Source organism: Nerophis ophidion, linkage group LG09 (genome assembly GCF_033978795.1).
Source record: "Nerophis ophidion isolate RoL-2023_Sa linkage group LG09, RoL_Noph_v1.0, whole genome shotgun sequence".
Classification (NCBI taxonomy): Eukaryota; Metazoa; Chordata; class Actinopteri; order Syngnathiformes; family Syngnathidae; genus Nerophis; species Nerophis ophidion.
In genome coordinates this window covers 15,783,157-15,855,245 of record NC_084619.1, presented here as the reverse complement: position 1 = coordinate 15,855,245, position 72,089 = coordinate 15,783,157, and the positions used below count along the sequence as shown (strand labels likewise).

Sequence of the window (72,089 nt, the reverse complement as noted above, 5' to 3'; positions counted from 1 at the left end):
ACTATTTTACAAGTTGCATTATATTTATTTTCCAACGTTCATCAGATGAGCCATCTACCTCAAGGGTTATCAGCCGTGCTAATGGGGGCGCTTTTGTATAAGCGTCCTGGTGGCCATGATCTGATGACCTCCTGGTGCAGATGGCTCCTGTGATAGTGTTTACTCACATGACTCCTCTGTACTCAGCCATGCAATCATTGGTCCATATACTCTAGTTGCATCTGTGTGTGTTTGTGTTTGTGTTTGCGTACATATGTGATAATGGGGAATATGGGTCACCGGGGTATTGCTAACTCTGTAAAGCACTTTGCGTTGCATTTCTTTTATGTATGAAAAGTGCCTTATAAATTAAAGGCCTACGGAAATGAGATTTTCTTATTCAAACGGGGATAGTAGGTCCATTCTATGTGTCATACTTGATCATTTCGCGATATTGCCATATTTTTGCTGAAAGGATTTAGTAGAGAACATCGAGGATAATGTTCGCAACCTTTGGTCGCAGATAAAAAAGCCTTGCCTGTACCGGAAGTAGCAGACGATGACATCACCGGTGTGAGGGCTTCTCACATCCTCACATTGTTTCTAATGGGAGCCTCAAGCAGCAAGAGCTATTCGGACCGAGAAAACGACAATTTCCCCATTAATTTGAGCGAGGATGAAAGATTCGTGGCTGAGAATATTGATACCGAAGGACTAGCAAAAAAATAATAATAAATAAAGTAAAAAAAAAAAAAAGGGCGATTGCATTGGGAGCGATTCAGATGTTTTTAGACACATTTACTAGGATAATTCTGGGAAATCTCTTATCTTTCTATTGTGTTGCTAGTGTTTTAGTGAGTTAAATAGGACCTGATAGTCGGAGGGGTGTGTCCACGGGTGTGTTGACGCCAGTGTCTTAGGGAAGTCACGGCAGCTGCATGGACGGCGCAAGCTCCGCAGATCTCCGGTAAGAGGTGACTTTTTACCACAATTTTCTTACCAAAACCTGCCGGTTGACAAGTGGTCGGGAACCATGTTCGCTTGACTGCTCTGATCCATAGTAAAGCTTCATCGCCGGGAATTTTAAGCAAGGAAACACCGTGTGTTTGTGTGGCTAAAGGCTAAAGCTTACCGCCTCCATCTTTCTACTTTGAATTCTCCATTATTAATTGAACAAATTGCAAAAGATTCAGCAACACAGATGCCCAGAATACTGTGTAATTGCGCGATGAAAAGAGACGATTTTTAGCCGCAAGTGGTGCTACGCTAATATGTCCCCTCCAACCCAAAACGTCACAGGCACTCTGCACTCATTCTGCGACGTTTTCAACAAGAAACTCTGCGGTAAATTGAAAGTTGTGATTTACTAAACTAAACCGGCCGTATTGGCAAGTGTTGCAATGTTAATATTTCATCATTGATATATAAACTATCAGACTGCATGGTCGGTAGTAGTGGGTTTCAGTAGGCCTTTAAGTTTGATTGATTGATATTAGCTACCTTCGCCCTCTTCCAGCTGGCGAAGGTGTCTGAGAGCAGGCTGGAGGTTGAGGTAGAGGCGATGGCTGCGGCTCAAGTGCAGGAGGAGGTGACGAGAGCGGAACGACGACCCGGTGTAGTAAACGAGCTTCCTGGCTGATGGCAAGCCATCGGGCTGGATCTCAAATCGCTTTCCCTAATCAAGAACACAGTTCAGTCAGGACCAGTTCCAGTTGGTTAAAGACAGAACAGAAATGAGCAACCCAGTTACCAGGAAAGTCAGGCGCCCCACATTTGACCAGGGAAAGTCGTACAGCAGCTGTCGAATGTTGTTTGCCTCCTACCGACACACAACACAAACGTTTTCAGACACGTCACAATGACTGCAATTTACCAAGTGAGATTTTAGTTACTGATGATTCTAACCTACATTTAAAACACATCCTCGTGGTCTACATAATACGTATTGTATACGATTTTGTGTACATTGTGCTCCACACTCACTTCTATAACCCCTTTTTGAAGTCTTTCTGCAATATGTTCAAATAACGAGGTGTTCCCAGATTGCAAATGAAATCACGCCCCACCCTCTCCAAAATTATCATAAATTACCTTGAGTTGAGTTGAGTTTGAGTTTATTTCGAACATGCAAGCATACACATGATACATCACAATTTCCAGTTTTTTCTTTTCAACATGTTTGAAAAGGAGTAGGAAGAAGCAGAGCTTATTAAATCTTACCCCTTTTCTTTTACATAAACAGTTACTAAAACTTTTGTTCACTTCCTGCTCTAAATGTATTCACAATATACTCCATAAGTATCACAATAAAAATAAATAAATAAATAATTGGTGAAGTAAGTTGTATTCAATATGATGAGAAAAGTAAGGTTATTTTGAGAATGAAAGAATGGATGGATGAATAAATTCAGAATGTTTATCGTGATTCTTCTTCTTTGTACTTTGTAAAGACTTTAAGTTTGAAGAGTTTCTTGAAGTGAACATGTTAGTACATTGTTTGATTGCTTTGCTTAATCCATTCCATAATTTAATTCCACAAACAGATACACTGAAGATCTTAAGTGTTGTACGTGCGTACAACCCCAACCCCGCCCACCTCAACCGACCCCCGCCAAAATGCATGACACTTATGATTTGGCGCTTCGATATTGGTTTACACAAGTAACCAACTTTGTAATGACATTTACAAGTCGGAAAAGACGATTTTCATCAAAGGTCCCCTTTTAGTTAACAAAACGTATACCTTCCTAGATACACAGCCTTAATTTCTAAAATAAAACAATGGCCATGTGTTTCTGCGGGCATCCTCCAGTTGTATCATAAAAGTTCTTACAGGTTACAATGGTAAAAAGGTCAGCGTCTTTTAAATGAAAACAGGGTCAATCAAAATTTAAGAAAGCCAAAAAAAATACACAAGTGACCTCATTGGCTAAAAAAGTATTGTAAAGACCTAATATTTACAGAATTTTTTGGACTCTCTCCCCTATAAATTGTTTACATAATATTTTACAGCAAAATCCTGCTAAGAAACATAACCTCCTTTGCGCGGTTTAAATGATTATTAAAATGAGAGATTATGATGTTTTTCTGTAAAGGTAGAGGCCACAGGTTTATTGTGGTCTCTCACAGCACGTTAGACCTTTAATCAGCCAGACCCCGACACCCTAATCCCCCCAGATGGTCCATGATTGACACATCAAACAAGTGGTGAATTTGGCACAGGCCTCCTATCTGCTGATGCACTGCTGCTAGCGGCAACCCTGCACATTCCTCACACGTCTGTTCAGGTTTTACCGGACAATGGATAAAGAGAGGGACTCTCTGAGTAAACGCAGATACTCTTGTTTTCTGAGTGCGACGTTCATTTTAGGGATTACCAACACATTTGTACGTGCATTTACCTGATAAACCTGCATTCCTCTCAGGGTCAGGCCGAATATTGCTGTTCCCCTCTCTTCCTTCTTGTCCTGGACACATGAATGACGAGATGTCAGAGCACATTGTGAGTCTGGCTAAGCCTTCCTTTTAGCTGGTTAACAACAAATCCAAGAGTTTGCTATTGACTCGTGACCTTTTGTAGTCTGTAAAACGTGACAGGTACGTCCTCCAGCCGACAGGATTCCCTGATGAAGAGGAGGACGGCATCACGTGCAGACATGCCCCACAGGTCCTGGTGCACTTTGGGCCCATGGCAGAGGAGATAGTCTAGTCCACGCTTGGCTATTATCTAAAAAGACAAAAGCACATATTACTAAGCCATTTGTTTTCATGTTTGGAATTGGAATTGTATTGCTGGCCAAAAATTACAACAATTAATAGAATAATCTAGATAAGCCTCAATCCAGAAGTAATTCCTACCCATAACTAGAAAAAGTACAACTATCTTTACATGTACATAATGACCAGTCATTATTAACATGTACATGATGACCATTAATTAAATACTCTCACGATTACACTTTGTGTTTGGCATGCTTTCAAAGTTCATTTGTGTCTGTGACGGTGTGCTGGGAATGTTCCTTCTTCTACAGTCATTTTGAATCTTTGACCCGTACTGATCTGTATATATAGGACTACAAATCCAAATAAATCATCAAATATTCTCGCAAATGAATAACGGTTATTGACAATTTCAGACTAAATATAACACCTTCTTTAATTTAAAGCAGGGGCGTCCAAAGTGCAGACCGTGGCTAATTTTTAGTTTACCATGATACATTCTATAGATAGACAAAATAAACCTGACTAGAACATTAAACAAAATAGAAAAAGGGAAAGCAACAGAACCATCCGGAATCCCCGCAACCAACCAAAATGGAGGACGACCAGTGTACCACAGGTGTCAAACTCAAGGCGCGGGTGGCCAAATATGGCATGTTTTAATGTGCCTCGCAAAACCCTGGAAGTAATGTGTACTTTCCCTTTCTCAGTAAATGTATTTAATTTTGACAGAAAACAATGCATGGAATTGCATATGTTTTAAACTTTAATATTATCTGCTCACGCTAAAAATATAATATTATTTGAGGTGGCAATCTTTAGGCACTTAACGATTTGATCTGATTCCAACTCTTGGGGTGACTATTCGATTCAGAATCGATTCTTGATTCAACACGAGTCTCGATTCAAACTGATTCTTGCAATGTTATATTTGGTATGATTATTCCCATATAATAGAACCTTCGCAAAAAAGGTTTTATGTCTCAAAACTCCCTTTGGTGGCTGATGTATGACTTATATGCGTAGTGAATAAAATGGAGAGGACCTAAAAATGTCTTTTTAAAATAAAAAAAGTGATTCCTACAAAAAAAGTAACATTTTTTGGAATCGATTTGTGAAAATGAATAATCAATTTAAAATCAAAATGAATAAGAATTACAAATATACCCTATTACAATTTGTTTGTAAACATTTTAATATATCCTTAAATATCTGCTTGTCAACTTTACCTAAAATTTCATAGCAAGGTGTCCATTAATTTCTATGTACATAAATCAAACAATCTAATGAATAGGAAATTTTGAAATAACATATAGTAATGAGGCGATCATACATTTGTATTAATATACAGTACAGGCCAAAATTTTGGACACATCTTCTCATTCAGTGCGTGTTCTTCATTTTCATGACTATTGACTTTGTAGATTGTCACCGAAGGCTTCAAAACTATGAATTAACACGTGGAGTTTTGTTATGTATTTTACAAAAATGTGAAATAACTGAAAACATGTTTATATTCTTGTTTCTTTAAAATAGCCACCCTTTGCTCTGATTACTGCTTTGCACACTATTGGCATTCTCTCGATGAGCTTTGATTGATTGATTGATTGAAACTTTTATTAGTAAATTGCACAGTTCAGTACATATTCCGTACAATTGACCACTAAATGGTAACACCCAAATAAGTTTTTTAACTTGTTTGAGTCGGGGTCCAAGTAAATCAATTCATGGTAGACAAGAGGTAGTCACCTGAAATGGTTTTCACTTCACAGGCGTCATAGTTTCGATGCCTTCAGTGACAATCTATAAGCTAAATAGTCATGAAAATAAAGAAAACACATTAAAATGAGAAGGTATACATAAGTACAGGCCAAACAGTTTTTGGCCTGTACTGTATATACACTGTTACAAGTGGCCTTCTGAAGGCAGCCATATCAGCAATGTGGATCTCAATAAAAACAGGTTTGTCACACCTGCTGTATTTGAATTTTGATTTTTGTGTGTACAAATTTCTTGCCACATATGATTAGTTAAGCCTTCAGAAAGGTTTTAGTTGGCGGAATATTAATATTATTAGTAAAAAATCATAATAAGAAAACAATAAATATCTCAAAGGGCTTAGTTTAGATATTACACTAATTTGTTGTGTTACTTATCACACAAAGACAGGCACAGATGTGGATGTTTTGTACAGATAGTTTAGCATTTATTGATTGACCTACAATGTAGTGGTTTTAGGATCTTTAATGTAAAAGATCTATCAAAGTAGATTCTTCTATTTTCTGTATGCTGCGGCACTTGCTGGAAAAAAGTTAGGACACGTTTGCTTTAAAGGGGAACATTATCACCAAACCTATGCAAGCGTCAATATATACCTTGATGTTGCAGAAAAAAGACCATGTATTTTTTTAACCGATTTCCGAACTCTAAATGGGTGAATTTTGACGAATTAAACGCCTTTCTGTTTATCGGTCTTGTAGCGATGACGTCAGAATGTGACGTCACCGAGGTAATACACCCGCCATTTTAATTTTCACATTACAAACACCAGGTCTCAGCTCTGTTATTTTCCGTTTTTTCGATTATTTTTTGGAACCTTGGAGACATCATGCCTCGTCGGCAGAAACTGCATGTTTCTAAAAAGCTGCATTTACCAGTTAACATAACTTTGACCTTGTTTTAAATAATACTTAAATAATCTGGACCGCACTTAAATGTAGAATATATTTATATTATTCATATATTACATATATATATTATATATATTATATTATTATCATTGTTTATTGTGAGCGAACTCTGGTGCTGAATTTTCCCCAGGTATCAATAAAGTACATTCTATTCTATTCTATTCTATTCTAATACATATCACCTACCCATGGGGGAAAGTACTCCTTTGGCTCGAAGTAAGGGGCGCTCTCTTCCCCCTCCTTGGGCAGCTGGTGGTCACCGAGGTCCGCCTGCATTGCGTAACCCGCCAGCTGGAAGTACACCTCCTCCTGCTGACGACATTCGGAGCGCAGCACCCGCTCGCACAGGTCAGAGTAGTACAGATGGCGTGCCTTGCGTTCACTGGTACCGAGCGGAAAGAAATTAAAACAGGAGGGTTGAACATGGCGTCAGTAAGGAGGACGAAGACGGATGGTGCGGAGCAGGAAAAAAAATGCGATAGAAAGCTTGTCAACACGAGAGGGTACATACCTAATAAGTCTGCCGTTCTCGACGTAGTACTGCACTTTGAGGCAGAGCACCAGGGGCAAGGGTCTTTTCTCTAAACCCTGTGGGGGGAATAGGTATTTTACATTTGAACTTCTGAAGCTTTGTTTTATTTTTGTATTGTATTACACTAAAATGGAAGTGTTACAGTTCTGTAGCTCGAAATAATTGACTGTAGATTACCACAATGTGACTTATTTTGTACAGTGTTGTCAGTCAAAGTAGCTAAATATCGGAATAGCCTTCCACTTAAAAAAAGAGTCTCCAAACATATGCAAACATTCAAAGAAATCTCAGAATTTATTTGAGTTTTACCACCTTTAATCTTTTGTAATGTTCTGTTTTTATTTGAGCCTTTGTGTCTGTGTTGTTATTTCTATTTTATCTGGCTGGGCCGGGAACAACAGATAAAATCTAGCAAATGTGCGACAATCTGACATATTTACAGCTGTATTTTTTTAAGATATTTATAAATACACACTGTCAATAACAAATAATGAAATAACATTACCAGCCCCGCCAATTGTCTACGTTTAGTACTATTACTAAACAAAAACAATTACGTTGCAACAAAAATCTTTAAGTTCAAATATACCTGTTAAACATTTTAAATTAGGTTATAAAAACAAGCGCATGGCGCTTCAAATATTGCGGCTTCAACACATTGCAGATTTTTAAAGCATATTGTACAATTTCTTTGGTACTCTATCAGGCATTTTCAAGCATGAAAATGGCTAAATTAAATACAAATATGAATATTACAGTAGTACAGGCTACAAGAGGAGACCAAACAAATCAGAATGTGTTGTTCAGTATTGTGAAGTGAAGTGAATTATAATTATATAGCGTTTTTTCTCACGTGACTCAAAGCGCTTTACATAGTGAAACCCAATATCTAAGTTACATTCACACCAGTGTGGGTGGCACTGGAAGCAGGTGGGTAAAGTGTCTTGCCAAAGGACACAACGGCAGTGACTAGGATGGCGGAAGCGGGAATCAAACCTGCAACCCTCAAGTTGCTGGCACGGCCACTCTACCAACCGAGCTAAACCGCCACTGACTGGCTTTGGGTGTGATATTATGTCAAGAGGGCTATCATAATGTTAAAAAAAAACTTATTTAGAGGGTCGTAAAGAGGTTTTTTTAATGCTATGATAATATCTGATTTATAGTTTAGAATTCCCACTTCCCGTCATGTCTGGAACCAATTAACAGCAATAAACAAAGGACAACTGTAAAGTTATTGTAAGCCAACTAAAACTAGATCCTTATTATGTCATTTTGTTTCTAAACAATAAACAGTCCCACAAAAAAAAACAATAGAATTTTGCAGACTTCCACACTGCACATCACCTTTCCAGACTCCTGCTTCCATTCTTTGGGCAAATACTTGGCCAGCTTCTCCTCCATGTCTAAAAATATGTGCTCATTGTCTGTGAAGAAGAAAGACAACTAGTTAGCAGGCAAACAAAACACTAATGCAACCAGGCAGAAAATGTGTCTAACAATGGGAGTAATTGGCGTGAGAGCCAAAAAAAAGGACCTTATTCCATAGGCTACTATGCAGTTTATGCTAATTAACATCATTATGCAGTTTTACTTGAATCAAATCTCTTTCAGCCAAAGAAATAAATGTTTTGCTGAGAAAAGGGCTACGGTATCAGTCTCAGCTCCGTCCTATGAGTCAGGACATGGGCATTCTCCTTTTCATCAGTCTTATCGCTGTTGTTATGTACACTGTGGCTGAATAATGTTCACCAAGCTGTTTCACAACTTGCTCATGTCACCATTCATCAATGCATGTCGTTTTTGGACCACTCTGACTCATGCTAACTCCTTTAGTGCTCAAAACGCTTGAGTAAGAGTTGAGTCAAAACCAAGACCCCCTACTCCTCCCCCTCAACTTCTTCAGCCAGTCCCTCTTTTTCAACCCTTCGGACTCCCACCCTGCTCATCAAGCCATCCCTCCCCTTCTTGAAGTGGAGGAATGCAAGAGTGGATTCCAGGCTTAATGAAGTTAATATTGCAGGAATCCAGGCCTAAGTGATCGCTGAACCAACACCACAAAAACAAAAGGTTGCTTGTTCTAGAGGTGAGCCATGCAGGACTTCCAAGGCATCTCGACACATTCGAGCAAAGAAAGAGAACAGAGGGAAGTATGGCTCAGAGGTCACTGGGAATTACAAAATTCATTGGAAGAGACATTAAGGGCCATTTTGTGAAAATATATTGTCTAACCTAAAAGTACCAACACCATGTCTGGTCTCTGGTTGTAAACGTACACCTCCTTTAAGATGGGAACTCACAAACCAAAGAAACTGTATTCTAGTTGCACGTATTTGGTGGGGAAAAGACTTGGTTTAGAATGTTTCTCGTTGTGTCGAATGGGTTGAGTTTTTTCTTACTCTGATGTGGGAGCTGAGCCAAGGATGACTTTGTGGTTTCTTCAGCCCATTCGTGATTAAGGGCTATAAACATGAACTTTGATTGATTTATGATTGAATGCATATTGTTGTACAATGAAAAACAATACACTGCGAAGTCAGCTCTTAATGTGACGGGACAAACACCCATCACCCCATCAGTACGCTGAATGGGTACTATTGTCAGTTGATCGTTATGCATACTGTTCTAATTGGTTGTTTATAATAAGTGTCTTGAAGCAATTAAAGGGTCCCTAACATGCAAAACCAACTTCTCTTACCAATTGGTACCTGCTATTGTGTATTCGGGATCTGCATACTGTAAGTCTTGAAAATTTGAAATCAAAACGTCGAGGCATTTCAAAGATATTTACAAAACAATCTTGCCTTCTTTGATACTTTCTCCAAATGAGCCGTTTGTAATTTGCTCTGAACAGTGATGTTTGCTGCCCAATGACGTCAGTGGATATCTCCATTTTTGACACACATTTACCCAAAAGTGCTTTGTGCGAGTACGCCATTGTAGTCCGCGCTGTATCTAATAAGCTCCTTCTTTTTCTCAATCCTCTTATTGTGGGGCAGACTGGCTCGTAGATGCACTAGCCTCCTCAACTTTTGCCATTTCTAATACAAAGTAATGTATAGTTCTAACTTTATCTGTCCGTAGACTTGCGATGGAAGCGCTAAAACTACAACAACCACCTTGACATGATATGTAGACCGAAAGAAAGTGTTTCAAAGTACCAATAGAATGGAAAAACAAGTTGACTTTGAATGCTTAGTTGGGTTTTATTGTATCTATTAAACCATATCCAATTGTATTTCCAATCCGCAAATTAGGTTCAAACGTCACAAAATGCCACAATTTCAGACACTCGATTTGAATACTCAGCTTTGAATGTCTTTGGCAATTTCCGTAGATATCGGGTCGAATGACATCACAATGGGAACGCTTCTGACTTTAAACATTTCAGCAGATCAGTCATAATGGAAATATGCAAATATTAGAATTAGATGTGTCTATAATTCACAATCCCTTTGTAAGACATGAACGCATGTTTTTCTTTTTTGTTTGCATTCTAAGTGGTAGATAAAAAATTACATGAAAAAAGTCTGCTATCACTGAGTTAATGGGGGCTCTCCATTACAGAGAGAAAATCATCTAAATAACCATGCAAAACCCGCAAACAATACTCTATATACATATTGTGACCTGAAAATTAACCAAGTCTTAGTGATATTGTTATTATAAGCGCTAAAAGAAACAAATTATTTTTTTAGCGGCGCATTGATAACAGGGAGCTAACTATAGCTTATGCTGCTGTACTGTGAGCTGCCATCTCGGTTTGTCAAAGTTATTCTAGATTACAAATCCATCATGCCTCCTATTTTGATAATAGGAGGATTCAACCAGAAGTCTATAAGTTGTTCATCTGTGATATTCAATTCGTACACGGAGATGGAGACAAAGACATGACAAATGAAGACAGTGTCTGCAGGCAGTGTTCATTCCTTTTAACCCTCCATGTGGATTATGAGTAATTACTCATCTAAAAAGGGAAGATATCATCTTATCATAACATCTTATCAGTCGTCATCGGATTGAGAGCAGACATTGCAAAACAAGCAATTGTTTTATTATGTTCGTAGTTTGTGTTTCTTGTTTAGCACGTAGCTTCTAAAACTTGTAACACACCCTACTTATATTCAGGCTAAAAAATTAAAGCTTCTGGATCAATATTTTTCCCAAAGTTGTCGTTGTAGACTCTCATAAAGTCTGCAAGAATATTTGCATTATTGTTGGCGCGGAAGCGGTCTGTGTTTCCCACTTCTACGACATGGATCACGTGACTGGCTTGCTCATTATCTCTCAAAAAGGCTCAGGAATCTCTGTGAGATTGATACTATTTTGATCATATCTATTTACTTGCAAATTTTGTAAGTCTTTTGGTGTAATAAATCTGATATATATGATAATAGCTTCAATATAGAGGAAACTGTTTTTCCATTCTACTGTTACTTTAAACGAAGAAATAAATCATAATACGACCCCTTTAAGGCAGTGGTCCCCAACCACCGGGCCGCGGCCCGATTAGTACCGGGCCGCAGAAGAATTTTTTATTAAAAAAAAAATAATAATTAAAAAAAAAATATATATTAGTGTTGGCCCTGCGATAAAGGTGGCGACTTGTCCAGGGTGTGCCCCGCCTTCCGCCCGATTGTAGCTGAGATAGGCGCCAGCGCCCCCCGCGACCCCACAAGGGAATAAGCGGTAGAAAATGGATGGATGGATGGATATATTATTATTATTATTTTTATTAAATCAACATAAAAAACACAATATACACTTATAAATAGTGCACCAACCACAAAAAACTCCCTTTTTCATGACAAAAACGTCCCTTTTTCATGACAAAGAAGAAAAAAAAAAAAAGAACCCCCCCCCCCCCCCCCCCCCCCCCCGGGCCGCGGGACAAATTATTAAGCGTTGACCGGTCCGCGGATACAAAAAGGTTGGGGACCACTGCTTTAAGGCACACAGCGTGCAATACCTGGTTGCAACCAGCAGAGGTGCATTTAATTTAGCCTCAAAAACATGCCATCAACAATAGGAAAGTGTGCTACATCTAGAAATAAATGAACCGTTTAGCATTATTTTGATCAATATATTACTGGCGTTAAATGAAAAATTCAGAATATTTAAGAAGAGAATCTCCCGTCTCGTTGGGAATAATACAAATGAATACATATATTTTTTCTTTATTTTCTATATAGTTGATCAAGGAAATATATTTAAATGCTGCCCTGCTCTTCTAGTTTGCCATGACTCAAATTCATATTTAACTTTCAACAAACAGCAGTTAACTCATTGTTAATGACTTGTATGACTACTTTAGCGTGTCATCCATAAATTGACACACTCTGTAAGCCTTCTTCACTTTCATACACTAAGGCTAATGTGTCATGAAAGGGTGCGTGATTAAATTTAAAATGTTGGATATTATATCAAAACAATGTCTTAAAAGTTACATTTTATGATGGTGATAGATTGTTTCATACTGAACCTAAGTGCTCTCAGCATAAATTGTCTTTCACTTCAGAGGGTTTACTGCACATTGAGGACAACTTTACATTTTCACAATTTATGCAGATTCAAACAATCACCACAAATTGTGTGCTGCCTTGAAACTTTGTCGAAATGCCCACAACTTCTCTGCACATTTTGGCCAATCTGCATCAATTTATTTTGTAAACAAACCAAGAACAGCCATGTGTAACAACAGATCAACTGGCCATAGCACAAACGGCAACATTTTCGTCCTCCCACATAGCTCAGACCTACGTACTGTTCATGTCCACGGCACTAAGCCTTCTGGGTAAAGTAATATACAAACATATAGCAACACATTGACGTCCTGACTTCCCAGTATAAATGTATTTAAATATTCATTTAATCTTTATTTATCCAAGATAAGGCAATTGAGGACAAGTTATTATTTACAATGCTGATCTAGAGATGTACAGGTACATCAATCAATCAATCAATCAATGTTTACTTATATAGCCCTAAATCACTAGTGTCTCAAAGGGCTGCACAAACCACTACGACATCCTCGGTAGGCCCACATAAGGGCAAGGAAAACTCACACCCAGTGGGACATCGGTGACAATAATGACCCAGTGGGACGTCGGTGACAATGATGACTATGAGAACATGATACTGTGAAAGATCAATCCATACATGACGAATATGTTGATGTGTAATGATAATCTTATTGTCTCTCATTTACCAACAAAAATTAGCACTACATATCGCTTTCAACTGTTGAAATGCTCTTAATGTGCAAGATTTTATGTTTTGGAACATAAATTAATGCTTCAGATGGATAAACATTTTGCAAGCGTAAAACAAACAGGGAGAATGTTTGCAACTTGTGGACGACAGAGCAGACAGCAGATAATAACAAAGACGTTGGTGGCAAATCTTACTATGATTACAATTCGTGGTTATATAGTTAAATAAAACAGTACAGTAATTTGACGATGAGCTCTGAGTATGTGTGTTTACTGCCATCTAATGTCTACTCTTAAGTCTGTGTAGTACAAAACAAGTAAAACATCAATACAGTATTTATTTTCCAATTTTTGTTGCAGTGTTGTGCTTTTTTTAAGGTTAAATTTACAAGGAACAATTAAAAAATTAATTGCAAATTCATAAAGTGACAAGTTGATGCAATGTTATTGAGAGAGAGAAAAAAAAAGCCTCAAAACAATGCAACTTTTTCTGCAACTTTCTGAGAAAGCTGCCTGGAATTCAGGGATCGCCAAAAAAAAAGCCAGACTTGACTGTTCTTTCATTGTGAACAGGCCTTAAAGGGACCAATGTGAGAGGTGGACTTACTTACCTCTCACAACAGTGAGGCCAAACAAGTGCATCTCCTTGATTCCAAGAAGCTCTGTCACTCGGTTGAAAACGTCTAGCCCAGTAGCCTTCAGCTGGAGCAAGTGAACCACAGAGAACAGGGTTTATTATGAGGCCACCATGGTAGGAAAAATTTATTTTGAGATAGAGATAATCATAACTTAGAGGCAAAGGCGTTTTCCGCTTACCCCGACTGTGATCTCCAGCTGGTGTTTGTTGGGAAGGAGAACGCAAATGTTTCTCTGCTGCTTTATGGAGGACATGATGGAGCAATTTGTAGATCACAACTCTTGTCTTTAGTCAAAACTTCAACTGTTCCACGGAACTTCATCCATATCCGAATCTCTTGAAGAGAAAGAGGACATCAGCATGGCATCAGCAAAAGGAAAATAAACCATGCAATGTAAGGTTTGAAGTGGAATTCACATCCTATGCAGGACTCCTTTGATAATGGTTCAAGATGTGCTGTTTTGTTGATCAAATGTCCAGTGAGGCAGAACAAATATACTTCAGTACTTAATCCACCACCAGGATTATCTCAACAAAGCTTTAAAATCACCAAGCATATCCAATGGAAGCTTATGGGTCAAATGATTTAAACAACACAACAAGCATGTAACAAATTAAGTGTATCATTCTCGAATGCTAATTACAGTAAGTGAACAAATTAGATTACACATGGTTGTACCTTAAAATTTGAAAGTCCCAAAAAGTCACACAAAAAAGTCGCACTAAAACCCTCATCTGGCAAGATTTTAACAAAGACTTTCTTACAAGACTTCATTCAGTTCAGCAAAGATCACTTATGTCTGCCTGTGTCTTTTGCTCTTTTTTGGGCTTTCTCAATTTAGTAGGCTAGGATACGATAGGATCGATTTTATTTTATTCATCCCACAGTAGGGAAATGGCGTTATTGCAGTACAGGTTTTTACATACAAGAGCAGGAGTAAAACGCAATGAAAACCAAAAACATAGTAATAAATACTACATATTTTGCACTTATCGATACAAGGTAAAATAATAGTTGACTTGACCACATAGCAGACAGCTGACGATAACAAAGCTATTGGTGGTCTTTCTTTTTGTAATTGTAACTAAGTCTGTGACGATCGACTGGCCACCGATTGGCATCAGACAATTTTTGTGAAAAAGTATTTAAATCGGTCATTGCCGAATAATGTCTCTTAATATTGATCGCAAGCCCTGATTCGCTCTGGTTGACAAGCGGCTAGCAGCTATGTATTTGTCAATTTACCATGAATTGATTAACTTGGACCCCGACTTAAACAAGTTGAAAAACTTATTCGGGTGTTACCATTTAGTGGTCAATTGTACAGAATATGTACTGAACTGTGAAATCTACTAATAAAAGTTTCAATCAATTAATAGATAGATAGATAGATAGATAGATCAGTACTTTATTTATTCCGTCAGGAAAATTACAATTTTCAGTACAATCCCATTCAAGGTCAGACAAACATTACAGGGAGACAGAACAGGATCACTGATGGGTCTGCCGGCTTCCAGCGCCCCTTACAAAAAAGATGACATACAGGTAAATAAGGGGGGGGGGGAGAAAAAAATAGAAGATTATAATAAAATTAAAAAATCGGTCTTAGCCTAGGCCCTGGAGTGGGGGTGCAGATTGAGGCCAAGGAAAAAAACAAACAAAAAAAAAGAAATGTCTCCATATGCCAGTTCTATTCAACTGGCGGGCCGTGTGCCACATCCGTCTCGCCAAAGCTTTTCATCCAGCCCGCCAAACATCACCCAAATAGGCTTGATAAAACCACTAAATCAAGGGTTGCTCATGTATGCAGTACTCCTGCCGTCCCACAGGAGGTAACAGCGAGGCATATGTTTCACAATGGAGCATCAGTGGGTTGAGTAGAAGAAGACTACGCATTAACCCTAACAAAACTCAAATAAATTGCGAAAATCAGACTTTTAACAACAACGGGACGACAAAGTATGAATGTTCTGCCCCGAGCAATTGCTCAAGTCATTGTTTGCTTTCGGACCTTCTCAGCAACGGACACAGTATTCCAGACAAGCAGCAACAACGGTAGAAATCCCAGCGTGTAAACTTCATCATTAAACCTGGTCACATCTTTGTTAGTAAATATTGTGCATAAAGATAAATAGTATGTTTTGTATTTAAATTGTTGACTCTGTGCTGTCTATTGTATTTTTGGTCATTATTTTGTCTGAGAGTAACTTTGGCAATCAAAGCTCATTTAATACCTGCAGTGCTAGATTTGACCAGTAGAGGGCGATAACGCCATACTTTAGGTTTAATTGTGTTGAGCCATTCATTGTGTGCATGGTTTGATCTTGTTGGATTTCTAAATTTGTTAACATATGTAGTTTATTGTGTGAATCTGTTAACACTAAAGCTATTTTATTTACGTAAAATACACAATGGAGAATATTTATGTAAAATACACATAAAAACTTTACACTTTTGTAATGTTTATTTTATGTTAATATTTTCGGTCTTACTAACATAAATGAAGAAAGAAGTGAAAAGAAATAAAACTGAGGGAGGAAAATGATTCCATAGAAGGAACATCAATCCTCAACAAAACTTCTGGAGCTTTTGTTTCTTCATGCTGTTAACTATCGGTCTAGCAGAACATGCTGGAAAGGCGTAGCGAACGAATACAGAACAATTAATGTATTGACAGTGCAGTATGAAAACCCATGTGTTTGCTTTGCAATTACATAAACACAGTGTCAAATGAATAAAACCCGCGGAGGTACTTTCTGACAAAACAACAACATTTCGATATACGGCCATTGAGTCTTTGGGTTCATGAAACTGCAACCCTCTTCATTATGCAGTTAAGTAGCCCTGCCATACACAGTGTGGAGATGTTTCCTTAAACTAATAATAATCACCTCCACTACAATAAATAAAAACATAGGATTTGCCTGAATGGCTGGACAAGACAAAACAGAAACTGCATTTCTTAGGATCTTAAGTATCATGATCAAGTATTATTATCACTGGAGGACAAGGCTAAACATGTTACACACCTAGAGAAAGTCAGGAGCATGTATGCTATTCTTATAGCAAAGCTAACCTAGTTTCAAACAACACCAATAACTAAGTGCGTGGTAAAGTTAAATAAGTAAGGATGGAAACACCTTTTCAATAGAAAGTAAGTAGCTATAAACAGGAAATGAACAATTAGATTAATAAGAGTTCAGAGAGGGCATAATATAACAACACCTGTTGGTTTGTCAGCATTGTCGCACTCAGTACACGACACGTAAGAAGATGATCGGATCAGTCCATACAATAAACTAGTCGTGTGGACACCAAGGGTAAAATCAGTATCTAATCGATACTAGAGGGATTAGTTCAAAACTTTTATTTCCTCCATTTTTGTTGATTTTGTTAATGTTTACAAACTCTGGGAATAATGTCCTGGACGCAGGAAAACTTTGAGGGCAAAAACCAACCAAAGAGAAAATTAGTAGCGTAGAATAGTTTTTGATTTGTTTTATTACTGACTATTCACTTTGTTTTGCTCCAAACAATTGTTTTAAGAAAAGAAAATAAGGAAGTAGTTTAAATATGGTGTTGATATTATTAAACTGTCAAATTGTCAATTGCACTCACCATGAATAAATTGACAAATGTATAGTTAATACACGGGATCGGTATCAGTATTGGTATCGGCTGATCGTATCGGAATCGGCAGCATAAAACTGATTGGAAAATTCTTCATTATAATGAATTATTTCCTTGATTAGTTACAATAAATAAAACAGTACAGTAATTTAATAATGAGCTCACTGTCATTTAGTGTCTGCTTTTAAGAATGAGTGGTACAAAATAGGGCTTCACGGTGGAAGAGGGGTTAGTGCGTCTGCCTCACAATACGAAGTTCCTGCAGTCCTGGGTTCAAATCCAGGCTCGGGATCTTTCTGTGTGGAGTTTACATGTTCTCCCCGTGAATGCGTGGGTTCCCTCCGGGTTCTCCGGCTTCCTCCCACTTCCAAAGACATGCACCTGGGGATAGGTTGATTGGCGACACGAAATTGGCCCTAGTGTGTGAATGTTGTCTGTCTATCTGTGTTGGCCCTGCGATGAGGTGGCGACTTGTCCAGGGTGTACCCCACCTTCCGCCCGATTGTAGCTGAGATAGGCGCCAGCGCCCCCCGCGACCCCAAAAGGGAATAAGCGGTAGAAAATGGATGGATGGATGGATGGAACAAAATAAGTAAAACAACATTAAAGGCCAACTGAAATTAGATTTTCTTATTTAAACGGGGATAGCAGGTCCATTCTATGTGTCACACTTGATCATTTCGCGATATTGCCATATTTTTGCTGAAAGGATTTAGTAGAGAACATCCACGATAAAGTTTGCAACTGGAGAAAAGCCCTGCCTCTACCGGAAGTCGCAGACGATGACGTCACACGTGTGGGGGCTCCTCACATATTCACATTGTTTTTAATGGGAGCCTCCAACAAAAAGTGCTATTCGAACCGAGAAAACGACAATTCCCCCATTAATTTGAGCGAAGATGAAAGATTCGTGTTTGAGGATGTTGATAGCGACGGACTAGAAAAAAAATATAAAATAAAATTAAAAAAACGTGATTGCAATCGCGTTGCATTGAGACGGATTCATATGTTTTTATAGACATTTACTAGGATAATTCTGGGAAATCCCCTATCTTTCTATTGTGTTGCTAGTGTTTTAGTGAGTTAAACAGTACCTGATAGTCGGAGGTGTATGTCCACGGCCGGGTGTTGACGCGCAGTGTCTCGGGGAAGTCGACGGCAGCTGTACGGGAGGCGCAAGCTCAGCTGAATCCGGTAAGTGGCGACTTTTTAACCACAATTTTCTCACCGAGATCTCCTGGTTGACAAGTCGGGATCCATGTCCGCTGTGATCCATAGGAAAGTTTCAACCGCGTGAATTTTAAACAAGGAATCACCGTGTGTATGTGTGGCTAAAGGTTAAAGCTTCCCAACTCCATCTTGCTACTTTGACTTCTCCAATATTAATTGAACAAATTGCAGAAGATTCAGCAACACAGTTCTCCAAAATACTGTGTAATTATGCCCTTAAAGCAGACGACATTTAGCTGTGTGTGTGTGCGTAGCGCTCATACTTCCTAAAAACCTGTGACGTCCTGCGTACACGTCATCATTACACGACAATTTCAAGACGAAACTCCCGGGAAATTTAAAATTGCAATTTAGTAAACTACAAAGGCCGTATTGGCATGTGTTGCAATGTTAATATTTCATCATTGATATATAAACTATCAGACTGCGTGGTGGGTAGTAGTGGGTTTCAGTAGGCCTTTAAGGTATTGGTTTTCCGAATTTTTTTGCAATCTTGAGTTTTTTTAGGTTAAGGTTACTAGGAACACTTAAAACATTAACAGCCAATTCATGAAGCTCATTAAAGTTGATGCCTTAAAGCATGGGTGTCAAACTCTGGCCCGCGGGCCAAATTTGGCCTGCCGTGTAATTTCATTTGGCCCTTGAGGCAATATCAAATTAACATTAGAGCTGGCCCGCCGCTGTAACACCGCATTCACCACTAATACTCATACTTGTCAACCCTCCCGATTTTCCCGGGAGACTCCCGAAGTTCAGTTCCCCTCCCGAATTTCTCCCGATTTCCACCCGGACAATAATATTGGGGGTGGGCCATAAAAGCACTGCCTTTGGCATTCTCTACCTGTCGCCATGTCCGCTTTTACTCCATACAAACAGCGTACCGGCCCACTCACATAATATATGCGGCTCATACACACACACAAGTGTATGCAAAGCATACTTGGTCAACAGCCATACAGGTCACACTGAGGGTGGCCCTATAAACAACTTTAACACTGTTACAAATATACGCCACACTGTGAACCCAGAACAAACAAGAATGACAAACACATTTCGGGAGAACATCTGCACCGTAACACAACATAAACACAACCAAACAAATACCCAGAACCCCTTGCATCACTAACTCTTCAGGGATGCTACAATATACACCCCCGCTACCACCAAACCCTGCCCCTACGCTAACTCGCCGCCGAAAAGAGGCATTCAATTTGTATTTTTATTTTATTTGATATGCCATTGATATTTTTTTATTATTATTATTTAAAACTCGATTTTGCATGTCACTATTAAGTTATATAAGCCTTGCTGGGTCAATATTCAATGCAAAACTTGTTTGGGTCCCTATTAAAGGATTAATTTGTTCAACCTCGGCCCGCGGATTCGTTGAGTTTTAAATTTTGGCCCACTCTGTATTTGAGTTTGACACCCCTGCCTTAAAGGGTCATTTTTAACAAGGGCTATTAGAAGAAGAAGAATTGACACCAAATGTATGTTGGACTCACAATCAAAGTGTAAAGACACCCTTTAGTCCTCAGAGTAGTTAGCATTGCACATCAGATAGCTCGCTCTTGAAAAACTACTGCTTGTTTTAATAATTGCACAATTTTGAATTACATGAGTGGTTAGTTAAGATTGTTTTACATCTGGGCGGATAATTATTAGGATAAAATTAACAAAAGCAAACAGTCCTAATTCAACATCAATGTAATGAAAGTTTACTTAGAAGCAAGTAAGTTACCTACTTACTAAAGATACGACGTTGGCAAACAAGTCAAGTCTTTTGAACACACTGAACACAGTTGCGAGTTATTTGTTTACGAGCAGTTTTTATAAGCAAACTGTGCATGCTAGTTTCAAGTCTCTGAAGCTGTGCGCCCCAGGAATCTCAGTTGTCAATGGGGCCTTCATGTGAACGACTCATGACATCTAAGAGTTTGAGTGGTCCACACTATTTTAGGGAAGAGGAACTCAAGCAAGAAAGCAAATAGAACCCATAAAAGGATGCAATTGGTTTATTAGAATATCCATCCATCCGTTTTCTAACGCTTGTCCCTTTCTGGGTCACGAGGGGTGCTGGAGCCTATGTGATTGGCAGACTAGGGTTTGGTTTCTTTCTTTAAGAAGGGGAACCAGGGCAGGTGTACTGGAGAGGAGGCTACGCCGGATAATTAAACCTCGGATTCAAGAGGAGCAGTGTGGTTTTTGTCCTGGTCGTGGATTTGTGGACCAGAGTGCTTGAGGGTGCATGTAACTTTGCCCAACCAGTTAATAAGTGCTTTGTAGACTTGAAAAAGGCATTTGACCAGGTCCCACGGTAAGTCCTGTAGGGCGTGCTCAGAGAGTATGATTTATCGGACCGCCTTATATCAGTGTCAGAAAGCCGGACCTGTTTACAGTAATGGTTGGACTCCGCCAGGGCTGCCCTTTGTCTCCAATTCTGTTCAAAACTCTTAAGTACAGATTTTCTTGGCAGTCAGGTTGATGACGGGATCCGGTTCATTGGCTGAAGGATTAGGTCTCTGCTTTTTGCAGATGATGTGGTCCTGAAGGCTTCATCTGGCCAGGATCTTCAGCTCATACTGGTGTGAAGCGACTGAGATTATAACCAGCATCTCTAAATCCAAGTCCACGGTTCTTGCCCCCGGAAAAGGGTAGTGTGCCATCTCCCAGTTGGGGAAGAGATCTTGCCCCATGATGAGGAGTCTTGTTCACGAGTGACGGAAGAGTGGATCATAAGATCGAGCGGATTGGTGAAGCGTCTGCAGTAATGCGGACCCTGTATCGACCTGTTATGTTAAAGAAAGAGTTGAGCTTTAAGAAAAATATCTCAATTTACCGGTCCATCCAAGTTCCCATCCTCGCCTATGGTCATGAGATTTGGGTTGTGACCAAAAGGACAAGATCAAGGGTACAAGCGGACCAAATGAGTTTCCTCCGTCAGGTGGCGGGGCTCTCCCTTAGAGACAGGGTGAGATTCAGGAGGAGCTCAAAGTAAAGTTGCTGCTTCTCCACATTGAGAGGAGCCAGATAAGGTGGTTTGGGCATCTGGTCAGGATGCCACCCAGACGCCTCACTTGGGACGTGTTTAGTGCACATCCGACCAGTAGGAGGCCATGGGGAAGACCCAGGACACATTGGAGAGACTACGCCTTGGGATCCCCTGGGAGGACTCCTTTCAAAGAGTCATAAATTCCATCTTTATTACATTACTGTACAGTTGATAAAAGGTTTATGACAACAACAGTTCGACCCTGGAACAGATTATTTAAATTTCCACCATTTCCTACTGAAAAATGTGTATGCGTTCAAGCTTTAATGCTCCTTTGTACACAAAAACAAGAAGCCCATTTGCCACTACGCGAACCCCACACAGCCCCAACTGGTACGAGGCTCATCTGATTAAAGTCTCAGGATGAATTAATCAGTTTAATTACTGCTGTGCGCCGACTCTGATCCCTTTAAAGCCTGCTCTTCACAACAGCTAGTCAAGAAGAAGAACAAAAAACAAAAACATAAAGGGCAGAAATGGTTGGAAGCTGGAGTCACTTACTAACGTAAGGGTTAAAAAACAACTTTTAGATTAAAGGGCTTCTTTTCATTATTCAAAAAAGGATTGTAAAATAGCACCTGCCATCTGTGGGAATTCCTTTTTTTAGAATGTGACTCATGAGGTAAGAACATTAGTCTTCCAAAATTTAATTCATGGACGTGTTCAGACAGAGCCTGGCTCACATCGGGGTGTCATAAGACAAACAGGCGTCCCAAAAACCTGAAATTCCAGTAACTTCTAAATCTGACAGGCTCATTTTACGTCTCACAAAGGAATGTCAAGTTCATTCGAGTTGTGATGAGGCGACACATCATTTGGTATTATAGGACTTCATGTCGCACACAATTTAGCGATCAATAAATACCACGTGTGAGGCAAACTTTTTTCACAAACAATTTGAACTAATTGTCAGCAAAAAAATCATCAGGCGATGGACATATTCTCAATAGGAACACAAGAAACAGTGACTCATTTTAATAAAAAGGAGGATTCGTTCCCTAAGATCTCATATTGTTTTAAACTGAAGGCCTTTTTCCACCTCAGGAAATTGCCATTAAATCCAAGTCGCGTCAGGAAACAGAAAAAAAAAAACCTGAGGGTGGAATCCCACAATGACTGGTCCAAATTTGACCAGGAGATTATTCATCTTTCAATTTAGAGCTAATGTGCTTTAAAATGTGAATTTTCCCAGTTTTCAGATGCCCCTTGTATATGTCATAATATCCTGAAAGCAGTGATACAGTATTTTATGTTCTATATCAGTGATTCTCAAACTGTGGTTTTAATTTCTTATATTCCAACACAGTGTTACTATTCAAGCTGTATGTAATGTCACCGCTGACTTGGTTTTAATGAATACTTAGGCTTACTATGATACTGTTTTTCAATGTTGGTCACTATGGTGGTGCTTGGAGGGCCAAGTGTTTTCTGAGGTTGTACTTGATGATACAAGTTTAAAGAACCACTGTTTTATGTTATTCTCAAGCTTGGCAAAATGAGCATAAGTTTTGCAAAAAATTATTTAGTGAAATAAATAAAAAATGAGAGAAGCTGATAGTGTCGGTTGGCAGCTCTAAACATTCCTGGAATGGGAAAACACCCATTTTTCCTCCCTTAAAAGGATGCAGATTGATTGATTGAAACTTTTATTAGTCGATTGCACAGTACAGTACATATTCCATACAATTGACCACTGAATGGTAACACCCTAATGAGTTTTTCAACTTGTTTAAGTCGGGGTCCACGTTAATCGATTCATGGTAAGAAAGATTTCCTACAAGTGGTGACTACTGTTTGAGTTTATTTGGAACATGTATGCATACAACATTATACATCACAATTTCCAGTTTCTCTATTGAACATGTTCGAAAAGGAGTAGGAAGAAGCTGAGCTCATTTAATCCTATCCCTTTTTCCTTTACATAGCAGTTGCTAAAACGTTTGTTCACTTCCTATTCTCAATTTATTCACAATATACTCCAAAAGTAATAACAATAAAAATAAATAAACAAATGAATAATAAATTGGTGAAGTAAGTTATATTTCATACGGTGAGATAAATAAGACTATCTAGAAAATGAATGGATGGATGAAATAAATTCAGAATATTTATCATGGTTCTTGTTTTTACTTTGTAAACACTTTTAGGTTTGAAGAGTTTCTTGAAGTGGGTCATAATAGTGCATTGTTTAATTTCTTTGCTTAATGCATTCCATCATTTAATTCCACATACTGATATACTGGAGGTCTTAAGTGTTGTACATGCGTACAAATGTTTTGAAATAAATTTTTCTTCGAGATTATATTTCTCCACTTTTGTTAAGTACAATTGTTGTATATTCTTGGGTAGCAGATCGTAGTTTGCTTTGTGAATTATTTGAGCTGTTTGCAAAGTCACTATGTCATGGAATTTCAATATTTTTGATTCAACGAACAAAGGGTTTGTATGTTCTCTATATCCAACATTATGTATTATTTTAACTGATCTTTTTTCTAACACTTTTGTCAGAACAAGCACAAAGTGAGATCTTTACAAATCAGTTGGATGAAGATCACAACAATCCTGATGAATTTGGAGCTGTACCTAATACATTAGTTGACATCTAAAGTTTAGTCAGGGGCAGACTGATAACTTAAAGGCCTACTGAAACCCACTAATACCGACCACGCAGTCTGATAGTTTATATATCAATGATGAAATATTAACATTACAACACATGCCAATACGGACGGTTTAGTTTACTAAATTGCAATTTTATATTTCCCGCCAGGTATCCTGTTGAAAACGTCGCTGAATGATGACGGGTATGTTGACGCGTGCTTGTGACGTTATTGCTTGGAGCGGACATTTGATCCCAGCACCACTCACGGCTAAATGTCGTCTGCTTTAATCGCATAATTACACAGTATTTTGGACAACTGTGTTGCTGAATCTTTTGCAATTTGTTCAATTAATAATGGAGACTATAAAGAAGAATGCTGTTGGTGGAAAGCGGTGGATTGCAGCTGCCTTTAGCAACCAAAACAAAGGCGGTGTTTCTTTGTTTGTTGTGAAGCTTTAATATGGTACAGAGCGGTCAAGCGAACATGCTTCTCTACCACATGTCAACCAGCAAGTTTTTGGATGAGAAAATTGTGATATTAAGTCGTCTCTTACCAGAGACTTGAGCGGAGTTTGCGTCCTCCTGCAGCAGCTGTCAAAAAGGCAGCTGTGACTTTCTCGGCTCCTCCATATGGCTTCCCTCAGAGACACTGGCAGTCATCACAGCCCTCCGACTTTCAGGTATGACTTTATAATTTCACTAAAACACTAGTAACACAATAAGCAGATAAGGGATTTTCCAGAATTATCCTAGTAACAACGGAATCGCTGCCACTGCCGTCGCCTTTTTTTCGTCTTCTAGTGCTTCACTCTAACTTTCCTCATCCACAAATCTTTCATCCTTGCTCAAATTAATGGGGAAATCGTCGCTTTCTCGGTCCGAATCGCTCTTGCTGCTGGTGGCTATGATTATAAACAATGAGAGGATGTGAGGAGCCCTACAACCCGTGACGTCACGCGCACATCGTCTGCTACTTCCGGTACAGGCAAGGCTTTTTTATTAGCGACCAAAAGTTGTGAACTTTATCGTCAATGTTCTCTACTAAATCCTTTCAGCAAAAATATGGCAATATTGCGAAATGATCAAGTATGACACATAGAATGGACCTGCTATCCCCGTTTAAATAAGAAAATCTCATTTCAGTAGGCCTTTAAGACAGACTGTTGCTGAGTCTGACCAGGATCAAAGATGCCAATGGCCATCTGTATGCTTATTTAATACCCTTCCAAGACTGTTGTAATCCCCACTGCTGGGAAAACAACGATGACTAATACCACTCATGCACACTTGACAAAAAAAGGAAGGCTAAACCCAATTAGTATTCGATATGTTCAGTAAAAAAAATAAAAATCTTTCATTACTAATATATATATATATTCTAAATTTCACTTTGAATTCACAATTAATTATATGACAGCTTAAAGCAGTGGTTCTCAAATGGGGGTACGCGTACCACTGGGGGTACTTGAAGGTATGCCAACGGGTACGTGAGATTTTTTTAAAATATTCTAAAAATAGCAACAATTCAAAAATCCTTTATAAATATATCTATTGAATAATACTTCAACAAAATAGGAATGTAAGTTCATAAACTGTGAAAAGAAATGCATCCATCCATCCATCCATTTTCTACCGCTTATTCCCTTTTGGGGTCGCGGGGGGCGCTGGCGCCTATCTCAGCTACAATCGCAGCAATGCACTATTCAGTGTTGACAGCTAGATTTTTTGTGGACATGTTCCATAAATATCGATGTTAAAGACTTCTTTTTTGGTGAAGAAATGTTTAGAAGTAAGTTCATGAATCCAGATGGATCTCTATTACAATCCCGAAAGAGGGCACTTTAAGTTGATGATTACTTTTACGTGTAGAAATCTTTATTTATAATTGAATCACTTGTTTATTTTTCAACAAGTTTTTTGTTATTTTTATATCTTTTTTTCCAAATAGTTCAAGAAAGACTACTACAAAAGAGCAATATTTGGCGCTTTTATACAATTTAATACATCTGATGAGATAGTGCTGTATTTTACTTTTTTATCTCTTTTTTTCAACCAAAAATGCTTTGCTCTGATTAGGGGGTACTTGAATTTAGAAAATGTTCACAGGGAGGTACATCACTGAAAAAAGGTTGAGAACCACTGTCTTAAAGGATGTTAATTAAGATTATTGTAAATAATACAATTGTATATAGTAATATAGTTCGATTAAATTATCAGTGGTGAGAAACAGACCAAACGGTAACATCGATCATCCTATTAAAAACGCCACCAGGGCGCAACAAGTGCACCAAACTCATCTAAACTTGACTAAAACTTTAGAATAAACTCACCGAACGTCACATGGCGGAAACCAGTTCAATTTCCAGTCATAGTTTGCTCCAACAATGGCCGAAAAACATGTTTTTTTCCCCTCCGTACGGCTTAAATGGACGCTAACGTAGTAGAGTTCCCGCACAGCTGGCCCCCCTGACTGTAGCGTGTGTAGAAGCTCCTCGCAACCACACTGCAGTGGAGCACGTTGGACTGTACCATTGTTAACAGTTATAGGGGGGGAGTAGTTTTGTTTGTGGTTGATATTCATTTCTTTTTTTAAAAAAATACATTTTTATTTCACGTATTCTAGTGTAGACTTGCAGGTATGTTAAAAAGGGGATACGATATTAGAGTAAACGTTTGCTTTTTTGTTCAATACTGAATTTGTACCCCCTGTGTTGGGATAGTACACTAAGACAAAGATGTCAAACTTACGGCCCGCAGGTTGCATCAGGCCCGCGAACAGCTTTTATCCGGCCCGTGGGATGAGTTTGCCAAGTATAGAAATTAGCAGCTTTTTTTTATTTTTTATTTTTTATTTTTTTAAGAAAAAAACTGCTGTTCTAAATGTGTCCACTGGATGTCACAATAACAATTACGTTAGGCAAGCAAACTGTTTACACCAGGGGTCACCAACACGGCGCCCGCGGGCACCAGGTAGCCCGTAAGGACCAGATGAGTCCGCTGGCCTGTTCTAAAAATAGAATACAATAGAATAGAATGGACTTTATTGTCATTATATTTGCATATAACGAGATTAAAGACTCCAACTGAAGGTTGCGGTAATTGCAAACAAATATGGGGTGAAATAAATAACACAAGAGGTAATAAAGGAAAAAACGAACAATTTAAATAAACATACTACCATCCAATAAAAATAATAAGCAATCCTATACAATTTACAAAACACTATAGAACAGGGGTGCCCATTACGTCGATCGCGAGCTACCAGTCGACCGCGGGGGGTGTGTCAGTCGATCTCCAGCCAGGCTTTTAAAAAAAAATAGTCCTAAAAATTAGTGATCATCAATCTTCACCAAGACGTCACTTAAATGACATTCACGGTACCGGAGGGTCTTGTGAGATGACGCTGGCTGCTGCAAGATCATTATTATTAAAATATGACCGAGAGGAAGGCGAGAAACACTTTTTATTTCAACAGACTCTCGCGCCGTCCCTTCCGTCAAAACTCTAAAGGCCGACTGCACATTTCCTATCTTCACAATAAAAGCCCTGCTTCATGCTGCCTGCGCTAACTAAATACAGAGTCTCGGAAAACTGGCGTGCACAAGCGATCCCTCAGAAAGCTGGCGTGCACATCACTTGTGCACCCAGCTTTCCGAGACTTTTATTTTGTTAGCGCAGGCAGCATGAAGCAGGGCTTTTATTGTGAAGATAGGAAATGTGCAGTCGGCCTTTAGAGTTTTGACGGAAGGGACGGCGCGAAAGTCTGTTGAAATAAAAAGTGTTTCTCGCCTTCCTCTCTGTCATTTTTTCATAATAATCAACTGGCAGCAGCCAGCGTCATCTCACAAGACCCTCGGCTGCCGTGAATGTCAATCAAGCAAGCTACGGAATTTGCCGCCAATGTTTTTCTTGTAAAGTGTATGGAAGCTGGATGAATTAGATGCCAAAAAACAACCACTTTCATGTGGTATTGTACAGAAAGGACAACTTTTTTTCTCCTCCATTTGAAAATATGGGCGTTATCATCATTACTGTCTGATTCCAATCAATGCAAGTCATCAGAATCAGGTAATACACAACTTATATTCTTGTCTTCGTGAAAGAAAGACATCTATATGTGTTACACATGCTTGTATTATCATTAAACACATTTAACTTGTTTACAAAAATGTCTCTTTCATAAATAAATAAATATAAATGATATATATAAATGAGGTAGATCCCCTCGAGTTGGTCAATTGAAAAGTAGCTCGCCTGCAGAAAAAGTGTGGGCACCCCTGCTATAGAAGTACAAAATACTGTACAATATACAGAACAAGACAAGAGCACCGAAGTAATACATAACAATTTAAACGTTTTGCACTCGAAGGGTAGTATTGCACTGATTGATTGATTGATTGATACTTTTATTAGTAGATTGCACAGTTCAGTACATATTCCGTACAACTGACCACTAAATGGTAACACCCGAATAAGTTTTTCAACTTGTTTAAGTCGTGGTCCACATTAATCAATTCATGGTAAAGTACATGAATTGTACTTTACCATGAATTGATTAACTTAAGTAGGGTATTAGGGCATGATATTGTATAGGAGTGAATTATTATTATTATAAGTTAGAGTTCAACATGGTGACAACTTTGGGAAAGAAGCTGTCTCTGAGCCTGTTTGTTCTGGCTCTGATGGACCTGTAGCGCCTGCCTGATGGTAGCAAGTCGAACAGGTGGAAGCCAGGGTGTGTGCTGTCCTTGGCAATAGCTCAAATAGCAGCACTTACCAGTGAGCTGCCTCTATTTTTTAAATTTTATTTATTTAGCAGCAAGCTGGTATCGCTTTGCTTGACATTTTTAATTCTAAGAGAGACAAAACTCAAATAGAATTTGAAAATCCAAGAAAATATTTTAAAGACTTGGTCTTCACTTGTTTGAATAAAATATTTTATTGTTTTACTTTGCTTCTTATAACTTTCAGAAAGACAATTTTAGAAAAAAAATACAACCTGAAAAATTATTTTGTGATTTTTAATTACATATATCGTTTTACCTTTTAAATTCCTTCCTCTTCTTTCCTGACAATTTAAATCAATGTTCAAATAAATGTACTTTCTTATAGTAAAAAATAATAAATACACTATAATTTAATACTTCATTTTAGCTTCTGTTTTTTCGACAAAGAATATTTGTGAAATATTTTTTCAAACATATGATCAAAATAAAATAAAAAATATTCTGGCAAATCTAGAAAATCTGTGAAATCAAATTTAAATCTTTTAACATTTTTGCTATGGAAAATCTAGAAGGAATAATGATTTGTCTTTGTTAGAAATATAGCTTGGGCCAACCTAAACATGTCATCAAAATTCTAAAATTAATCTTAATCAGGAAAAATTACTAATGATGTTCCATAAATTTTTTTTTTTTTTTTTTTCAAAAAGATTCGAATTAGCTAGTTTTTCTCTTCATTTATTTCGGTTGAATTTTAAAGAGTCGAAATTGAAGATAAACTATGTTTCAAAATGTAATTTTCATTTTTTTCCCTGTTTTCTCCTCTTTTAAACCGTTCAATTAAGTATTTTTTTCATCATTTATTCTCTACAAAAAACCTTCCATAAAAGGAAAAAAAAATGTACGACGGAATGACAGTTTGAAATACCCATTTTTTTATACGTATAGATTTATTTATTAAAGGTAAATTGACCAAATTGGCTATTTCTGGCCATTTATTTAAGTGTGTATCAAACTGGTAGCCCTTCGCATTAATCAGTACCCAAGAAGTATCTCTAGGTTTCAAAAAGGCTGGTGACCCCTGGTCTATACCATGAATTGATTAACGTGGACCACGACTTAAATAAGTTGAAAAACTTATTCGGGTGTTACCATTTAGTGGTTAATTGTACGGAATATGTACTGTACTGTGCAATCTACTAATACAAGTTTCAATCAATCAATCAAAACCGGTGCCAAACAAGAGGTACACAGTCAAGAGGGACCGTGGCTCTTCCTCCTCGACCCAAGTGAAACTTAAAACCTGTCGTTTTATGTCTTCTGCTTCGAACACATGGTCATTTGGCACCCTTGTTGCCCCAAAATGTCTCTGTCAAACACGAGAAAAGTGAACTTAACCCTTTTGAAAAGTTTTTAACTCCATTTTTTACTGTTTGTTGAGTTAGCTCTGGATTGATATGTGGACATGACAAAGGAAGTATTTGATACCTAGAACTGAGTTCACTTGTGTTTTTGTTCAATCCCAGAAAGACAGTGTTTAGTTTAGTTTAGTCCTGGCTTTGTAGATACACTGAGATGAAGTCTAAGCTCATTGTGTTTTTGAAACTGCACCTATTTCCTCAGAATTTTCAACAAATTTGAAGTGTTGAGCCCAGAGGATTATTTGAGATTTTTACGTTTTCGTAATGTGCTTGTTTTATTTTTGGCCAAAGTAAAACAAAGAAAAGAAGCTGAAGTTGTTTTTATTTTTAAGGTTATCATGCCATGATTTACCATTTCGTCCCACTTGGGAATAGATTTTCCTCCATGCGGTCTCAGAGCTCAAATGAGTTTGACACCCCTGGACTAAGGAGTTACAAACCTACTAAAAACTCCAGGCAACTCAATGTAATGTAAACACGACTATTTTTAACATTGAAAATGTAAATACATTGCCACCACAGAATGAACTAGGCGTAGAGCAGTCTCAGCTGCAGAGGGCTAAAATTAGATTGTTTGACTAAGTAACATGTAATTTTCTCCACAAATCACATGCATCTCAGGTTATTGCTATAAAGACAATTTCCTGGCTAAGTTTTGCTAAAGGAAACACTTTGCACTGTTGTCTTTACAAAAAAAACCCAACTCAAATCAAATGTTGTATTATCAATTTTAATAGAACAATATGATATATAAACATTTGTCCAATAAACAATTATCATATTCCAAGCAATACTTTCCAGTTTAAAATCACATAAACATCCATGTTACCAATCAAACACTTTTCATCAAACAAGTCAATTTTAAAACCCAAATGTGCTTTCTGTTAAACGACGAGGACTGCTTACAATCCCTGCGACAAACCGTTATGGTGTAGCTTTGTTTCACCAACAACGCGGTCGGTATAAGTGCACATTGCTGCATTAAGGATTAAAAACACTCACTATTTAAAGTCCAAGCAGCAACATTGTTAGTTCAAATCCAATCTTTTAAAAAAGGATGGAAAATAGTCAATATAAAAGTAACCTGTACAAATGACAATTTTCTGTACAAAAAGCTTTTAAAATGCAGTTGTGGTGCAAATGGATGCAATATCTTTAAAAATTGGTGGAAAAGGTCTCGAAATGGTGATGCTATGTGCAGACTTGTTGTTTTAACATTGTAGCAGCTCATAATTCGTTTCAACATCTACATTATTTGGATTAATTCAATAAAATATACAGAACCATACATAAATAACACTGAAAAGATAACCGAAAACTTGTCAAAAACTCTTCCCCAGCAAAAATAACAGCAGTAGAAAAATAACTAACTCCATACAAACTCATTTCAATCAAAACAAGGAAAAAATAATGTGTAATACATCTATTTCATTAAAAAGTCAATATTATTAGTTAAAAACTAAGTGACAGTCCGAGAATGGTCATTGGAGGACAATTCAGATGCAGTGAGGTATTAGCTCTACATTCTGATGTTCACATGCAGTTTTACTGAAAAAACTTGAGGCCTGCAACAAGGAAGAATTTCTCCAGAAAGATCTCCGAATCAAGAACAGCAATGTGGGCGGCGCGACCGATAAGAGAATTGGCTGTGTTGGGAAGCGCGTGGATGACATCATATCGCACAAGATTGCAGTCTTTGTTCTGAAGAACCGGCAGCAGCAGATTCTCAATCATCTCGGCGTACACGGGACCTGACAGACAAAATTTGTCACTTGGTGTCTTACCATAAATTGTAAAAATATGAACAAGAAGAGAACCACCTTTGCCTCTCACTAAAAGGTAGGTGAAAAACTATCGTTCAAATTTTCAATAGTAAAACAGGAACAAAACAATCTTAACATGTTTTTCTTAATAGTGCCTCATCTCACCAGTTTGCTTGTCTTTTAATGCAGTTTTGCACATCTCAATTCGTGCTGAATGATAAGGGACGTAGCGATCCTGCAGCGAACCCACCAGGACTACATTCTTGAAAAACTGCAGACCTGGAGGTAACAACAAATAAGTTCAGTAAAATTACCTGTATACTGTCACACAATCAGTACATACTAACTAAAGCATGTGATTAAAAAACCCAGTGCAAACCTGCTTTCTTGCTGAGCTTATAGAGAAAAGTCTGTCGAGGATCTGAGTGGTCACGGCATGTCAGCTGCAGCAATGACCCTGACTTTTTCCACTTCTGCATAAACCAAAGGCCTGGACACAATATGATATAAAACATCCTATCTAGTACAATTAACACTAATGTCAAACATGTTTTGTCACTCACCTGTATTGACCAAAGCAGAGCTGTTGTAGAGTGTGCCAAGGTGAGGTCCAGAAAGGGAAAGGAAGGTGTGCAACCTGCTCAGGTAACATTTAAACCTGGGCCTGGTCAGTACAGAGCGAACAATCAGGTTTCCCAGTGAGTGGCCCACAAAACTAAAATAAGACAAAAGCAAGTTAGAATTTAAATTATAGCATAACTCACATGACTGAAAAAAACTTAAAAATACTGTAAAAGTTATTTTAGTTGGATGCACTTTACCTTATCTTTGACAACGTGAGGTTGTAAATTTGGATATACTGGACTATTTCATCAAGCAGTCGGTCTGTCATTGACTCAAAGTCAGCAAATGTGTCATTCTGGGGATAAAAACGCCATTAAACCCAGACGCAAGTATGTAACTATAAATCCACTATGCATCTATGGCAACCTACTACTGCGTAGTGATCAATTAATACAATCACCTGGTTTCTCTCCGACATTAGGAAGTCTATACGAGCACCAGGCAGCCCAAGCTCCAGGTAAGTCTTTACCAATCTCAGATCTGCACTGTTGCCTGGATCAATATAGAGGAACATCAACATGTATCTTGTATTACTACCGCAGACTCAAATTAAAAAAGCATGCTCTCAAGAAACTGGTGCTTACCGTCCAAACCATGTACACAAACTATGAGATGAATGCCTTCTTCACAGCTTTCATCTTCCTCTAAGCTGAAATAGGGTACACTGGATGCCAGATCTGGTACTTCACTGTACAAGAAGCCTGGAAGCTTCAACTGCTTCATTTCTTCCTTAGCTTTGATGAACCTGATTGTCACATTTTATTAAGAGCATGTTTATGCATTTAAAGCCTTGTGTAGTATATAGGAACACAACTCACTCTTTCATCTGTGTTGTAGATGCACATTCGTACCACTGCAGATTACAAGGAACAGAGGCAGCTCGATGACGCCATCCTGCACTTTGTCCAACACTACTGGAGGCAGGATTGGAGCATATTGGAGCTGTAGATAAATCCCGTTCTTCATGGACATGGCCAATGTCAAGATGTTCAAACAAAAGACGTGTCTCCTGACCAGCTGTGTCTCCAGTACTGGTAGAATCCTCATCGGCTACACCATTCACAAAAGCGTAGCCATCTCCTTCCTCGAAGTAGCCATTTTCTATCATTTCATGATCGCCTTCGTCCTCGTCCTCCTCAACCTGAGGTCCTGTTTGTATTCCCAGTGTGATTGCAGAAGTCTCCACTGGACTAATCTCGGACACATCTGTGCTGGAACATGAGCCAAAATAGTTCTCTACCATGCCGCGTTTTACCAGATCAGTGCTACTGGTGGCAGAGTTACTTGAGTGGCACGCAGTTTGAGGTTCACTTCGAGACTCTTTACTGGCCTCTGCCTCCTCCAGTTTAACTTCAGGATTACCTAGCATTTTGGGGTCCATTTCCAAATTGAATGTAGGTTTTACATGATGGGGATCTACCACTGTAGCATCAGTGACAGTTTTATTTTCGTTATCCCCAGAGAACACAACACTCTGCTCCTGGACCACTATACTGGACCGCCTGCAAAAAACGTCACCTCCACCAGATCCTCTATCAGAACCTTCCCCTTCGTCATCTGACGGCAAGGAGTTAATGGAAGTGAGCGATGACTGAACACCCCTGGCAGTAGAAGTATCTTCTGAATGAAGAAAGTCTGCTGCGCCACCAGGCTGCTGCATTGGACTTGACTGAACAGGCCTATGCGTAGAACTGACAGGGGTCATCCTGGGCTGTGGGCCAGTAGTAGATGATTCAACCACACTGGGTCCTACACAAGTCTGAGTGCCTAAAACATGCTGAGTTGCAAAGGAGCTGGACTCACTCTCGATTCCTGAGTCTGAGAGGCGGGAAGAGGCACTCGGGGCTGCTGTATCGGGCAGCCTGATACAATCACTCTTTACCTGTACTGACACCAGACAGGAATGCTGGCTATGCTGTGTTGTCATGACCACACACTGACTGGAGTCACATTCTGTCTGTGTAAAATCTGGAATATTGCTTTTAATAGCACCTTCTGTCTGAGATGGTCCAACAATTGTGATTTTGCCACTTTGGTTATTCAGTCTTGGTTTGACCTCAATTTGCTTAGGTTCAGCAAAACACTGCGTCAGCTTTTGGTTACTATCGTCACCATCTTCATCTTTGTTCAGAGACTGCTGGCACACAGAGACAGTGCCTGTCTGAAGACAAGCAACTGCAGAAGTTCTATTGTCATTCGAGACACAATCAACAACACTCTGCACAAAGTGTGCTGATGAGGCAACAAGGTCAGAATAAGAACTACTCTGTAAACAACTAATAGAGTCCACCTGCAAGGCATCTTGGTCCTCTTCTAAGTTCAGGGGAGCCACCCCTTCCTTGTACTTGGTGCTAGGGTCAGTGAAAGGAGCTTTGAGGTTCTTATAACCCACCAGGACCACCGAGTCCTTAGATCCATGTCTGATGAGCTTCTTGGAATTATCAGTCTTTGCATTTTTCTTCAGTTTAACAGATTTGCCTTTGGATTTTGGAGGTGGATCAAAGTTGTCAGACCAGGTCTTATTTAAGGGGGCACACTGGGAATCAGGTGGTAAAGAGCTGGCTGCTGCAGCACAGTCTTTAGAACTGAATTTGTCTGTTTTGCTCAGCACTGAGCCCGTCCGTGTATTGTGTAAGCCCAGCCAAGGTCCATCCCGATCTAGTGAACATAAAAAAACAAATAAATGCGGTTTAAAACCATTCAGTCTATTTAAATACTCTTTACTTCTCACGGACCTTCAGTGATCGAATCGAGGTAACGATCCTCAAAAATGATAGGGAGAGAGCTGACGTCACCATCCAGGTCTGCACATTCCACTGGAAGTGGAGGCAAAAAAAGAAAGTAACTGGAACCTTTGATGGCGTTAGTCATCTGTTGGTGACTGTGAGCACTGCCAACAAAGGAGATAACTGGAGGTCAGAAGGGGAAAACATGGTATCCAATAATTGGATATCAATTTAGTATTACAGATGAGTCATTGGGACGTACTGTAACTCCTGATAGGCCAAAGCAGACTGTCTTGGATGCTCAAGACAGAAGAAAGCCTCAGCAAATCGCCTCACCTGAAATAACAACGGGTGTTAAGTCAAGATTAAGTTTCATTCTCAAATAACAGAAAAGTTTATGAGAAAACATTATTTCAGGATACTAGTCTAATATTTCAGTACCTATTGTATTTATGAAGTTTGAACTCACTCTTAGTGTGTGGTGTTCGACAGCGAGAAGGGCAGCAACTTTCTCCTGCAGCGATACAACCTCCATAAACTGTCCCCAAAGAGCCATGAGCAGAGAGCAGAGTTGGGCCAGATTCATGTTAACTAGCTCTGCCAACTCATCAGGAGACTCTGCTTTTTGCTATAGAATAAGAAAAAACCCACCAGTATACAACCTGAGTCACACATACCAATATCAAAATAATACATGAAAACCAAATGTTAAAAATAAATTAAAATATATATTAATTGATAAGTCATTTGATCTGTAGTCTCAATGTGATGTGACACTGCAAACACATGTTTGTCATCATGAGAGAAAAGAAAATAGTTGGATTATTCAGCAGATCCTACCTTCACTTGCTCACACAACTCAACTAAACGGGCCTCCAAGTCAAGTTTTTCTGAGGAGACATGGAACAGTATCACACTTGTGATTACTTTTGTACCTTATTTAGGGACTACAAATGTCTGAGAAAGATATGAGAATGAAGAACGATGTGTTAGACAATACTGGTGTGAAAAAAAGTATAGAAGACTATCTCTTAGAATTAGATAATACAATGGTGAGATCAAAGACAGTGTTAGAAAAAGCTGAGGTGAGGGCAATAACCTGATTTTAAATGTGGATAAAGAGATAGTAGGAAAAAGGTGGCAGCAGGTGAATTCTATCAGCACACTGATGTGGACAGTGCAATTTTGTTCCTACAGGAAGAGAACTGGAGTGAAGAGGAAAAAGGAGAGAAAGGCAGGCTGGTTTAAGGTATGGTGAGGGCAGGACATACCTATGTAGACGTGCCTTTGGCTTCGGGGATAGGGTCTTCTTAGTACTCTCTCATAAAGGACTTGCATGCTGGGCTTGGCTAGTAAGATTGCACATATAGGCATGTTTAACCTTTTATTACTTTGTTCTTTTGTGATAGTTTAGTATCTATCCACGAGTGTAGATTAGTTTTTGTAAGCCATTGTATTTTTAAGACAATCTTAAATGTGCTTGAAAGTTGTCATGATTTGGATTTTGTTTACTGTGCTAACAGAGCATTTAATGAATATGAAATTAAATACTTTTGATGGGTCTGTGAATACACAACATTTTTATTTAGGTGAAATGGTATGAGAATATGACTTAACTAAATATCATTGCTGAAAAACATGATACAAAATATGAGCATGTATGCAAAAAAAACAGCTGAGGCAGAGGACAAAATAAACTATTTGATTAATGTTATAAAGCAATTATTACATGTATTGCAAATGGATGAGCAACAGGAATGTATTTTACCTAGTTCCATACGATGGGAGGAAGGCAGGTCCTTGGTGATGGAGGTGAAGTAGTCAAACAGGCCCTGGTAGGCTAATAGGAGAGTGGAGCAGAGGTTTTGGTGGAGGCTTAGGGCATGCTGCACACAGTGGTCAGATACCAGGAATGACCTTCCCTGCAAGACCAGAATAGAAAATAGAAGACAATATAAATTGCTGAGCTCACTCAACTTTCCACACAAAGCTATGACATTACTAACAAAATAATTTTGTTTTTTTACGTACATCTTGCGAAACCTGCTTGACATAACTGCTGCCAAACACAACGTTCTCTAAAGGCGGGATAACAGAGTCTTTGCTCTGTGCTGGAGAATTGCGATTAAGCCACGTAGTTTTCACTGGCCGAGGAAAACTAGACAAAAGAGGAAAGGAAAACATTCAAAAGCTGCGTTATACCCCTTCAAAACAGTAACATGTTTAAATGGAAATATTTGTGTGTTGATAATATTTGTCGAGTTATGTTGCAGTTTCACCTGATAAGTGGTTGATGTAGTGCGACTAGGGAGGCATGGATGGCTACAGACATGACAGACAGGTGGAAGTAGTCAAACATGACATTGATGTGCTGGTGGATGCCACGCTGAAGGCTCAAGTGCAAACGAAGTGTGCGGCCACTTATGTTCTGTAAAGAGCTCGGGTCACCTGGTCTAGAGATAGGAAACACAAAGAGCATATATATTATTAGCACAGAGGACAATAGCCTACATTAAAATTGCATATTAACTGAAGTTATCAACACTTACGTGTAATCTCCATCAGTGAAGTACAGATCCAGAAGAAGCTGGAAATCCATATCACTGAGCAACTCTTCCACCTGAGGTTTAAAAAAGTACTTAGAGGCATTCAGTGTGGAAACAAGGAATGTCATGTGTATTTGGCCCAGTCAGCTGATACAGCTATATTTGTTTGCATGGATGTAATCTCTGAACAACTCTCTGCTGCCCCCTCATGTCTATCGAATACCTTTTCCCAAATTTTTGTTGACTATATAGCATTAGAAAAAGGTCACTAAATACTTTGCGTGTCATCCACTCTGACTTAAATACGGGTCTCAAATGTACAGTATATGTAGAAGAAAACAAATACGTTCGTCCCTTGCCACATAGCGCTTCAAATATTGCGGCTTCACAACATCGCAGATTTTTTAATTATATGATCATGTTTTTAAAGTATATTCCACAACATTTTTTGGCTAAAATAAGCATTTTATAGCATAAAATATCAATACCACAGTAGTACTTCATTGTCACCGATGTCCCACTGGGTGTGAGTTTTCCTTCCCCTTATGTGGGCTCTACCGAGGATGTCGTTGTGGTTTGTGCAGCCCTTTGAGACACTAGTGATTTAGGGCTATATAAACAATCATTGATTGATTGGTTGATTGATACTTGACACAAGAAGAGACCAAACCAATCAGAGCTGCATTGTGGCCACTGATTGGCTCAAGAGTGTAACGGTGACGAAAGAGTATTATTTCATGTCATTAGGGCTCTCATAATGTTTAAAAAAAAAATGTGTTCAATTCATAATGTTTGTTCTTTACGGCAATGTGTTTATCGCAGTCAAATCTGGAACCAATTAACGGCGATAGACGAGGAACGACTGTATTCAGAAACAAGAACCAAAATTGTCAATTCATACTGATTGAACTAATCTGCAGTAAATTGATTCCAGAAGACAGCGTTTAACGTGACCGCAAGTGCACGGACAATTCACTACAACTAAAGATGTAACAATATGAGCATTTCACATCACAATTATCATGACCAAAATGATCACGGTTATCATTAACGCAGTAGTTTTGAATGGGCTAAAACAGACATTGATATATTTTGAACAAGTATTTTTTTTTTTTTAATAACTAAAGTAAAAAGACACACCGTTAAAAAACCCTCTATTTTGCATGTTTTTATGTTTCTTATGATTCACTGATAGGGTTTTAGTTTTAGTGTATAATCTGTAATATACGACAAGCTTTCAATGTTTTAATTATTGGTTTTTCCTATAGCACTTTAGGATTTATTTAAATAAAAAATTAGCATCAAATCGATTCTTTTTTTATTCAACATTTTTGGTGGGTGTTGTGGCACACTCCTCTGTTCAACGGTCATTGAAAGCACTGTAAAACACCTTGGTCTCTATTTCTTCTGAGTATAGAATGATCACTCTGTCTTAAGAGAATACAGCTTGAAGGTTTATTGTGAACAATTAAATAGCTTAATTGCTCAGACAGGACTGTTTGTATATGTTTTGACTGGGGTATGTTGTTTCCTAATACAGAAAGACGTTAATGTCACTTGTTTTCATGTTTGTATTTATGTTAGCGATCTGACACCAGTCAGCCTCTGAGTATATCAAACACGTTTTTTCCCCCATAATTTTAATTTAAAACGGTAACACAAATTGTCTGGACTTTTACCATTTACCATTCACTATTACCGTTTATCATTACATTCCTAACTAAAAACGTAGGGATTTTTATTATTTGGATTCTCTTTTTGATTCTGCTGCAATTTGGTTGTTTAATGATTCTTATTTGGAAAAAAATGGTAACATTCAGGTTGATTACCATCAACTTTGTTTAGTTTTGAAGAAACATAAGTGGACAAACTTAACAGTGAGGTCCTAAGAGGCCAACAGCCTCAATAGGGTGCCAGGGTGCAGGGATTCCCCAGAAATAAATAATTTGTATCAAAAATAACTATGATACAATAATAAAATATATATTCCACTGTAGATATAAACAAAATAAAACCTATATTATTCTGTGACAATTACACAAAAATGTTTAGTGACATGTTGCAAATATTTTTAAAATTGAAATAACATGATTCTTTTAAAAAAAAAAAACACATATGAAAGTATATATATTTGTCAACCAGTGACAAATACAAGAAAACCAAGTCCAATTAAACCATGCATTGTACAATTTTGCAACCATCAATTATGAACATTAGCCAATAGTTTGCAGATAAATAACCACATCTACTTTGTCAGTAAAGGTCGTCTTGACTAATTACAGTTTCTCCAGCTATGGAGAACACTTCTCAGGCAGATGGCAAGCATGCAGCCTCTGAGTCAATCAGATGCTGTCGTGTCAAGTAACGCATAAGAAAAACTCATTTCACGCTTACAGTTAATAATTTCATGTTATACAATGAAGCGCTAACATGATATGCATTGTTAGTTAGTTACCTGCAGTTGTATTTTTTCTAAATGTAAATTTGGTCTACAGCCTGTTTCTTGCTAAGGAGAATCACAGCCACTGCTGCTAATGGAAATTCACTTCCAGCTCAAGGGGGATCAAAAAAGCGCCATTTATTCAAAGTTATCATATGCAGTAAACCCTAATATTTCTGGTATTATTTCCTCCCTTTAATGCAATCTGCACTTTGCAAGTATTGTAAGTTGCACTGATGTCATCCTTTCCAGTGAATAACTCTCGAGGATTCAGGCTAATTTGGTGCCACGCGTGGTGATGTTACACCCACCCACAGAAATTGTTAACACAATCGGCAAAACATTCCCAGGAATCGGGACACTGGAAAACGATTCTCAACAATAACCAGTTTTCCATTCCCATCCATACCATAGCACAGATGCTTGCAGGATGGGAGCAACCTCATCCTAAAAATGTTGGCCTAGTTTTAATACAGACCGGGAAGAGAAGATTTTGTGTCCATTGTTATAGAAAATCTATGGGGCGGATGCAACAACAGATGATGTTCTATGTGACAAACTACACAAAATACCTTCTTCTCATCCAGCAGCATCATGACTTTGAAGACGAGCACATCGTTGACAACAACCTCTTCATTCTTGTACAGAATTTGAAATGTTTTGCTGGAGATGATGTCGTCTTGGACCAAAGCAGGAAATGCAAGATCAGAGCCTGGACAGAAAAAACACTGTTCTTAATGTGGTGATCGTAAAAACATTCAGTGGTCATAGCCGAGATGTGTGCTAATCCATCCATCTTCTTCCGCTTATCCGAGGTCGGGTCGCTAGGGCAGCAGCTTCAGCAGGGAAGCCCAGACTTCCCCTGCATATTATATATATATATATATATATATATACACACATACATACACACACACTGTACATATATACACACATACATAAGTATACACTTACACATTATATATATATATATATATATATATATATATATATATATATATATATACACATACATACACACACACTGTACATATATACACACATACATAAGTATACACTTACACACACACATATACATATATATATATATATACATATATATATATATATATATATATATATATATATATATATACACACACACACACACACACACACACACACACACACACACACACACACACACACACATATACATCCATCCCATCCATTTTCTACCGCTTATTCCCTTTTGGGGTCGCGGGGGGCGCTGGTGCCTATCTCAGCTACAATCGGGCGGAAGGCGGGGTACACCCTGGACAAGTCGCCACACACATATACATACATACATATATTTATGTTTTTAATTTTTTTAACATCCCCAAAAATGTATTATTTACCGCTTGGGTGAAGAAGACTGGCCTCAATTTTGTGCGGGACCCGTGGTGGTATCTTCAGACTGGCACGAATCTGGTAGAACCTGGAAAAAGTGACATTTGACATGCTGGAATAAGATATTAACTCTGTCATGTTTGGTTTGCAGTGTCACGAGTACAGACACAAACCACACGGTCACTTGCAGTGGCTTCATTTGTAAAATGACACTAAACACTTTCGTCAATAAATAATGAGCACTTTCTAGAAAAGCTGGACTCTGAAGTGGAATTTCATTACACCACAAAAGACAAGCCTCACATTTGTACGACCTACAGCTTCAAAAGTTGTGCTTCATCCTTAGGGTTTACATACACGTATCAAATGTTGCTTGCTGGTTGGGTCTGCTCTTGTTCACTTTACACAAATATGTTTTGTAAAGATGGATGATATTTTTACTGAAGACTTTATATGGAGAACAAACACTTGTATTTTTTCAAAATGTAAATTTGGTCTACAGCCTGTTTCTTGCTAAGGAGAATCACAGCCGGCATCTTCATGTATATTCATTGTGCAATCTGCCACTATGAAAGTATGAGCTCAGTGCTTTCAAACAACAAATGTGATCACTTGATGCGGCGTCCACCGCATAGAAGATTCCATACATAATTCCCAACAATATATAGTTTTGTTATATGTGTCTTCTACACTATCTGCATTACACAACACGGATGACAAATATAACATGCTCCCAACCAATGCACAACAAATAAAGTAATGTGACAACAAGACACCCAATGTATTGGCAAGCTTTTCTGTAATAGATTGAGCAAAATATAATTGAGGAAGCATTAGCAAATAGCAATAGGCATGCAGACGCAACAAAGTACGGACAATTCAAACAACAGACTAACTCACCCTCTTTGGAACAGGTCCACATTGTAAAACTTGTGGAGCTCCACCGAGAACTCCACTGTGGCCTGAACTTCAGTCATGGTGGTTTCTACAGGCTGGGCTGCCTGACATCATCTGGGACACATCTGAAGAAGGCCTGTTTAAAAACGGCAAAACGAGTATGATTAGTAGGCAATTGTGTAATAAAAAATAGTGGGAGACTATGACTAATAGCACAAAATAATGCAGTTCAATTTGTAACACTTACACCCTCATATATTTGTATACGTGTAAACCAGCTGATTTGGCCCCTTGCCTTTATCCCAATCTGCACAGGGACGCGAACCATGATCGCTCGTCTGAGAGGCGAGTGTGCTGACTCCAGGTGGGGGAAATAATCTGATATATATTATATGCATCGCAATTCGGACATGGGTGATTGTAAAATCGATTAGTAAACATCAAAAATGTATTATTTGTTATAAATAAAGTAGCAGACGATTTAAAAAATTGTCTGACTTCAGCGAGCTACCTCATCAAACAATACAACCAAATTCTATATTGTAGGGCACTTATATTACAGTTTTGCACACTATCCATTTTCTCCCGCTTGTGCCTCTCGGGGTAGTGAGGGGGCTGCAGCTTATCCCAGCCCTCTTTAACTACGAAACCACGCTGTTGTAACACGGGGTTTGGCATTGTCTTGCTGAAATAAAAAGGGGCGTCCATGATAATGTTGCTTGGATGACAACATATGTTGCTCCAAAACCTGTATGGACCATTCAGCATTAATGGTGCCTTCACAGATGTGTAAGTTATCCATGCCTTGGGCACTAATGCACCCCCATACCATCACAGATGCTGGCTTTTGAACTTTGCACCTGTAACATTTCGGATGGTTATTTTCCTCTTTGCTCCAGAGGACACCACGTCCACAGTTTCCAAATATAATTTGAAATGTGGACGAGTCAGACCACAGAACATTTTTCCACTTTGTATCAGTCCATCTTAAATGAGCTCGGGCCCAGCGAAGCCAGCGGCGTTCCTTGGTGTTGTTGATAAATGGGTTTTGCTTTGCATAGGAGAGTTTTAACTTGCACTTACAGATGTAGCAACCAACTGTAGTTACTGACAGTGGTTTTATGAAGTGTACCTGAGCCAATATGGTAATATCCTTCACACACTGATGTCGGTTTTTGATGCAGTACCGCCTGAGGGATCAAAAGTCCGTAATATCATCGCTTACGTGCAGTGATTTCTTCAGATTCTCTGAACCTTTTGATGATTTTACTGACCGTAGATGGTAAGATCCCTAAATTCCTTGCAATAGCTCATTGAGAAATGTTGTTTTAAAACTGTTCGACAATTTGCTTACAAATTAGTGACCCTCACCACATCCTTGTTTGTGAATTACTTAGCATTTCATGAAAGCTGCTTTTATACCCAATCATGGCACCCACCTGTTCCCAATTAGCCTGCACACCTGTGGGATGTTCCAAATAAGTGTTTGATGAGTATTTCTCAACTTTTTTCAGTATTTATTGCCACATTTCCCAACTTCTTTGTCACGTGTTGCTGGCATCAAATTCTAAAGTTAATGATTATTTGCAAAAAAAATGTTTATCAGTTTGAACATCAAATATGTTGTCTTTGAAGCATATTCAACTGAATATGGGTTGAAAATAATTTGCAAATCATAGTATTCCGTTTATTTACATCTAACACAATTTCCCAACTCATATGGAAACAGGGTTTGTATTTCATATGGTGAGATAAGTAAGCCTATCTAGAAAACAAATGAATGACCACAATTGCACTGCATGTCTGACAACCAAAATAATAACTCGCTTTGTTGACCATTGACCGAAGAACAATAAACTAAACTAAAAACTTCTTTTTTTATAGGGTGGCAAAGAGTGTGGTTAGAATGCACAATACTGTTGCTCATGGCCGTAGCAGAGATAAATGAACTTGCTCCTTACATTAGTCAAGCACTAAATCAATGAATAATCCAAGTAAAGCAGTGTGACATTGCGGCCATATATGGCAACATTCATTGGAAGCTTGTTGACAAATACTGCAAACACTGATTATGTGGGTAACAGCCTGATTTACAAGACGTGACAGTATTTACAAACACCATTTGGTTTGTGTATTAACGAACTAACGAGTTTTCTTAAGACCAGTGTAATGGATATCTGCTTTGAAAGAGTATTTTAAAATCGTACCCCTCGCTAGTGTTACCATATCTGAGTTATTGTGCAGAACTTTGGGGAAATAATTACAAATGTGTGCTACTTTTGTTAACTGTGTTAAAAAAAAAAATTAGAATAATACATAATGTTGGATATAGAGAACATACAAACCCTTTATTTATTGAGTCAAAAATATTAAAGATCGATGATTTGGTAAAATTGCAAGCAGCTAAAATGATGTACTAAGCAAATTATACCCTGCTACCAAAGAATGTACAACAATTCTTCTCAACTAAAGAGGAGAAATATAACTTTAGAGGAAAATCTAATTTAAAACATATTCATACACGTACAACACTTAAAACATTTAGCATATCAGTATGTGGAATTGTGAAATTATCAATTATGTGGAATTATGATCAGTGTCAGAACTTGGTTCGCATTGCTGGCAGTAAGTCGGACACGTTTCCTGTGAGGGTTGGACTCCGCCAAGGCTGTCCTTTGTCACCGATTCTGTTCATAACTTTTATGGACAGAATTTCTTGGCGCAGTCAAGGCGTTGAGGGGTTCCGGTTTGGTGGCCACGGAATTAGGTCTCTGCTTTTTGCAGACGATGTGGTCCTGATGGCTTCATCTGGCCGGGATCTTCAGCTCTCACTGGATCGGTTCGCAGCCGAGTGTGAAGCGACCGGAATGAGAATCAGCACCTCCAAGTCAGAGTCCGTGGTTCTCGCCCGGAAAAGGGTGGAGTGCCATCTCTGGGTTGGGGAGGAGACCCTGGAGGAGTTCAAGTACCTAGGAGTCTTGTTCACGAGTGAGGGAAGAGTGGATCGTGAGATCGACAGGCGGATTGGTGCGGCGTCTTCAGTAATGCGGACGCTGTACCGATCCGTTGTGGTGAAAAAGGAGCTGAGCCTGAAGGGAAAGCTCTCAATTTACCGGTCAATCTACGTTCCCATCCTCACCTATGGTCATGAGCTTTGGGTCATGACCGAAAGGATAAGATCACGGGTACAAGCGGCCGAAATGAGTTTCCTCCGCTGTGTGGCGGGGCTCTCCCTTAGAGATAGGGTGAGAAGCTCTGCCATCCGAGAGGAGCTCAAAGTAAAGCCGCTGCTCCTCCACATCGAGAGGAGCCAGATGAAGTGGTTCGGGCATCTGGTCAGGATGCCACCCGAACGCCTCCCTAGGGAGGTGTTTAGTGCTTGTCCAAACGGTAGGAGGCCACGGGGAAGACCCAGGACACGTTGGGAAGACTATGTCTCCCGGCTGGCCTGGGAATGCCTCGGGATTCCCCGGGGAGAGCTAGGCGAAATGGCTGGGGAGAGGGAAGTCTGGGCCCCCCGCGACCCGACCTCGGATAAGCGGAAGAAGATGGGTGGATGGATGGATATGTGGAATTAAATTATGGAATGGAGTAAGTAAAGAAGTTAAACATTGTACTGATACGATCCACTTTAAGAGGCTGTTTAAATTAATAGTGCTTACAAAAGTACAAAGAAGAAGAATTATGAAAAACACTTTCAACATTATTGAAAATAAGATATTCTTCATCTCAGTATGTTGGTAATGACTGAATTAATTAAAGGCCTACTGAAACCCACTACTACCAACCACGCAGTCTGATAGTTTATATACTGTATCAATGATGAAATATTAACATTGCAACACATGCCAATACGGCCTTTTTAGTTTACTAAATTGCAATTTTAAATTTCCCGGGAGTTTCGTCTTGAAAACGTTGTGTAATGATGACGTGTACGCAAGACGTCACAGGTTTTTAGGAAATATGAGCGCTGCACACACACACACACACACACACAGCTAAAAGTCGTCTGCTTTAACCGCATAATTACACAGTATTTTGGAGATCTGTGTTGCTGAATCTTTTGCAATTTGTTCCAATTAATATTGGAGAAGTCAAATTAGAAAGATGGAGTTGGGAAGCTTTAGCCTTTAGCCACACAAACACACTGTGATTCCTTGTTTAAAATTCCCGGAGGTGAAACTTTACTATGGATCAGAGCGCGGTCAAGCGAACATGAATTCCGACCGAATGTCAACCAGTAGGTTTCGGTGAGAAAATTGTGGTAAGAAGTCGCTTCTTACTGGAGATCAGCTGAGCTTGTGTCGTCCATATCTGCCGTCCACTCCCCTGAGACACTGGCATCAAGACACCCGTGGAGACACACCTCCGACTATCAGGTACTGTTAAAGTCACTAAAACACTAGCAACACAATAGAAAGATAAGGGATTTCCTAGAATTATCCTAGTAAATGTGTCTAAAAACATCTAAATCCGTCCCAATGCAATCGCGTTTTATTGTATTTTTTCTAGTCCGTCCCTATTAATACCCTCAAACACAAATCTTCCATCCTCGCTCAAATTAATGGGGATATTGTCGTTCTCTCGGCCTGAACACCACTTTTTGTTGGAGGCTTCCATTAAAATCAATGTGAATATGGGAGGAGCCCCCACACTTGTGACGTCATCGTCTGCGACTTCCGGTAAAGGCAGGGCTTTTTTGTCAGCACCAAAAGTTGCGAACTTTATCGTGGCTGTTCTCTACTAAATCCATCCATCCATCATCTTCCGCTTATCCGAGGTCGGGTCGCGGGGGCAGCAGCCTAAGCAGGGAAACCCAGACTTCCCTCCCCCCAGCCACTTCGTCTAGCTCTTCCCGGGGGATCCCGAGGCGTTCCCAGGCCAGCCGGGAGACATAGTCTTCCCAACGTGTCCTGGGTCTTCCCCGTGGCCTCCTACCGGTTGGACGTGCCCTAAACACCTCCCTAGGGAGGCGTTCGGGTGACATCCTGACCAGATGCCCGAACCACCTCATCTGGCTCCTCTCGATGTGAAGGAGCAGCCTTTCGGCTCAATCATTGCTCAAATGAGTGTTTTTTTTTTTTTGTTTTTGTTTTTCTTTTCTTGTTGTTGTTCTTTGTTTTATGTGAAGATTGCCGAAATAAAAATACATTGACATTGAAGGAGCAGCTGCTTTACTTTGAGTCCCTCCCGGATGGCAGAGCTTCTCACCCTATCTCTAAGGGAGAGCCCCGCCACACGGCGGAGGAAACTCATTTCGGCCGCTTGTACCCGTGATCTTATCCTTTTGGTCATGACCCAAAGCTCATGACCATAGGTGAGGATGGGAACGTAGATCGACCGGTAAATTGAGAGCTTTGCCTTCCGGCTCAGCTCCTTCTTCACCACAACGGATCGGTACAACGTCCGCATTACTGAAGACGCCGCTAAATCTACTAAATCCTTTCAGCAAAAATGGCAATATCGCGAAATGATCAAGTATGACACGTAGAATGGGCCTGCTATCCCCGTTTAAATAAGAAAATCTCATTTCAGTAGGCCTTTAATTATATGTTACAGAACTGTTGTATTACTCATTCACGGATGTCATTTTACAATTTTGCTGTAAAAAAGGTCAGTAAATGAATGTATATATTTGTGGGCGCTCTGACGTGGGAAAGGGGTAGGATTAAATAAGCTTTGCTTCTTCCTACTCCTTTTCGGACAGGAAGTGATATCAAATTGTCTGTAGTGTATTGTAAATACGTTCATGTTCGAAAGAAACTAAGAAAAAAAGACGAAAAGAGGTGCATTGAAGGCTTAACGTTAGTAGAAGTAGCCAAACTAGTACTGGTCGTTTGGTAAACACAAACAACATTTAGTTTACATATAAATTAAAGCTAAGACAGAGACACCTAACTTGACTCCTCTTAAAAAAAACAATATTGATGGAATGACAACATAAACAACTACGAGCGCGTTATTCGACATTGTTAGTGAAGAGTACGTCCTGTAGGCTAATAGTATTAGCATCCTGCTCCTGTGTGGAATCACCCTTCATTCGCTAAGCCCCCTCACAATACAAGTTGGGTTTAATAAAAAGGTCGACACAAAAGTAATAATAGCTCCAAATAGTCACCATTGTGCTGAGCAGCCATGCAGAAGCTAACATGCTAACAGCAGCTACGTAGAAGCTAGCGACTCACCATTGCGCTGGCAGGCTAACATTAGCTAGCTAACCAACGTTAGCTCCGATTTCAATCCAGATTTCCTCTCGTTTCTCTTGTGCTCCCAGGTGCCGTCAGAAAAGCCCGACTAGCTCAGTCTACCTTCCGACCAACGATAAGAGGAGAGCCGCACATTGGATGAAAGACTGGCCATTTGCGCTGGAGAATGGAGGCAGCCTTGACTTGACGTGAGTGGCTGGCTGTCAGTGGCTGAGATGAATGCGCACATATTCTGCTGCAGGGGTCACCAACCTTTTTCAAACCAAGAGCTACTTCTTGGGTACTGATTAATGCGAAGGGCTACCAGTTTGATACACTTAAATAAATTGCCAGGAATAGCCAATTTGCTCAATTTACCTTTAACTCTATGTTATTATTAATGATTAATGATATTTATCTTTGTGTAAACACTGATCATCTTAATTATTTCTCACAATAAATACAGTGGGGCAAAAAAGTATTTAGTCAGCCACCGATTGTGCAAGTTCTCCCACTTAAAATGATGACAGAGGTCTGTCATTTTCATCATAGGTACACTTCAACTGTGAGAGACAAAATTTGAAAAAAAAAAAAAAAAAACATTCCAGGAATTTACATAGTAGGAATTTCAATCAATCAATCAATCAATGTTTACTTATATAGCCCTAAATCACTAGTGTCTCAAAGGGCTGCACAAACCACTACGACATCCTCGTTAGGCCCACATAAGGGCAAGGAAAACTCACACCCAGTGGGACGTCGGTGACAATGATGACTATGAGAACCTTGGAGAGGAGGAAAGCAATGGATGTCGAGCGGGTCCAACATGATACTGTGAAAGTTCAATCCATAATGGATCCAACACAGTCGCGAGAGTCCAGTCCAAAGCGGATCCAACACAGCAGCGAGAGTCCCGTTCACAGCGGAGCCAGCAGGAAACCATCCCAAGCGGAGGCGGATCAGCAGCGCAGAGATGTCCCCAGCCGATACACAGGCAAGCAGTACATGGCCACCGGATCGGACCGGACCCCCTCCACAAGGAATTTTAAAGAATTTATTTGAAAATTATGGTGGAAAATAAGTATTTGGTCAACCATTCAAAGCTTTCGCTGATGGAAGTAGGTTTTGGCTCAAAATCTCACGATACATGGCCTCATTCATTCTTTTCTTAACACGGATCAATCGTCCTGTCCCCTTAGCAGAAAAACAGCCCCAAAGCATGATGTTTCCACCCCCATGCTTCACAGTAAGTATGGTGCTCTTGGGATGCAACTCAGTATTCTTCAATCAATCAATCAATGTTTATTTATATAGCCCCAAATCACAAATGTCTCAAAGGACTGCACAAATCATTACGACTACAACATCCTCGGAAGAACCCACAAAAGGGCAAGGAAAACTCACACCCAGTGGGCAGGGAGAATTCACATCCAGTGGGACGCCAGTGACAATGCTGACTATGAGAAACCTTGGAGAGGACCTCAGATGTGGGCAACCCCCCCCCCCCTCTAGGAGACCGAAAGCAATAGATGTCGAGCGGGTCTAACATGATGCTGTGAAAGTTCAATCCATAGTGGCTCCAACACAGCCGCGAAAGTTCAGTTCAAAGCGGATCCAAGACAGCAGCGAGAGTCCCGTCCACAGGAGACCATCTCAAGCGGAGGCGGATCAGCAGCGTAGAGATGTCCCCAATCGATACCGGCGAGCGGTCCATCCTGGGTCTCGACTCTGGATGTACTTCATCCGTGGTCATCGGACCGGACCCCCTCCACAAGGGAGGGGGGGACATAGGAGAAAGAAAAGAAGCGGCAGATCCACTGGTCTAAAAAGGAGGTCTATTTAAAGGCTAGAGTATACAGTATTCTTCTTCCTCCAAACACGACGAGTTGAGTTTATACCAAAAAGTTCTATTCTGGTTTCATCTGATCACATGACATTCTCCCAATCCTCTACTGCAGTGGTTCTCAAATGGGGGTACGCGTACCCCTGGGGGTACTTGAAGGTATGCCAAGGGTTACGTGAGATTTTTTTTTTTTTAAAGATTCTAAAAATAGCAATAATTCAAAAATCCTTTATAAATATATTTATTGAATAATACTTGAACAAAATATGAATGAAAGTTCATAAACTGTGAAAAGAAATGCAACAATGCAAGATTCAGTTTTGACAGCTAGATTTTTTGTGGACATGTTCCATAAATATTGATAATTACTTGAATTAAAAAAAATGTTCACAGGGGGTACATCACTGAAAAAAAGTTGAGAACCACTGCTCTACTGTATCCATGTATCCATGTTGGTATAAACTCAGAGCGGGATCCGCTCCGCATCCATGATCAAAACCTTACCTCCGCAGCGGGTGGGCTTGGGACCCGCACATATATCCGCTGCGGACCAGCAACGGACTCATAAAAACCCTGGCTCATCTGGCCCGGGTCCATTTTGGACCTGTTTATCTTATTTTCTCCATGTACAACTGTATGTAATATTAATATTACATACAGATAATGTGTCATGAGACATGCACATATAAATTATTTACAAAGAGGATAATAGTAAAGGATATTAAATGAGCTCAAATATAGCTACAAATCAATCAATGCTTACTTATATATAGCCCTAAATCACTGGTGTCTCAAAGGGCTGCACAAACCACAACACGAACCACTACGACATCCTCTGTAGGCCCACATAAGGGCAAGGAAAACTCACACCCTGTGGGACGTCGGTGACAATGATGACTATGAGAACCTTGGAGAGGAGGAAAGCAATGGATGTCGAGCGGGTCTAACATGATACTGTGAAAGTTCAATCCATAATGGAGCCAACACAGTCGCGAGAGTCCAGTTCACAGCGGAGCCAGCAGGAAACTATCCCAAGCGGAGGCGGATCAGCAGCGCAGATGAGGCACAATGATGCAATATGTACATACAGCTAACCTAAATAGCATTTTAGCATTGATTAGCTTGCAGTCATGCACTGACCAAATATGCCTGATGAGCACGCCACACAAGTCAGTAACATCAACAAAGCGTACCTTTGTGCATTCAGGCACAGGATAAAATGTCTGTTGGACAAAATGAGACAGCGGAGTGGAAGTTTTTACATGCAAACAAACTGTTGCGTCACAGTCTACACTATGGTGAGTTCAAGAACCGCCAAAATTAGTGGGACAAAAGGATGTTTACCAAATACTCTTATCAGTGAAGCATACACACAAACATATTAAACAGTGGGCTTTCCAACAAGTGGGAAGGTTTGTGTCATGTTTGTCCTCAAACTAAAAACATACTGAAACCAAAAATTTTCCCAAATTTTTTTCCATTTTCAATCCTTTTTTAAAAAATGCTCCAAAGAGTCACAAGGGCGGCACTAAAGAGCCGCGGGGTGTACCTTTGTGCATTCACACAGCATGAAACTTTTGGTGGAAAAAATGACTCAAAGAAGGAGTGGAAGATTATACATGTAAAACTGTTGCGTCACAGTCCACACTATGGTGAGTTCAAGAACCGCCAAAATTAGTAGGACAAAATGATGTTCACCAAATACTCTCATCAGTGAAGCATACACACAAACATATTAAACAGTGGGCTTTCTAACAATTTCTAACCTACTGAAACCAAAAAAGGCTCCCCCATCTTTTCCATGTTCTATTCTTTTTTTTAAACGCTCCAGGGAGCCACTAGGGCGGCACTAAAGAGCTGCATGCGGTTCGAGACCCACGGGTAGCTGACCCCTGGTCTAACTCTTATAGTTTTTAATGTTATTAACGTTTTGTGGTTTTTATGGTATTTAAGTGTTATTATTTAATTCAAAACCAACCCTCGAACCTTGTCCAAATCTCCCCATACTTGTTCCAATCGTTTGTGCTGCAAACATTTTTGGTCTAACTGTTAAAGTTTTTAAGTTATTAATGTTTTATGGAGCTTGTTACAAATTATAATTAATTAATAACTTGAAAACTATAATAAATAATTAGATCACATTAATACCTTGTAAAATGTAACAGCATAAACATAATTTTTTGCAGCACCAACAAAGCACAAAAAATTGGGACAAGTTTGATGAATTTTTGACATAGTTGAGGCATAGTTATGATTAATAACATGTTAATTACACATCAATACCATAAAATATTAATAACTTGAAAAAAGTAAGGGCCCGCACAATTTTTTTTTTGCAGCACAAAGGATTGGCACATGTTTGGGAAGATTTGGACAAGATGGGGGGTAACTTCACACAGGTCAATCACAAAACATTAATAACTTAAAACTATAAAAGTTTGGGGAGACAAAGTTGGGGTCCAGTTATGACTATTTGGGGTGGCCTGGCGGAGCCGTGCCAGCAACTTGACGGATCCAGATGAAATTTTCACTCCCGCCATCCTCATCGCTACCATTGTGTCCTTGGGCAAGACATTTTATCCACCTGTTCCCAGTGCCACCTTTACTGTTTTAAATGTAGCTTTGAAGATATGAATAATGGATTTCACTATGTAAGTGCTCTGAGTCTCTGAAGAAAAGTGCTATATAAATATAATTCACTTCACATATCACTTCATTTTTACTATACACTATAATAGTTCAACCAAAATGTTTTGTCGCACAAACAAAGAGGTTTTGACAAAGTGTGGGGGGCTGGTTATGAATTTTGAAATGTTGATACTGTAACTTCAGAACTTTACTAGTTAGATAAAAAAAAAAGTCGCAGCACAATCGAAAGAAACAAGTTTGGGGTGATTTAGACAAGGTGGGGTGCTGGATGATGTCACTAGTCAGAAAATGCATTTTGAATAACTTCAAAACCATAAAGGCACAAACAAAAATGTTTTATGTTTGCTGCACGAACGGACACAAACCTTTTTAGTTGAAATGTGCAAAATGTAGAAACATATTACAAATGACCAAACATTGTACAATTTTCATCTTTACAGTTGTATGATATTTTGCCACTTACATAGCCATGCATAACAATTCACTTGATCATATTTCAGTTTCATATTAATGATGAACAAAATGTGATAACCCAGTGATACACTAGTGTCAAACTCAAGACCGGGGGGCAGATCTGGCCCGCCACATAATTTAATGTGGCCAGTCAAAACCAAGAAGTAAATAAATGGGTTGTACTTGTATAGCGCTTTTCTACCTTCAAGGTACTCAAAGCGCTTTGACACTACTTCCACATTTACCCATTCACACACTGATGGAGGGAGCTGCCATGCAAGGCGCTAACCAGCACCCATCAGGAGCAAGGGTGAAGTGTCTTGCTCAGGACACAACGGACGTGACGAGGTTGGCACTAGGTGGGATTTGAACCAGGGACCCTCGGGTTGCGCACGGCCACTCTCCCACTGCGCCACACCGTGTTTTAATGTAATGTGCACACTTCATCTTTCTTATTAAATGCATTCATTGTATCCATTTAACAGAAAAAAAAATAATAAATGAAATTGTACATGTTTTAAACCTATAATATTATCTGCTTATGTACAAAATAACATTTTATTCTAGGGGTGATTATTCGTCTGGAATCTATTCTCGATTCAACGCTATCCCCGATTCAAACCAATTCTTGCAATGCATTATTTGGTACAAAACCTAAAACCAGTGAAGTTGGCACGTTGTGTAGATTGTGAATAAAAACAGAATACAATGATTTGCTAATACTTTTCAACTTATATTGAATTGAATAGACTGCAAAGAGAAGATGCTTAACGTTCAAACTGGAAAACTTTGTTATTTTTTGCAAATATTAGCTTATTTGGAATTTGATGCCTGCAACGTGTTTCAAATAAGCTGGCACAAGTGGCAAAAAAGTCTGCGAAAGTTGAGGAATGCTCATCAAACACTTATTTGGAACATCCCACAGGTGAACAAGCTATTTGGGAAAAGGTGGGTGCCATGATTGGTATAAAAGCAGCTTCCATGAAATGCTCAGTCATTCACAAATAAGGATGAGGCGAGGGTCACCACTTTGTGAACAAATGCGTGACCAAAGTCTCGAACAGTTTAAGAACATTTCTGAAGAACTATTGCAAGGAATTAAGAGATTTCACCATCTACGGTCCGTAATATCATCAAAAGGTTCAGAGAATCTGGAGAAATCACAAGTTAAAACTCTACTACGCAAAGCGAAACCCATTTATCAACAACACCCAGAAACGCCGTCGGCTCCACTGGGCCCAAGCTCATCTGAGATTGACTGATGCAATGTGTTGTTGTGTTCTGTGGTCTGACGAGTCCACATTTCAAATTGTTTTTGGAAACTGTGGACGTTGTGTCCTCCGGAACAAAGAGGAAAAGAACCTTCCGAATTGTTACAGGCGTAAAGTTCAAAAGCCAGCATCTGTGATGGTATGGGCGAGTAGTAGTGCCCACAGCATGGGTAACTTACACATCTGTGAAGGCACCATTAATGCTGAAAGGTACATACAGGTTTTGGAGCATATGTTGCAATCCCAGCGACATTATCATGGACGCCCCTCCTAATTTAGCAAGACAATGCCAAGCCATGTGTTACAACAGCGTGGCTTCATAGTAAAATAGTGCGGGTACTAGACTGGCCTGCCTGTAGTCCAAACCTGTCTCCCATTGAAACAACTTAAGCTGTAGATCAAGCAAGAATGGGAAATAATTCCATCTGAAAAGCTTAAAAATTGGTCTCCTCAGTTCCCAAACGTTTGCTGAGTGTTGTTAAAAGGTAAGGTCATGTTACACAGTGGTAAAAATGCCCATCTGCCAACTTTTTTTGTAATGTGTTGCTGCTATTAAATTCTAAGTGAATGATTATTTGCACAAAAAAAAAGAAGTTTCTCAGTTCGAACATTAAACATCTTGCCTTTGCAGTCTATTCAATTGAATATAAGTTGAAAAGGATTTCCAAATCATTGTATTTTGTTTTTATTTACGAATTACACAACGTGCCAACTTCACTGGTTTTGGGTTTTGTAAAATAACGCCAGTAAAACCTTTACAAAACAGGTTCCAAAACTCCTTTGGTTGCTGACATATGCATATATAAGCATGAAGATAGCCTATGTATTGCAATTTGGATGTGAATACAATTTTGAGCTATTATTGTATACAATAGAACTTTTTGTTTTTGTAAAAAATAAATACATATCTTCTTTTCACCTTCACTTTGACTAACTAACTGCAATGTGGCCTTTGACACCCTTGCTCTAATATTTAGCACCTACCAATAACAACCCTAACATTTCCACATTTTTATGTTGTGCATTATGAATGCAAAATTGAATACAAAAGCAAAAACTTGTCAAGTTGACACTCACAGCCTTTAAGTAAAGGGACAAGGCCAGGCCCGTCTAGGCGACTTGTGTTTTTTCTCCTCCTGCATGCTGGGAGACTCAATGCACACTCAGGCTCTTGTTGTCTTCTATAGGAAGACAATCAGAATAATAATTATTATTTGACCACACTATGATATGCCAGGAGTCAAAAGGTAAAACAAACTGTTTTAATAACCTCAAATTAAGCAGATAACTCACATCAGTGAGTTCATGTTTATGTTGCAGAAATATTCTTCTGTACACATTGTGTTGCTGTTTTGTCATCCCACAGTATGTTTGCATGTGACTCTATTCTCACAAAGTACGTTTGTACGACAGCAGAGACCCCGGACTGTTAAATGACTGAAGCTCTACATAAAACAAGAATGGGAAAGAATTCCACTTTCAAAGCTTCAACAATTAGTTTCCTCAGTTCCCAAACGTTTATTGAGGTTATGTAACACAGTGGTGAACATGCCCTTTCCCAACTACTTTGGCACGTGTTGTAGCCATGAAATTCTACGTTAATTATTATTTGCAAAAAAACAAAACAAAGTTTATGAGTTTGAACATCAAACATCTTGTGCATTCAACTGAATATGGGTTGAAAAGGATTTGCAAATCATTGTATTCCGTTTATATTTACATCCAACACAATTTCCCAACTCATATAGAAACGGAGTTTGTAAGTAAATCACCAAGTGTTGCTTCTAAGTGGACATATAACAATGTGTGTCACTTGTTTGTGTTTTTGAAGAGTAAGATATGTCACATAATTGTTCTGGATTGTGTGCAATGATGTCATATTTCCTGTGTACCTTTTCTGTAGCTGCTTACATAATGCACATGCATGTATATAAGCACACTGCATTAGAGGTTTATGGGACTTCATCTGTACATGCTGCTGCTCTTATCCATATTTTATGATGCATATTCTGTGTGGGCTTCAGCACCGGCTTTACTCGGTGAATTAAATCCAGCTTGGGGCGGTATAGCTCGGTTGGTAGAGCGGCCGTGCCAGCAACTTGAGAGTTGCAGGTTCGATTCCCGCTTCCGCCATCCTAGTCACTGACATTGTGTCCTTGGGCAAGACATTTTACCCACCTGCTCCCAGTGCCACCCACACTGGTTTAAATGTAAAAATTAGATATTGGGTTTCACTATGTAAAGCGCTTTGAGTCACTAGAGAAAACGCGCTGTATAAATATAATTCACTTCACTAGCGGATACACCATTCTTAATTAGATAAAAACAGTCCTTTAACTTCCTGCCCACATTTGCAGTTGACAAATAGTGGAGCCTACGTATTAAAGATGACAGTGCGAAGAGCAAGATATGGCCTAAATATTTATTCAAGGCAGTTGGTGCAGCTTTACAAACAACGGGCTTTCATTCCCTCCCTCTTTACACACACACACACACACACACACACACACACACACACACACACACACACACACACACACACACACACACACACACACACTGTGCCAACGAACGAGCAGCTTTTGTATGCCCACCATGCAGCTGTGAGGTTGTCATTCCTCTTGGGACAGCAGTCTGTGCATTGAGCTCAAAGTCATGGAGGGCCCATTCCCAAGTGGGTTTAAAAAAAATATGTAAATGATAAATGGGTTGTACTTGTATAGCGCTTTTCTACCTTCAAGGTACTCAAAGCGCTTTGATACTACTTCCACATTTACCCATTCACACATACATTCACACACTGATGGAGGGAGCTGCCATGCAAGGCGCCCACCAGTACCCATCAGGAGCAAGGGTGAAGTGTCTTGCTCAGGACACAACGGACGTGACGAGGTTGGTACTAGGTGGGAATTGAACCAGGGACGCTCGGGTTGCGCACGGCCACTCTCCCCACTCCGCCACGCCGTCCCTATAAAACATGGTAAAATATATATATTTTTTGTTGGTTTTCACAATTGCGGTGTGCAAGAAGCAGCATTTGTTAAAATCACATAGGGGTTTAGTAGAGGCAATGTTACTACTGGCCTTTTTAATTGAAGGCATGATTTAGAATTTTTCAAGAATCTGTATGCATGTGCATGCAAAATGTGGCCTTCAACTCTAAGATTCGACTGAGAACAATTTGCACAATTAAGCTTTGACGATGAAGCGTGCACAAGAAAAATAAACAGCATACACTCTGCCTTCAAATGTAAAAAATCAACACATAGTTAAAGGGGAACTGCATTTTTTTAATTTACATTTTGCCTATCGTTCACAATGAGAGACAAGAAAACATTTTTTTTTTTTTTTGCATTGTAATTTGTAGCAATCGACTTATTCCAGGTGGCTAACAATCCGGCTAATTCTACCTCTAAATCACTTTTAAAATGCATCCAAAAACCGCCAACAATACTTAATTTAGGTTCCATGACCTGTATTATTGTGAAGCTGTAGCAACATTGTTATTGTAAGACCGAACACGGAGGAACTCTTCTTGTAGCAAAGGCATGCTAAGGCGTTAGCCATAAGCTAGCTATGGCAAGAGGCAAGCTAGCTTCTACGTCAGCACCCAAATTACATTTGAATTTGTAATTCACAACACAAAGCGATTGGTCGTCAATCCGTACTGACTGAAAAACATGATCAATCAGAAGAGTATTATTTTATGTTTTGTTTGCACACAGATAGCTTGACAGCATATGTACTGTAGTTGTAATAACAAGTATGGTGTACTGCTTGTGTCATGTAGTGACTCAATCGATTGACTGTTGTTTGTTTGGCAAGCTGGGCGAGAACATTTTTTCCGGTTTATTTTGGGTTAGCACTCCATTTGGCATAGCTTGGCTCCAGGTTCCACATTTACACCGTGAGCTAGTCACGCCAACCTCATTCTCTTGGCTTAGGTCGGCTCTGTTCCACCATACCTTCGTGTTCATCTGCCGTATATGATACGCTGAGATATTTATTCACACGTTCGTTTCATCTCGTCTTGATTACTGTAACATATTATGTTCAGGTCTCCCTATGTCTCCCTACGCCTATTCTGGCTCACCGGCACTGGCTTCCTGTGCACCAAAGATGCTACTTTAAGGTTTTACTACTTACTTATGAAATACTAAACAGGCTAGCTCCATCTTATCTTGCTGATTGTATTGTACCATATGTCCTGGGCAGAAATCTACGTTCTAAGAACTCCGGCTTATTAGTGATTCCTAGCGCCCCAAAAAATTCTGCAGGCTTTAAAGCGTTTTTCTATTCGGGCTCCAGTACTCTGGAATGCCCTGCCGTCTCTCTTTTCTGATAACTTTCGCGTTGTCACAGATGAGTTTACATCATTTGGCCCTTGAGGCAATATCAAATTAACATTAGAGCTGGCCCGCCGGTATCACCACATTCACGGCTAATACTCATACTTGCCAACCCTCCCGATTTTCCCGGGAGACTCCCGAAGTTTAGTGCTCTTCCCGAAAATCTCCCTGGGCAACCATTCTCCCGATTTCCACCCGGACAACAATATTGGGAGCGTGCCTTAAAGGCACTGTCCTCTACAATATGCCGTCACGTCCTCTTTTCCTCCATATAAACAGCATGCTGGCCAAGTCACATAATATATGCGGCTTTCACACACGCATACTTGGTCAACAGCCATACAGGTCACACTGAGGGTGGCCGTATAAACAACTTTACCATTGTTACAAATATGCGCCACACTGTGAACCCACACCAAACAAGAATGCCAAAACACATTTAGGGAGAACACCAGCACCGTAACACAACATAAACACTACAGAACAAATACCCAGGACCCTTTGCAGCACTAACCCTTCGGGAATGCTACAATATACACCCCCCGCTACCACCAAACCCCGCCCACCTAATTTCTATTTTATTTTCGAAATTTTTAGCCTGCGGAAAAAGTTAATATTGATATTTACCTCAGAAGGCTGCAAATAGAAAAGAGGCATTACTTTTTTAAATTACGTTTTATTTAATATACCACTGATGTTTTTTCGTTTGTTTTTTGAAAGTAGATTTTGCACTAATACGTTATATAAGCTCTGCCTGTTCCATGGGAGGAAGCCGGAGTGCCCGGAGGGAACCCACGCAGTCACGGGGAGAACATGCAAACTCCACACAAAAAGATCCCGAGCCCGGGATTGAACCCACAGGATTACTCAGGACCTTCGTATTGTGAGGCAGATGCACTAACCCCTGGACCACCGTGCTGCCCTATTTAAGCCTTGCTTGTTCAATATTCATTGCAAAACTTGTTTGGGTCACTATTAAAAGGTTAATTTGTTCAACCTTGGCCCGTGGCTTTGTTCAGTTTTAAATTTTTGCCCACTCTGTATTTGAGTTCGACACCCCTGATTTACATGGAGGACGCGCGAGCTGTTTGTTTTATGGGACCCGGGATGGACCACTCCTCTTTTCTTAATGCAAAAGGATCCCCTGCTGGCCTCACCATGAACTGGACTCTCACGTTATTAACTGTATCCACTCGGCATCCATTGCACCGGTTACCCAAGTGGGGGAGGGTCCCAACATTTGCGGTCCCTTCCATGGTTTCTCATTGTATCCCATTGGGTTGTGTTTTTTCTTGCCCTGATGTGGGATCTGAGCCGAGGATTTCATTGTGGCTTGTGCAGCCCTGGGCTTCACGGTGGCAGAGGGGTTAGTGCGTCTGCCTCACAATACGAAGTTCCTGCAGTCCTGGGTTTTAAATCCAGGCTCGGGATTTTTCTGTGTGGAGTTTGCATGTCCTCCCCATGAATGCGTGGGTTCCCTCCGAGTACTCCGGCTTCCTCCCACTTCCAAAGACATGCACCTGGGGATAGGTTGATTGGCAACACCAAATTGGCCCTAGTGTGTGAATGTGAGTGTGAAAGTTGTCTGTCTATCTGTGTTGGCCCTGCGATGAGGTGGCGACTTGTCCAGGGTGTACCCCGCCTTCTGCCCGATTGTAGCTGAGATAGGCGCCAGCGCCCCCCGCGACCCCAAAAGGGAATAAGCGGTAGAAAATGGATGGATGGATGGAAGTAAACTATATTTGATAAGTGATTGATATTAAGGTTAAAAAATATAAGGTTGTGAATCCTCATTTGTTGTCTTTTTTTTAATTTTTTTTTTACCAAGATTAGAACACACTTGGGTTTTTTTCTGGAAGTTGGAACACACATTTGTTGCTGGAAGTCAGAAGTGCGCTGCATTGGAAACAGAAATAAATGTGCTGAGTAAAGGGTTTCCGGCAATGATTAAAATGACCAAAATACGGTAAATATTGTACATAATACATAGTTTTATGTTATGTTACATAATATCTTACAGTGTGTATATGAAACGTTGATGGTGGGTTATGAATTTTTTGTTACAGGGCTTTGAAGGCTCCCATTAGCCGCTTCTTTCAAGCGTTTTTTTTTTTTTAAAATAATCTTTAGAGTCCTAAAAAAATGCAATAAATTTGTGTTGTCTCTCATTATGATTGTGAACGGTAGGAAAAATTAAAAAAGAAGCACAGTTTCCCTTTAAGGCAGAGGCGTTTGCTTGACATTAGAAGCTAGGAAAAACATATAGTTGGTGCTGTATCCTCCCCAAAAATGTATTTAACCAATCCTTTTCTCCTAAAGAATCGTCTCTTCAACGTGTTGCTGCTTAAACAGGTCCAGCTTTTACTATGCAATCAACCGCAGGTTCATAGCTTAGATCTGTTTTGGTAAACAGCGACATCTAGCGGTTAAAATGTATACTACAACCTTTTACCTTGTCCATGGTGCTGAATATTAGAACATATCCAATTACTGTCCTATTTTTGTCCCAAATCCCGTACATTTCAATGTCATTTGATAATTGCATGATTTGCAGTATACAGATTAGTATATATACGGGGTCTTACAGATAACTATGCATGACTGCCAGCACCTTAACTAGCAAATGCAGGACAAGAATGGAAGGGAGCAGCTGGCCATCTTTCTGGAGAGTGGGAGTCTTGAGGGCTGTTGCAGTCTGTATTTTAAGTATTGTGACATCAGGGTCATTCATTTTAAAACAGGGGTGTCCAAATGCAATGTGGGGGTTATTTGAAGCCCACACCATATTGTTTTCTTGGCCCACGGCACATTTTAGACCAGGGGTCATCAACGCGGTGCCAGCGGGCACCAGGTAGCCCGTAAGGACCAGATGAGTCGCCCGCTGGCCTGTTCTAAAAATAGCTCAAATAGCAGCACTTTTTATTTATTTACTAGCAAGCTGGTCTCGCTTTGCTAGAAATTTTTAATTCTAAGAGAGACAAAACTCAAATAGAATTTGAAAATCCAAGAAAATATTTTAAAGACTCGGTCTTCACTTGTTTGAATAAATTCATTTATTTTTTTACTTTGCTTCTTATAACTTTCAGAAAGACAATTTTAGAGAAAAAGTACAACCTTAAAAATGATTTTAGGATTTTTAAACACATGTACCTTTTTACCTTTTAAATTCCTTCCTCTTCTTTCATGACAATTTAAATCAATGTTCAAGTAATTTTTTTTATTGTAAAGAAAAATAAATACATTTTAATTCAATTTGTCATTTTAGCTTCTGTTTTTTTCGACGAAGAATATTTGTGAAATATTTCTTCAAACTTATTATGATTAAAATAAAATAAAAAATACCCTGGCAAATCTAGAAAATCTGTAGAAACCAAATTTAAATCTTATTTCAAAGTCTTTTGAATTTCTTTTAAAATGTTTGTTCTGGAAAATCTAGAAGAAATAATGATTTGTCTTTTTTAGAAATATAGCTTGGTCCAATTTATTATATATTCTAACAAAGTGCAGATTGCATTTTAACAGATTTAAAACATGTCATCAAAATTCTAAAATTAATCTTTATCAGGAAAAATGACTAATGATGTTCCATAAATTATTTTTTAAAAATTTTTCAACAAGATTTGAATTAGCTATTTTTTTCTTCATTTCTTTTGATTGAATTTTGATTTTTAAAGAGTCGAAATTGAAGATAAACTATGTTTCAAAATTATTATTTTTTTCCCCGTGTTTTCTCCTCTTTTAGATCGTTCAATTAAGTGTTTTTTTCATCATTTATTCTTTACAAAAAACCTTCCGTAAAAGGAAAAAAAATGTACGACGGAATGACGGACAGAAATACCCATTATTATATATATATATATATATATATATATATATATATATATATATATATATATATATATATATATATATATATATATATATATATACATATAGATTTATTTATTAAAGGTAAATTGAGCAAATTGGCTATTTCTGGCAATTTATTTAAGTGTGTATCCAACTGGTAGCCCTTCGCATTAATCAGTACCCAAGAAGTAGCTCTTGGTTTCAAAAAGGTTGGTGACCCCTGTTTTAGACAATAAATTAAACCCCAAATAATGGAAGAAAAGTGTATAAATGAAAATATTGTTGATACAGTGACCTTAATAATAATACACAGTGTGACCTGCAACACAAAACCGACTTTTTGTTTTAAAGGGGTTATATTATGTTTTTTTTTTTTTACTTTTAAAACACTTATGGTCTACACATAACATGTAATGGTGGTTCTTTGGTCAACATATTGCATAGCCCAGGGGTCCCCAAAGTTTTTGACTCGGGGGGCCGCATTGGGTTAAAAAAATTGACTGAAAAAGAGTGCACTGCAGGGTGAGCGCGATGTTATCATTGGGAAAATGCATTTTTAGACAATATGGTTTACCTGAGCGGCTAGGAGACAGAGAGTAACAAGTGGTAGAAAATGGATTACAAAGGACATATTTAAAAAAAAAAATAACTAAAACTATTTTTTTTTTAACTTGGGACTTCCCACGGGCCGGATTTTGGAAGCTGGCGGACGATATCCGTAGTTTGGGGACCCCTGGCATAAACTTTGTTTTACATACTGTCTTCAAGCCGCTTTATGACCATCTCCTCACATTTTGTGGGTGGTCTTATTTACGTGCCTCCACTTCAACTGTCTTCTCCCTGTCTGCCATGTTGTAGTTTTTAATGTTTCTATATTGAGTTTTCTCACATGTATAAGTTTGAACTATACGCTATTTTGTACTAGAAATGACATCAGCGGAGGATGCATGTGCAAGTCAGTTGGTGGACTGGCGGACTCGCACAAGGTGTTTGGGTAAATCTCTACCATTTATGGAGATATCCGCTGACATCACATTAGGGAAAAAGGTCACAAATTGGGGAAATTCCAAATGGATCGTTAGAAGGATGTATGAAACAAAATAGTTTAACAAATATTTCCGCCATATCTCCATGATTTTAATTACAATTTTTGGGACAAATGCTGATCCCAAATAAACAAAACCAGGTACCGCAGTTGGTTTTGCACTGCAGGTCCCCTTAAAATATACAGCAGCGGTTTTACACTAAATTGTTTTGGGGGCCACATTTCCCGAAAGCCAAAGACGAGGGGGCCAGACTTCTTCATTCACTATTAGTCTTCTTTTGTATATTCAGGAGAATCAGCCTCTAAATGTCTATTACAGTAGACATTTGATTTTGGTCTATTTTGTAAGAGTTACAGGAGAGTTTTGCTTTTTTTAAGGATCTTCTTCAAAACAGATTGCCAAAGATCATCTCTATGACAGAACTCTAGTGATTTTAGGAATCTGCTGCAGACATTTGAGTCTCTTACACAGGTTATTTTGAACTTAACTCATGGGACACCAGTTAAATATCCCAAATGATGAAAAAGAGAGGCCCTAAAATGTAAACTTGAGGAACACTATAAATACAACTAAAGAAGTCGGACAAATGATTATTGACTGCATCTGAAATAAACAATCTACAGCAGGGCTGCCCACACTTTTTCTGCAGGCGAGCTACTTTTCAATTGACCAACTCGAGGGGATCTACCTCATTTATATATATCATTTATATTTATTTATTTATGAAAGAGACATATTTGTAAACAAGTTAAATGTGTTTAATGATAATAGAAGCATGTGTAACACATATAGATGTCTTTCTTTCACAAAGACAAGAATATAAGTTGGTGTATTACCTGATTCTGATGACTTGTATTGATTGGAATCAGACAGTAATGATGATAACGCCCACATTTTCAAATGGAGGAGAAAAAAAGTTGTCCTTTCTGTACAATACCACATGAAAGTGGTTGGTTTTTGGCATCTAATTCATCCAGCTTCCATACACTTTACAAGAAAAACATTGGCGGCAAATTCCGTAGCTTGCTTGATTGACATTCACGGCAGCCGAGGGTCTTGTGAGATGACGCTGGCTGCTGCCAGTTCATTATTATGAAAAAATGACAGAGAGGAAGGCGAGAAACACTTTTTATTTCAACAGACTCTCGCGCCGTTCCTTCCGTCAAAACTCTAAAGGCCGACTGCACATTTCCTATCTTCACAATAAAAGCCCTGCTTCATGCTGCCTGCGCTAACAAAATAAGAGTCTCGGAAAGCTGGCGTGCACAAGTGATGTGCACGCCAGCTTTCTGAGGGATCGCTTGTGCACGCCAGTTTTCCGAGACTCTTTATTTAGTTAGCGCAGGCAGCATGAAGCAGGGCTTTTATTGTGAAGATAGGAAATGTGCAGTCGGCCTTTAGAGTTTTGACGGAAGGTACGGCGCGAGAGTCTGTTGAAATAAAAAGTGTTTCTCGCCTTCCTCTCGGTCATATTTTCAGAATAATGATCTTGCAGCAGCCAGCGTCATCTCACAAGACCCTCCGGTACCGTGAATGTCATTTAAGTGACGTCTTGGTGAAGATTGATGATCACTAATTTTTAGGTCTATTTTTTTTAAAAGCCTGGCTGGAGATCGACTGACACACCCCCCGCGGTCGACTGGTAGCTCGCGGTCGACGTAATGGGCACCCCTGGTCTACAGCAACACATTAGCTACATAAATCACATTATGGAAAATATGTGTAACTGCCAAAAAGGAGAGGACCTAACGCAGTGCCTTGAGGAACTCTTCAGTTGTATAAATCACAAGTTTAGACTTCAGTGTTCAATGTTTGCTAGCAAGATTTAAATGTCAATGCAAGGATTTGCCAATGTGTTTACAGTGGTCCAAGTTCCTCTAAGACAGGGGTGTGGAACTCATTTTAGCTCAGGGGCCTCATGGAGGAAAATCTGTGCGCACTATTAAAATAAGGGCATTAAAACTAAAAAAAAAGACAACTTCAAATTATTTTTTTGTCTTACTTTGGCCAAAAATAGAACAAACAACATTCTGAAAATATTACAATAAAAATATAGAAAAAAATATACTAGAAGGAGTAAAGTTTAGATCAGGGGTGCCCATTACGTCGATCGCGATCGACTGGTCGATCTCGGAGGGTGTGTCAGTCGATCTCAAGCCAGGCATTAAAAAATATACATAAAAATGAGCAATCATCAATCATACCAAGACTTCACTTTCGTCAGTTGTTTGACATTCTCGGCACCCGAGGACCTTGTGAGATGACGCTGGCTGCTGCGAGCTCATATTTAAGAAAAAAATCACTAAAAGGGCGGACGGAGAGAAACACATTTTATTTCTAGAGACTCCGTACCTACTGTCCAAACTCTAAAGACCGACTGCACAGTTCCTGTCTTCACCATAAAAGACCTGTTTCATCCTGCCTGTGCTAACAAAATAAGAGTCTCAGAAAGCTAGCGTGCACAAGCTAGCAAGCTACGGAGTTTGATGCCAATGTATTTCTCCCCCGCCCTCAGCGACCGCTTTCTCACTTGCTTGCCCACCCGCACACTCACTGACGTCACTCACCTGCTGCCAGACATTAAAGGGCCACACACATATGCTACTCTCATAACAAAGTGTTTAAAAACGAGTATGCAAGTTGGACAAATGAGATGCCAAATCCAACCACTTTCATGTGGTATTGGACAGAAAGGAGGACTTTTTTTTTCCTCCATTTGAAAATGCGGACGTTATCAGCACCACTGTCTGATTCCAATCAATGCAAGTCATCAGAATCAAATACACCAACTTATATTCTTGTCTTCATGAAAGAGAGGAATCTATGTGTGTTAAACATGCTTGTATTATCATTAAACACCATTAACTTGTTAACAAAAATGTCTCTTTCATAAATAAATAAATATAAATTATAAATAGGAATGAGGTAGATCTCCTCGACTTGGTCAATTGAAAAGTAGCTCGCCTGCAGAAAAAGTGTGAGCGCCCCTGGTTTAGATCCATGGAGTAAAGAAGAAAGTAAATAAATAACTGAATACATTTACATATGAATAAAAATGTGATTTGTTTTATATATTTTTTTCAATTAAATAACATTTATGACAACCTTTTTCCAAAACACAATATAGAATGTGAGATACAACAGGATAATGCATGTATTTATCATGTGTTTTCAAAACGGTTACAAAAAAGTGGCACCCCGAAAATTCACCGTGGGACCCCATTTTTATGACTTGATGGGGAACCCATTTTGAAAATTCCTAGCGCCAACACTGATGGAGTATTGGTGCGTGCAAAACAGCAGCAGGCGACTGTGGCGCCGGTTGTAACACTAATCAAATATCATCCCAGGGGGCCATAGATAATTAATTCGCGGGCTGGATCTGGCCCGCGGGCCTTGACTTTGATACCCCTGCTCTAGGAGCACTCTGGTGTTTTTAGGAATTTAGTTAAAAAATGTTTGTCTCCCAAATTTTTAAGTGAATGGTGTCATTATCGTTGACATACAGTAACATTTATTAAATTAAAATTATTATTAGCTTTTATAGTGTATTGCTTAATAATGAGGGCTTCACGGTGGCAGAGGGGTTAGTGCGTCTGCCTCACAATACAAAGGTCCTGCAGTCCTGGGTTCAAATCCAGGCTCGGGATCTTTCTGTGTGGAGTTTGCATGTTCTCCCCGTGAATGTGTGGGTTCCCTCCGAGTACTCCGGCTTCCTCCCACTTCCAAAGACATGCACCTGGGGATAGGTTGATTGGCAACACTAAATTGGCCCTAGTGTGTGAATGTGAGTGTGAATGTTGTCTGTCTATCTGTGTTGGCCCTGCGATGAGGTGGCGACTTGGCCAGGGTGTACCCCGCCTTCCGCCCGATTGTAGCTGAGATAGGCGCCAGCGCCCCCCGCGACCCCGAAAGGGAATAAGCGGTAGAAAATGGATGGATGGATGCTTAATAATGAATATAACACTTCTACATAGTGCCCTCTGGTGGAAAGTGGGGTGCAAAAGCTGTTAAAACCAATCCTTCCATCCAGGGGCGCCAAAAAGGGGGGAGGGCGGATTCTAGGGGCCAATGATGGAGGGGGCCTAGAGAGGCCTCTAATGATGATGAAATTATAAAACAGAGGGCCCTGTAAAGATTATTTTCATGGAGCCCAAAATCCATAGCGGCGCCCTTGCTTCCATCCATCCATTTTCTACCACTTGTCTCTCTCGTGGTTGCAGGGGGCGCTGGAGCCTATCCCAGCTGCACTCGGAAATGTAGGTTAATATGCTGTTTACTAAGTTATGTCAGTGTTTCTCAGTTATTTTCCGTCATGACCCACCTGGGGGACAGAAATGTTCTATTTTTTTGCTTTTGTAGTGACACACATAAACTTCAGAGTATCATAGATGATCACAAATGAGACCTTTTTTTACATGAGTAAGATAGCTCTGCAGAAAAGCAATGCTACCTTTTAGTGTTTTAAAATTGGTACTCGGGGTCGTCAAATAAACCGCTCATCCTGCCTATTGGAGAGGTCAGCACAGAGAGCCCTCCCCTCATATTTTCCCTTTCCAATCCCTCCTTTCACCTGACATACATGAATAAACATGCCATGTCATGAATATGCACGAGCCCCAGATGGCTACGGGCCCTCCGAGGGTCTCTAGATAGCCAAGACGGGCTCAGTCGGGTTGTTTTGACTGGGGTTCCTTCCACCCAACAAATCCCAGAGAAAGGACTTACAACGTTTTACCTTTCCTGCCCACGGGGAATCATGGCTCGGGCCCCTGGCTATCGATGGCCTCTCCTGGGGCTTCTTCTGCACTTTGTCCTTCTGTGCTCGGCTCAAGTAAGTTTTTTTTTTTCCGTCCTTTGTTTGTCTGCAGACTTATGTGACGCAGGTGCAGGTGAGTGCTCTTCAATTTAGTGTAGTCTCTGTCTGAATTTCTTGAACAAAATTGTAAATTATTATGATTGGCTCAAGACTACATTGGGCTCTGAATCTACAGCTGTAAAAACTTTTTTTGTTGTTGCATAAAACCCCTTAACAATATTTAGCATTTTTCAGTCTTACATTATACACATGCATAATAAGTCAATAATACATTGTAATATTATTTATATTATTCCCATTGTTGTATTATATATTTTCTTTGTTCATTTGTGTAAGCTTAAGTTAGCAAACATCGCTCTCTAAAAGGGGCTTTCTACATTCAGAAATAATATATGTAGTTAATAATTGATTGATTGATAATATAATGTATTAGTAGGATGCAAAATAATAATCTTACAGACATGGATAAAAAATGCATATGTTGCCAATTTCCCACACCTTGAAAAAAGGAAAGATTAGCTACATCCATTTCAAATGCATTGAGTGAGTGTATTGTTATTATTCAGAGGAGCCAAGGACCTGCTGGACCTGCAGGTGTACCAGGAATTGATGGCATTGCTGTGAGTCCACTATTTTTGCCTTCCATTGTGTTCCAAATGATTTCCTACCTGTGACTGAATATTGTATTCATTATTTTCAGGGAGAAAGGGGATCAGATGGTCCTGATGGTCTTGCTGTAAATATTTTCATTCCATTTTAAATCTTTCCCCACGCTACTTTTTTTGGTGGTCTAATCTTTGAACCGTTTGTGTCATTTGCAGGGTCCTGATGGAGAGCCTGGTAAAGCTGGCTCTTCGGGGTTACCTGGAATTCCTGGCAATGATGTAAGTAATCTATGTTTTCCGATTATTGGAAGCCTCATGAAGATTAAGCTTTATTTTTGTCAGTACATAGACTGTATTTGGTATTAAGGATGGGTACAATTGTGCAAAAAATTTGGAATATATCACGACACAGCATGAATAGACACATTGTTATTTGTAGCCTCTTATACCGTCCAAAGGATTAGTTTAATTAACACGGTTTTAGTATAACATGGCAGCGTTTTACTGGTACTGGTACAAAAGAGCATGGGTTGTTTTAGTAATGCTATAAATCAGTGATTTGGTAGATAGTGGTACGCAGGCTCCATATGGTGTTAGGCCAAAAAATCCCTTGATTAAAGTACAGTGATTCAAACACAGTGTTACTGTTCAAATTGTGTGTCATGTTACAGTGGTCAAAAATATTAAATATACTTCTTAAATAAAACCTTTGCATTGTTTTTCATGAACACTTAGGCATATTACGCTACTGTATTTTAATGTTGGTCATGCTGGTATTTGGAGAGCCAAGTTTTTTCTGAGGTTTTACTTGGTGAAAAAAACACTGGTATAAATCGTAAACACGATTATGGGAGTGACTTTAGTGTTCCCACCTTCAGTTTTTTAAATACATGCTCAACCCTGGTTGTTTGCATGTTCCTTCTGCTATCAAAGTTGCTTTAAATCCTAAAATAATTTAACTGCTATTTATACCAGCATTTTATAGATGCTGCCACTTTTACTACTACAAACACTTACTAGTTTGTTTGCTCAAATACATAAATAAACAAGTAAAAACTACAACATACATACTTATGTACAGTGGGGCAAAAAAGTATTTAGTCAGCCACCGATTGTGCAGGTTCTCCCACTTAAAATGATGACAGAGGTCTGTAATTTTCATCATAGGTACACTTCAACTGTGAGAGACAGAATGTCAAAAAAAAAATCCAGGAATTCACATTGTAGGAATTTTAAAGAATGTAATTGTAAATTATGGTGAAAAATAAGTATTTGGTCAACCATTCAAAGCTCTCACTGATGGAAGGAGGTTTTGGCTCAAACTCTCACGATACATGGCCCCATTCATTCTTTCCTGAACACGGATCAATCGTCCTGTCCCCTTAGCAGAAAAACAGCCCCAAATCATGATGTTTCCACCCCCATGCTTCACAGTAGGTATGGTGTTCTTGGGATGCAACTCAGTATTCTTCTTCCTCCAAACACGACGAGTTGAGTTAATACCAAAAAGTTCTATTTTGGTTTCATCTGACCACATGACATTCTCCCAATCCTCTGCTGTATCATCCATGTATCCATTTTGGTATAAACTCAACTCGTTGTGTTTGGAGGAAGAAGAATATTGAGTTGCATCCCAAGAACACCACACCTACTGTGAAGCAGGGGGGTGGAAACATCATGCTTTGGGGCTGTTTTTCTTGCTAAAAGGACAGGACGATTGATCCGTGTTAAGGAAAGAATGAATGGGGCCATGCATCGTGAGATTTTGAGCCAAAACCTCCTTCCATCAGTGAGAGCTTTGAATGGTTGACCAAATACTTTTTTTCCACCATAATTTACAAATAAATTCTTTAAAATTCCTACAATGTGAATTCCTGGATTTTTTTTTCACATTCTGTCTCTCACAGTTGAAGTGTACCTATGATGAAAATTACAGACCTCTCTCATCATTTTAAGTGGGAGAACTTGCACAATCGGTGGCTGACTAAATACTTTTTTGCCCCACTGTATACCTGAGTGTACATTTTGAATTTACGGCTTTAGGTGAGAACCTTGCATAAGACTTTTTGGGTTTCTTTTCTCACCTGCACTTATTTCTTATTTCTTTTTACGTATTTTTTATCACTCATTTCTTGTCTCTATGTTTTTTTTAGTTTTTTTTTTTACAATGTTACCTTTAATACTGTTTATATTGTGCGAATAAAAAACAAACAAACAAAAAAC

General features: G+C 39.2%; 3 protein-coding genes across 6 annotated transcripts in view; 1 reads left to right on the top strand and 2 right to left on the bottom strand.

Annotated features, from left to right (window-relative positions):
* Positions 1–26,782, bottom strand: part of zgc:172136 (uncharacterized protein LOC566376 homolog) — a 31,295-nt gene extending 4,513 nt beyond the window's left edge. For all 3 annotated transcript variants that reach the window (XM_061910402.1, XM_061910403.1, XM_061910404.1), the window contains exons 1-10: positions 26,616–26,782; positions 13,950–14,106; positions 13,745–13,835; positions 8,269–8,348; positions 6,901–6,977; positions 6,576–6,771; positions 3,551–3,706; positions 3,381–3,446; positions 1,730–1,798; positions 1,480–1,654 (exon numbers count right to left, since the gene is read on the bottom strand). In XM_061910402.1, coding sequence (XP_061766386.1) covers positions 1,480–1,654; positions 1,730–1,798; positions 3,381–3,446; positions 3,551–3,706; positions 6,576–6,771; positions 6,901–6,977; positions 8,269–8,348; positions 13,745–13,835; positions 13,950–14,024 — 985 coding nt within the window. In that variant the 5' untranslated portion in view covers positions 14,025–14,106; positions 26,616–26,782. The remainder of the gene's footprint in view (positions 1–1,479; positions 1,655–1,729; positions 1,799–3,380; positions 3,447–3,550; positions 3,707–6,575; positions 6,772–6,900; positions 6,978–8,268; positions 8,349–13,744; positions 13,836–13,949; positions 14,107–26,615) is intronic.
* A 4,362-nt stretch (positions 26,783–31,144) lies between these two features.
* Positions 31,145–49,238, bottom strand: fam135a (family with sequence similarity 135 member A). Of its 2 annotated transcripts, XM_061910399.1 has the most exons (21): positions 48,983–49,238; positions 42,801–42,933; positions 41,909–41,988; positions 41,102–41,241; positions 38,093–38,163; positions 37,823–37,996; positions 37,575–37,701; positions 37,312–37,465; positions 36,815–36,892; positions 36,384–36,433; positions 36,013–36,171; positions 35,806–35,879; positions 35,553–35,707; positions 33,636–35,475; positions 33,402–33,562; positions 33,218–33,309; positions 33,015–33,112; positions 32,757–32,908; positions 32,573–32,683; positions 32,359–32,472; positions 31,145–32,181 (listed from the first exon to the last, which is right to left on the bottom strand). In XM_061910399.1, exons 2-21 carry the CDS (start codon positions 42,875–42,877, stop codon positions 31,976–31,978), a joined length of 4,113 nt encoding a protein of 1,370 aa, XP_061766383.1. In that variant the 5' UTR covers positions 42,878–42,933; positions 48,983–49,238; the 3' UTR covers positions 31,145–31,975. The 2 variants fall into 2 exon arrangements, with proteins under 2 accessions (XP_061766383.1, XP_061766385.1); XM_061910401.1 differs by lacking the exon at positions 36,815–36,892.
* A 19,832-nt stretch (positions 49,239–69,070) lies between these two features.
* Positions 69,071–72,089, top strand: part of LOC133559060 (collagen alpha-1(IX) chain-like) — a 27,486-nt gene continuing 24,467 nt past the window's right edge. The window contains exons 1-4 of the mRNA XM_061910398.1: positions 69,071–69,276; positions 69,828–69,881; positions 69,962–69,997; positions 70,083–70,145. Of these exons, the coding sequence (XP_061766382.1) occupies positions 69,202–69,276; positions 69,828–69,881; positions 69,962–69,997; positions 70,083–70,145 (228 nt within the window). The 5' untranslated portion in view covers positions 69,071–69,201. The remainder of the gene's footprint in view (positions 69,277–69,827; positions 69,882–69,961; positions 69,998–70,082; positions 70,146–72,089) is intronic.

Excerpts from the sequence above, each read along its gene's own strand:
- fam135a (XM_061910399.1), bottom strand. The coding sequence starts at position 42,877 with ATGACTGAAGTTCAGGCCACAGTGGAGTTCTCGGTGGAGCTCCACAAG. Across the intron at positions 41,242-41,908 it reads CAGTCTTCTTCACCCAAGCG|GCTCTGATCTTGCATTTCCT; the intron begins GTAAATAATACA and ends TTTTCTGTCCAG. Across the intron at positions 37,702-37,822 it reads CTACATCAACCACTTATCAG|TTTTCCTCGGCCAGTGAAAA; the intron begins GTGAAACTGCAA and ends TCTTTTGTCTAG.